We start from the raw sequence: 60,948 nt of genomic DNA, 5'->3' as shown, positions 1-60,948 counted from the left end.
TAACAGCTAACTTCGTCCCTACGTCGCCCCGGTCAAAATGGTCGTGCAACGATTACGTCACATCCAGAGCCCGGTAACTTTACAGGAACCTTCCTCCTACTCCGCTCTCTCAGTGGAGACACGGCGGTTGAGAGGGCCGAGCGAGAGGACGTTTCTGTAGTAGTTCCTGCCCCCCAAATAGTACCAAGAACTTCTTCAGAGGAAACGGGCCTTTAGATTTGGTTGTTTTTTTTTTTCCTGATGGAAGTGTGTTGCACATGGTGTGTTCAAGGACTGTTGGTAATTTGAAAATCCAATGATAATATCTGTTTTTACCAAATGGTGTCACTTCTTCTTAAAAAATTGACAGTAAAATTAATATAAAATGCAACCATTTAAACGTGTAGGCCCCTCCCTTAAGCCAAAACAACAAACAGCCCAAGTGCTTAAAAAATGATTTGACATGCCTCCCCCTTTTTGCACCACCCCTACCCCCTACAAGTAACGAACAGTCCCTGAGGATGGCGCAGTAAGACAGTGAGGTGAGGCTGAAAGCAGCAGTAAAGCTAATACGTTGACCCTCAGGTTTTTACTTAAGTTACACTTAAGTTTTAATTGCGAGGTCAAGGAGGAACGTGATCCCTACCCCGCTGTGGGTCACATATCAAACGCACCCTTTTCATCATGGCGGCGGGTTTTTAAAGTGCGTGACGTAATCTCTACCAGGTGTAGGTGTGTTGCTAATTAGCAGCTGTGTTGTGCTCACCGCTGTTGTTCATGTAGCATATCATAAACAGGCTAACCTGCAGAGTGTCCGTTAACGTGGCTTCAGGACGGCGTTTTAGAGGAACAGTGATGTTTGTGCTGCAGCACAGGTTCAGTTATGAGTTATGTTTGTGATATCAGCAGTGGAGCCGTCGGCTTTTTGGGACAGTTCAGCACCGTGGGGAGTTTTCATGTCCTGCTGTGGAGTTTACTACAGCAGCACCTCTTCAGAAAGAGCCTCTCTGTGTTTCTGCATCGCTCCATCAAGGTAAGTTTTTCTTCTTCTGCAGATATTAAATACACAGTTACCTGCTTTATCTGCTGGCTGCCAGTAATATCTGTCCTTCTGCTTTCTGTCTGTCTGTGCAGCATTTGCATTGTTATTTATTGTGGAACTTGTTGAGCTTATTTTTCTTTTGTTTGTTGTTTAGAATGTGCATCATTATCTCCTCATCCTGTAATGAAATATGTTAGGGGTAGAGGCATGGGCGGATTGTGAGACAGTGGACCCCTGAGCACATATGCAAAAGGCCCCACCACCCTTCCAACACAAGAGCAAAACACACAGACTTTGTGGTCATGTTGTGTCTTTTTTTAGGTAATTATTTGTCGTTTTTTGGTCGTTTTGTGTTTCTTTAGCCCCTTCCCACTGCACAAAACCCCACTAACACCTGCCAACATCTGGCTTTTGTATGTAATGGGAAAGGTTACAATCAGCATTTAAACTAGGACAAGTGACTTTGCAGTAGTTATGGATATTCATTGGCTCTGGCTCTGTTTGGCAGTGATAGAAATTAGGGGTGGGTGATATTACAGGGTGTTTTTGCGATAACAATATTCTTGACAAATTAGTAAAAGAAAAGATAATGATGATAATAATAATAATAATAAGAATTAATGATAATGAATGTATATATGAAATATTTATCTATATATTTAAGAAAAATAGAACTGCAGCAAAACAAGTGACATAGTTTAACATGTTAACAAAAATGCAACACCCAGGTGAACCAACTAATTTTTACTATTTACGATGGGATGCAATAAGGTGCCACCACAAAATATCATCTGTCTCCAGCGCTCAAACATCGATCCAAATTAGTCAGCACTGAGTTTGAAAGAGAGACAGCGTAATTAAGAGATATATTAAAGGAAGTAACCACCGTAACATTACTTTACTGGCCTCCATGCTGCTTTTTACCAACCTGGAAATCCAGTTGACCCGCGCAGCAAATTCGAATTTGCTCTGCACGGGGATCTGGCCCTGACAAGCAGAGCCTGGTGAATCGCCATCGGACCAATCAGATCAGTCTATGTGACAGAGGCGGGCTCTGGGTGGGCACAACATGATGACGACAGCGCTGCGCCGTAGGAGTCAAAAAGTAAACAGCCAAGATGGCAGCTGCTGAAGGACTGCGTCCATTCAGTTTAGCTTTGGAAGAAACGCTAAGCCAACCACACTTATCTTTTTTCTTGAGAGAGGAACAGAAGACTGCCCTAGAAGCCTTCGTTTCCAGGAAGGACGTTTTTGCCGTTTTGCAGACGGGATATGGCAAAAGCATAATATATCAGTTAGCTCCACCGTTCGGCAAACAAATGGGGATTAGTGCAATGAATACGTCACCTTGTTTTTTGCTCTGATTGGCTGTTGTGCTATCCAATTATGTGCGGCGGCATTTAATATGCCTCAGTTAGTGGCGCCCCTTGGGTAGGAAGGGTGTATCGGTGAGGGCCAGACTCAAAATCTTTCTAGATTTGAGTCTGGATTTCCAGGCTAGCTTTTTACTGTTTACTAACCTGATTTCTGGCCCCTCTGTGATGTTGAATGTGACACACCAGTAAAAAAAAAGACAGAAAGGCATACTCATCTACTGCAGAGCCCTGTAAACGGTTCTAGTCTACTGCCAATATTTAACTAGTTTTACTGTGTTTAGAAAACCTGTAAACTGCACTAATCATGGTGGAAAAGGAGTATTTGTAATTGTCTTGTGTCTCTTTGATGTAATTTTGTGTGGGTTTTTTGGTTGTTTTGTGTCTCTTTAGCCCCTTTGTAGTGCACAAAACCCCACTAACACCTGCCAACATCTGGCTTTTGTATGCAATAGGAAAGGTTACAGTCAGCATTCACTTGGGGTCAAGTGACTCTGCAGTAGTTACAGGTATTTATAGGCTTCTACTCCGATCTACAGTGATTGGAACACAACGCCCAGGTGAACACCCTCATTTTTGCCCCTTTATCTGTGTCCATCCAAGCAGCGCTTGAACATCGATCCAAATTAGTTGGCACAAAATTGAAAGACAGACAGCGTAATTGATATATATATATATATATATATATATATATATATAAAAAGAAGTAACCACTGTAACATTTTTTTTACTGACCTCTGTGCTGCTTTCTGCTGTTTACTAACCTGATTTACGGCCTCTCTTTGATTTTCAATGTGACACACCAGTAAAAAAAAAGACAGACAGGCATACTTGTCTACTGTCTGTCTGTAGTTTGTAGCTCATATTTAGATGGAAAAGGGGTATTTGTGGCAGTTTGCATCTCTTTGTGGTTGTTTTGCCTGTGTTGTGTCTCTGCAGCTCATTTGCATTTTTTGTGGTCACTCTGAGTCTCTTCCCTGTCAGTATGTGGTGATTTGGGTGACATTTTACAGGTGAAGGCCCGGGGGAGCCTTTGACACTTTGTGGCCCTGGGCTTGTGCCTGGTGGGCTCGTTCAGTAATCTATCCATGGGTACAAGTGGTTTTGTGCATATTTCAGCCTAAACTGGTTGTTGCTGTTGTTTTGGGATGGTTTACTCATTGAAACCTAAAATTTAATGCCTTTAATGATGTAAACATAACTGTTGTTTTAGCCACAGTCCATGATCATAATTAATATGTGCTTCATTGAAAACTGAACCTGCTTAATTTCTTCACATACATCATATTCAGTGACCAGTATAGATGCTTTTTAACTCAGTGAAATGGGCTCATGGTGTATTTCCATACTATTCTTCTTATCATAATTACATCTAAACTGCTGAGCTCCCGTGTTGAACACTGCTGCTTCCTTCATTGTTAACCTTGTATCTGTGCTGATGGTCATCTGCTTATCGCTTTATTTGATATGAGGAGATTGTCTGCTCCAAGCTTCAGGTCTTGTGATTTTAATATGTATAAATTCCTAATTATCTGCTGCGTAGCTGATGTGTCTAAGCCTGCTGCTGCTGCTGCGGCATATCCGGTGGATTGCTGGGTGTAGATTCATCCATCTCAATTCACTAAAAACTATATTCCCCTCGTGGTGTAACGTGCCCAGCAGGGAATGGCAACACGGTGGTTGACGCCGTCGGCCAATTTGCTAACTCTGCTGTAATGCTGCTGCAGAAACCTGCTCCTGCCGCCGCTCTCTTGTAGCATTTTATAAACCCCACCTTCACCCCAGCATCCACCTGTAGGCTCAGAGTCTAAGTTCCCCTGGGGGCAGTTTATTATCATCACTCCCCAGTTGCTGCTGTGCTGAGGTTGGTGTTTGCTGGCTGGGAATGACGAGCTCAGAGTATAACACCACATATCAACTCCGAACATACTCCTCGTTCACATAATAAATCTGTTCTACGTGAGTTGGCTGCTGAAAATAGTTATACATCTAGAAAATTAATAATATGACTCATTTAGTTTTCTTTAGCAACTCTAAGGGACAATTTAAAGAAGCTGTTTGTATGATTTAGGGGACATTAGTGGCATCTAGAGGTGAGGATTACAGATTGCAACCAGCTAAAACTTCTCCCTGGTAGAGTTTCTTCAGTGTTCATTGTTCAGGAGGTTTTTACCGCGAGCCAAATTATCCACAGAGGTCTCCTCCTCTCCAAAACAAAAGGACCAGATGATTAAAACTGTTAAAAACACTGAATAAGGCAGTTTCATGTTACACCTGCTAATGTGTGCTCACCTTTTTTTCTGATAACTTAACATCATCTTATTTCTGATCCAGATGTTCAGGAGGTTTTTACTGTGAGGAGAATTATCCACAGAGGTCCCGTCTTCTCATAAACAACAGGCCTGTTGATTTAAACTGGTATAAACACTGAATAAAGCAGTTTCACGTCACCCATCAGTGTTTTTTTAATGGCACACTTAAGCTTGTCGGAGGCAAGTCGCAAGCCAGGGTTTCCCACACACAATACTAACATCTGGTGCCACATTGATTTCCTATGTTAGAGCTGGAATGTTCATTAGGTGTACTGTTGGACTATATATACAATTTGGTTATTTAACACACCAAACTCTCGGGGCGCAGAGCGTACTCTCGGTACAGATGGAGCAGCAGAACATCAGGTGCAGTGGTAGTTATGCTTCACCATTCATTGCAGTGGTTCTTGCTTCCACTTTAACTTGCTTCTGTAGCAGTTGTTACTGTCATCCATTGACCTGACTTGATCAGCTCTGATCGGATTGACGAGTCAGTTATCCACCTCCATAATCAAGCTCAGAAACCAGAGAGGGGACACAGAATGACACAAAGGGAGACACACAAAAAAGGAAAGTTTGCTAATTTTAATTTATATTTTAATTTTGTGGGAATCATGGCTAGCCCAGCACCCACTAATGTGTACTCACCTTTGTTTTCTGATAACCTGAGATCCAGACATGTAGGAGGTTTTAGGAGACCCGAGGTCTCATTTATAAAAATTGCATACGCACAAAACGAGGCCTGAAAGAGGCGTATGCAAAAGTTGTGATCTATAAAGACAGACTTGATGGGAGAAACTTTGACCCATGCTTACAAACACTTTTGGGCAACGCAGATGGTGGTGGAAGCCTGATTGTAGAAATTGTCAAATATTTTTTGCTGCACGTCAATCTTGGCTTTTGTTCGTACGTACATTTTTAGTATGGATCATACGCACTGTTTTATAAATGAGACCCCAGGTGATTTACACTGGTAAAAACCCTGAATAAAGCAGTTTCATGTGTTTTTCCAACGCTGCTTGTAGCAAAGGGGCTGCTAATTACCTCCACCAAGGAGGTTATGTTTTCACCGGTGTTAGTCTGTTTGTCTGCAAAATAACTCAAAAAGTTATGAATGGATTTTTATGAAATTTTCAGGAAAGGTGGATAATGGGACAAGGAACAGATGAAACAGATAAAATTGGTGGTGATCGGTTGAAGCAAAGTGGATAAAATAATAAATAAAGTCCATCGTCTGACAGCCTCAGCAGCAATTCCAATTTCTAAAGACGGTGAAAATAGCTGGAAGCACGTCTTGTTCTACTTGCTAAATATTGTTGTAATTCTTAAGTTGAAATTAATGTTCTGTGTTGGGAAAAAAGAAAGTGAAAAATACAAAAAAACATATTATATTCTGTGTTGGTACAAAATATAAACGAAATAAATACACCACAGTGTCTCCATGGTGAAGGCATATATAACCTAATAATGATAGTGATGCAAATAACCTAATTGTGATGCAGGTTGCAAAATCTGATGCAGAGGGGGAGGGAATATCACCGACTTGGCGGAGGTCTGCACTCTCTGACTGCTTTTCTAGTTATGGTGTGTGATACAAAAACCCAATTGGCTGTATCTGTTTGGTTTGTCCCTTCTGGGCTACTGTAGAAACATGGCATGGCAGCATGGTGATCTCCGTAGGTGAGGACCCGCTCCCTATGAAGACATAAATGGCTCATTCTCAGGTAACAATAACACATTAAGTCTTATTTTCAAGTGATTATATACTAAAGAAAACTTTTTATATTAAATTCAGTTTCTGCCAATATATCACCCAAACTCCTACACACTGGACGTTTAAATTACTGAAGCAACCACTGCTTAAAATCCTGATTCCTGCAGATTATTCTGGTGATATCCTGACTGGTGCTGAAATGCACTTGTTCTTCTGTATCCGCAGTAATTTATAGTAAAACCCTGACCCACATTTTATTTTCCTTTTTTAAAAATCTGTCTTCTCGTACTATAATATTTCTCATGGGGTCAAACAGAAGTGCTGAATTGATTTTTCCTTGCCACAGACACTGCATTGTTGCTTTGTGAAGACGGATAGCCTAAAATAATGACAAACAAACAGACACTGTGGATACTTGGGGTGTTGTGGGCACCGATCCTCATTATCCCACCATAGTCTGCTCACTGAGCACATGTACGTACATGATTGGACTTGCCCTTCCATTTCACTTGCCACGCTGCAAATCGCTGCCACGTTGGCGGGTTCACTTCTTTCTCGGGCACGGCATGCTATTAAGGGGTTATTTGTATAATTTACCACTTCTAATTCCAAGGCTCAGCCATATTGGCAGGAACATTCAAGACTAAATTGAGTGTGAAGATTGAGAGGAATTAATGTCTGCTGGACTGTGAGCTGAATGCGTGCCTTCAGTGGGCCCTCGGCCACCATAAGGACAAGAGTCTGAGCAGGATTTGTACGTTAAAGGTTGACTTAGCAAAGTCAATAATTGAGCTACTCTGTGGGACTTTGTCTGCCCCAAAGCAATCAGCCATTCTTTTTTGTTGGATGAGAGGAGAGAAGCAAGCAATCTAATAGGACTATAAGGCTTCTAAGTGGAATGAAAACAAAACTAAGAGGGAATTTAAAGGAACATGTGTTTTAACAATGTTTCAGACTTCTAAAAAACATTGCTTCAAATGTTAAGCGGCCCCATGTGGTGTTCGTAGTAAAAAAAATTTAATCGTGAGAAATGCAAAATGGAATCATGGCTGCTGGAAATAAGATACAGGGGCAAAGCTGTATTCTGCTCAAATGGTCATAACAAACAATGTATTTTCACGTTTTGCAAAATGTTCTCATTTGGGGTTAAAAGCCCAGTGCGAAGGACTTAGGGGATATATTGGCAGAAACAAAATATAATATAGTTGTGTTTTCCTTTTGTCTATCATCTCCTGAAAATGATGCACAGTTACCCGATATACAGGGTGTCTACAGGTCCTTTTTTAAAAAGTCTTAAAATGTTTCAAATTAAGTTTACTTAATATAAGGCCTTAAAAAGTCTTAAATTCAGAATCACAGAGGCCTTAAGTATTTTTGGTCACCATGAAAATTTCACCAGCCTGACAGACCAAGTGATTGTTTGCAATCATTGGACAGGCCGAAGAATTGCAATAATAAATAGCATTTATGACGGTGATGAGATTTTGTTTTCTTTTTACATTAAACACATTAAAGTTAACTCACCCAATTGTTATTTTTCTTCACTGTTCATTTTGAACTAATATTAGTGTGTTTACTTGGAAAGAGTACTTTCACATGTGTGTCACACACCAACACACACACATACACACACACATATCTATATAATGTGTATTTGCATTACAGGTTCGGTCATAAATTTCATATAAGGTGGTATTTCAAAGGTCTTAAAAAGTCTTAAATTTGACTTGGTTATATAAGTAGACACCCTGATAAAAAAAATTGTTTTGCAAAATCATCAGATGTCAAAGGTCCAGTGTGAAGGATTTTGTAGGATATATTGGCAGAAATGGAATATCATATAGGTATGTTTTCTTTTGTGTATTGTTACTTATAAATGAGAATTATTGTGTTTTCATTACAATAGACTGAGTGGGTTATATCTACTTAGGGAGTGGGTTGTCGTAGGGCTGGGCGGTATACCGGTTTGTACCGAAAACCGGTATTTATTTTCGTTATGATATGAATTTTTCATATACCGTAATACAGTCCTGAAAGCAAAGCAACTGTACATAGCAGGGCAGAGTTTCGCCCCGATGCGCGCGCACACACACACACACACACACACACACACACACACACACACACACACACACAAAGCGCACACACACAGGTAAGCACACTAGAGCACGGCTCGGGCCGCATTTTCCTGACCGAAGACGACCCATCCCGAGTCCGAGACAGTTACGGCCAGGCTCCACCGGGCACATCAGCGGCGCGACACGTCTGCAGCGCGAGTCCCGTAGCAGCTCGCCCCCCCTGTTAATCAGCAGCTCCACCGGCAACGGGAGCGGCGCGACAACCCCCGTCTGTCGCGCGACAACTCTCTATTTTACGCGGCTCTTCTATTTTTGTCGCGCTACGCTCCCCTACGCGACCCTCCAGCAGATAAAAACTACATGAAATAGTGTGCTAAACGAGCACAATGTGTTTTTAAATGAATAAACCATTATCAGAGGTGATATGTGATGATTTTTTTTCATGCATTTACCCATGTTTATCCGTGACATTGAGTAAATGTCCGTGGCGGACATTTGAAAGCGAGTAGATGACAAACAGTACAGTAAACTAACTCAAATATATGTAATAACTTGGGTGGAAAATGCTTTAACATTTCATACAGCCTACATGCAGCCTCTCGGCTTGTCAAACGGTAAACAACCCCGCTGGCTTCTCTACGTGTCGCTTCCGTACGCAGTCAGTGGAGCCCAAATGAATGGAGCGGAGCGTGTGTTGCGTTCAGGCGTTGTCAGGTAAATAACAAATTCCGGCACTTGAATAGGCCATAGCACAACACTGCAGCATGTCAAGTTGGCTGAACCTGAGCAAAATACCATGAAATACCGTGAAACCGATATGATTTTTTCTTAAAACGGTGATATGAAAATTTTGTCATACCGCCCAGCCCTAGGTTGTCGTCGACAGAGATCGTCATGTTACTCTGCCATGTTTCTACAGTACCCTATAACTGCCAAACCAAATGCTCACTCTAGATAGGGCCATACGGATTTCCGTGTTTTGGTGTCGGACACCGCAGTCAGCACCCCCTCCGCCACGAGCAGCATTAGAAAAACATAGATTTTTTTTTTTCTTAATGTGATAACGTGAAGCTGCTTTATTCAGTGTTGTAACCAGTTTAAATCACCAGATCTGTTTGTTTTGGAGAGGAGGAGACCTCTGCGGATAATTTGGCTCCTGGTTAAAACCTCCTAAATGTCTGGATCTTCAGTTCTTAGAGGGAAAAGGTGAGCAGACATTAATGGATGCTAGGCTAGTGGACTGTCTCTGACATGCCAAACAGTGTTGAGAAACTGATTTCTAACATAACACTGCTTTATTCAGTGTTTTTACTGGTTTCAATCACTGGGTCTGTTTGTTTTGGAGAGGAGGAGACCCCTGCACATAATTTGGCTCATGGTTAAAACGTCTTGAATTTCTGAATCAGAAATAAAGTGAGCACACAGAAACACTGATTTTTAACGTGAGACTGTTTTATTCAATGTTTTTCCTCTGGGTGTGTTTGTTTTTTTAGAGGATGATTAATCATTTTGCTCCTGGTAAAAAAACTTCTAAATGTCTGGATCTTAAGTTACCACAGAAAAAAGGAACACACATTTGAACGTGTTGGGCCAGGGGCTTGTCTCCGACATGCTGAATAGCATCAGAGAAACTGTAACGTGACGTGACCTAACATGAAACTGCTTTATTCATTGTTTTTAGTGGTTTTAATCACCTGGTCCATTTGTTTTGGAGAGGAAGAGATCTCTGCGGATAATTCGGTGCCTGGTTAAAACCTCCAGAACAAAGAATACTGAAGGAATTCTAACTGGGAGAAGTTTCAGCTCGTTGCAGTCTTCTATCCTCACGGCTAGATGCCATTAAATCCCCCTAAGTCTTACACACTGCTCCTTTAATTGTCAGCAGTGCATAATGGAGTCATGCTCTCCTGATAATAAGATAGGAGCAACATTGTATTCTGCTTGAATAGTCACAAACTACATGTATTTCCAAAGACACTGAGGAAATGCACAGTTCTCCTTAACAGGATGATACAAAAAAATCTTTTTGCAGAATGTTCCTATTAGCTGTTGAAATACAGCCCACAGAGATGTGTCTCATTAAACCATGGTAGTGAGATAATTCACACTGGTAGCATTTCTTTAAACTTGTTTTTGTTGTCTGTCATTTGTTTGTCTCGCTGGACGGATACGCTTCCATTTTAAAAACAAAATTTCCTGCAGCGTTTCATAGTACAGATGCTCAGCCTCTCCTGAAATAAAGAGCACCTCCACTAATGTCGGGGGAATAAAAAGAAAGAAATATATTTAGCTTTAGGGAACACGGGCAGAGATGCTCGTTCAAACACGCACATATTTAAGCAGTGAGTGGACTGTTTAGATCGTCGTCTAGTAACTAAATTGATCATGAGAGGAGATGCGTCACGATCCGTCTGATTCAGCTCAGCAGTTGACATTGACAGAAAAAAGAAAAACCTTTTGAGTTTTTACTAGTGGGGAAAATAGAGATAAAAGGCTCAGTCAGTTGGAAAGTCAGTGCTGTGCTGCCGGTCAGACACCAGGCTAAATTTAGTTTGATAAGAGCATTGAGTTGAAGTTAGTTTAATGGTAGATATTGCACAGCTGGATTTATATCTGTAGCTCTGTGTTGTCTGCATCCATGACTGTGATCAGACCAAGAGTTCATGTTGTCGGGACTACTGTAAACAAACTGTGTGTGAGCTCATTACTTTTATCTCTAATGAGGGCCTGAGGTTTCAATAGCTTTCTCCTTCCACTGCGAGCATATAGAACAATGATGGTGGAGATGATGGGGGATAAATTACATAATCAATTAATCAAAACAACACCATCCTCTTCCTGTGAATATGTCATGCAGTGCTTGTTTTTGCTTTATTAAGGAGCAATAGTAAATATGCAAAACCTTTAGTCAGCAGCTGGAGCAACTTGAATTCAGTCTGCGCAAACCCCACAGCTGGTGGGCCTTCTTCTCAACTAGCAATCGTATCATTTACATTAATGCTGACTCTAAAATGACCTTGTATTGGGTTGTTCTGTGGACTGGGTGCTTTTTGTTGAGATGCTGACTGTGCTGTCCCCTTTAAATCGGAGATTGAAGTCCAGTTGGAGATCCCTCAATCGACTGAGATTGCAAGTCGAGCAATCTTTTTTTTTTGCTAGTCAGTGTGTTGTACACTGTGATGTTTTGGTCCCCATATTTTGCTGCGGAGTGAGCAGGGACCTGCACCAAGCTCCCTAAACTCCATGTGTGGCTTACATCCATGGATCATATAGCTTAGACCACAACACATGTAACATGAGTGCCTAATGATAAAGTGTTCCTTTGTTAGTGAGGTAGCAAGCTAGCATTAGCATTTGCGTTGTCGTTTGTGGTAGCAAATTACTACACAATTATTCATGCAGTAAACAAACTCATGGCCTCTTTCTAACACCAGTGAAAAATACTCATGTATAATATACGGTACAGGCCAAAAGTTTGGACACACCTTCTCATTCAATGTGTTTTCTTTATTTTCATGACTATTTACATTGTAGATTCTCACTGAAGGCATCAAAACTATGAATGAACACATGTGGAGTTATGTACTTAACAAAAAAAGGTGAAATAACTGAAAACATGTTTTATATTCTAGTTTCTTCAAAATAGCCACCCTTTGCTCTGATTACTGCTTTGCACATTCTTGGCATTCTCTTGATGAGCTTCAAGAGGTAGTCACCTGAAATGGTTTCCACTTCACAGGTGTGCCTTATCAGGGTTAATTAGTGGAATTTCTTGCTTTATCAATGGGGTTGGGACCATCAGTTGTGTTGTGCAGAAGTCAGGTTAGTACACAGCCGACAGCCCTATTGGACAACTGTTAAAATTCATATTATGGCAAGAACCAATCAGCTAACTAAAGAAAAATGAGTGGCCATCATTACTTTAAGAAATGAAGGTCAGTCAGTCCGGAAAATTGCAGAAACTTTAAATGTGTCCCCAAGTGGAGTCGCAAAAACAATCAAGCACTACAACGAAACTGGCACACATGAGGACCGACCCAGGAAAGGAAGACCAAGAGTCACCTCTGCTTCTGAGGATAAGTTCATCTGAGTCACCAGCCTCAGAAATCGCAAGTTAACAGCAGCTCAGATCAGAGACCAGATGAATGCCACACAGAGTTCTAGCAGCAGACCCATCTCTAGAACAACTGTTAAGAGGAGACTGCGCCAATCAGGCCTTCATGGTCAAATAGCTGCTAGGAAACCACTGCTCAGGAGAGGCAACAAGCAGAAGAGATTTGTTTGGGCCAAGAAACACAAGGAATGGACATTAGACCAGTGGAAATCTGTGCTTTGGTCTGATGAGTCCAAATTTGAGATCTTTGGTTCCAACCGCCGTGTCTTTGTGAGACGCAGAAAAGGTGAACGGATGGATTCCACATGCCTGGTTCCCACTGTGAAGCATGGAGGAGGAGGTGTGATGGTGTGGGGGTGTTTTGCTGGTGACACTGTTGGGGATTTATTCAAAATTGAAGGCACACTGAACCAGCATGGCTACCACAGCATCCTGCAGCGACATGCCATCCCATCCGGTTTGCGTTTAGTTGGACAATCATTTATTTTTCAACAGGACAATGACCTCAAACACACCTCCAGGCTGTGTAAGGGCTATTTGACCAAGAAGGAGAGTGATGGAGTGCTGCGGCAGATGACCTGGCCTCCACAGTCACCGGACCTGAACCCAATCCAGATGGTTTGGGGTGAGCTGGACCGCAGAGTGAAGGCAAAGGGGCCAACAAGTGCTAAACACCTCTGGGAACTCCTTCAAGACTGTTGGAAAACCATTTCAGGTGACTACCTCTTGAAGCTCATGGAGAGAATGCCAAGAGTGTGCAAAGCAGTAATTAGAGCAAAGGGTGGCTATTTTGAAGAAACTAGAATATAAAACATGTTTTCAGTTATTTCACCTTTTTTTGTTAAGTACATAACTCCACATGTGTTCATTCATAGTTTTGATGCCTTCAGTGAGAATCTACAATGTAAATAGTCATGAAAATAAAGAAAACGCATTGAATGAGAAGGTGTGTCCAAACTTTTGGCCTGTACTGTATATTGCATTACATTTGCGCAATGCTTCCATGTTCACAGTGGTTGTCTCCTTGGCCGCCATTTCACAAGTCTGAGATGTGTTTGTGGTCCCACCCCTTCCGCTAGGCAACATGGCACCCATTGAACTTTGTGACCATTAGCTGAGTGCACCATCCTGGTAGTACTAGGTCAGTACTCGTAGTACTGACCTAAAACCAACCCTTGGTCAGTGACTTCTGGCGTCAGACACAGACAAAAAAAGCTGTTGTGTCACCTTTCACATCAGCATGATACGCGACTGGCTGCAGTTACTGTTTAAAAGCACCCAGCGTCAAGGGAAATGCAGCGGGATAACAACGAAAGTCAAGGTGGTCAAAGTCCGAGTAGGATGGGTGGGAGTGGTGGAGTATGGTACGGTGGCCGAGAGAGGTCACAACACACGCAAACTCCACAACACACGCAAATCCACACAACGCACCTACATTAAGAAAACACCCCCAAATTCAGAAAACACATTCATCGATTTTGCAACACATACGCTGCACATCCTCACAACACAGGCAGGTGTTGTGACCTCTCTTGGCCACCGTAGGATGGGTCCAGCAACCACCAGCTTTCCCCCAGGAGGTTGGTGTTTGCTTCCTGTACGAGTGTACAGCCAAATCCTGTTCTTTTTTCCTAAACCCATTCATGTGCGTGTGTATGCTAAACGTAACCATGTGTGTTTGTTGCTGAAGGAAAAAAAACGTCACTTTGCGGTGTTTTACTGACGTAGAGCGTTTATTTTGACAGAGACTGTATGTGAAACAGAAGTGTATTTTGAAAACAGACAATGAATTAAACTGGCTGAAGTTGACACTGCATCCCAGAATGCCAACATCCAAAGCACCCAGGGTACCTTGCATGTCATCTCTCGACATGGAAAGTCCATGACCAAGAGTCGATATGTGACAGGGTCCGAGTGAGGATGTGTTGGCACTACATTTGCCACTTCTCTTAGTGTGAACGCATGTATGCGCTCAGAATAGTGAGTATAGGTACAGAAATATCTTGGCTGAACTGTTTTAATATAACCTGCACTGCAACACCTCAGTCTTGACACAAACAAAAACATTTTGCTCAAATGAATCAAACGCTGCACAGAGAGGAAGGGCAGTAGTGTTTGGAGACCGTGAGTCACTTTGCTTTCCGTAGACCTGTTCTAACTTGACAACATAAACATTCCAAATGGGCCCCTTTGTATTTCCTGTTATAATGTTTGCTAATGCATTAGCTGACAGGAAATAAACAGGGGCCAAACTGTTCCCCTGGCAACAGAACAGCAATGAAAAGGCCTATAATGATATATTTCTACATCAGAGAGATAATGTATCTTTATAGCGCTCCCGGGCTGCTTTCCACATTTTTGCCACAGAAGAGATCTCAAAACAAACAGCAGGTAACTCACATTAGTTGACTATAGTTACCAATAATGAATGAAAGTGAGTGGTGCGTATTGAGTGCGCTGGGACTTGTTCATTGGATTCCCGAGAGAAATTGAAGCAATAGATTGCAAACGTTCCCATTACCTCAGCACAGAGCCAACTTTGTAAATAGAAAATCTTTACAGCTTCAATGTGATGACAAAGTGCTGTATCAATGAAAAAAGTATACCCACTGCGCCTTAATGACAGAGCAGCCTGTTTATTTATGCATTCACACTGTCTGCAGTTCACCTCTAGTAATCCTTGTTTGCCTTCATAGCATAAACAGTGTGACTTTGTATTGTTGGAGTCCTTCAGTTGATTCTATGTATTTGTATTTTTACTGTGTTCGCCCTGAGAGAGCGACATAAACGCTAATGACTGTTTTCCCATTTTAGTCTTTGTAACATGTTGAAATTGTGGGCTGCATTTGTTCATTAACCTCTTTAGAGTCTATTGTTTTATTTCCCACTAGTTGATTCCTGGCTCTGTTCCCTTACACACTAATTCAGATTTGTTTTGCAACTCCCCCTCAGAGATCAGTAGTTTTATCATAACTACATGCAGCACAGGTTGAAAATGGAGCTTTTAAAGTCTGAAATCTCAGCTCCTGGCAAAGTAACTGTTGCGTAATTGATGCTGATCAGCCCTGTCATTCCGTCCCACATAATTGATGGTCATGCGTGTATCGTAAAAAATCTTGTTTATTCGGAGCTCCAGACTAACTTTTTTTTTTTTTTACACTGGTTGCACTGGTGCGCCTTACTTTTTCATTTAGGTGCACCAGCACGTAAATTCAGGGACAGACATAATCCTCCTGCTGGGGACTGAGGGAGCATTTTGCCCACTGGCAACTTAGGTAAATATTTTCTTTATAAAAATAACGAATATTTCAAATTCTTCTGTATTAAAATCCACCGACCGTCAAAGCGTATTTTTTACAAAATAATAAATTGCCTTTTTGTGTCATATATACTTTTGTTTCAGCACATTTCATTGTGATAATAAGGTTTTATGTTTGCCAGAGCAAAATGATTTTAATATATTGAACAACACATCACCACCACAGCCTCAGCATGAGATAAGTCCCCTCTGGTAAGCAGTGATGCGGTGTGAATGTCCAGGGCTTTTACTGTGAAAGGTAAGAACGGAAAGAGTGAAGCTAACACGCTGTCGCTGACAATGTGGGAGGCAATAAAGAGTTTGCTGTCTTGAATCAAACTACAAGGCCTTTTATTAGCTTTATAAATATGGGTGCGATGCTAGCTAGCAGCAGACTGGCAGCAAGTGACTGTTTGTGGATCAGGTGATAGATATGACATGACTATTTAGCCGTCATTGTGGCGAAAGCCTTCTGAGATTTACTTGCCAAATGGAAAATCTACCTGCATTTGCATCTCTTATGAAATTGAAAGTACAAAATTAATAGAATAATCAATCAAAAATAAAACTTGTGCATTAGGAGGAGTGTTTCAGTTAGTTCCACCTTGGCTACATACCAGTGTAAATGCCAGTTGCTTCAGTATTCTTTCCAGTCCATTCTGCTTTTGTGTCTAAGGGGTACTTGAAAGCAGCGGGAAACAGAAGTCCCTGGTTTGTGTTTTCCTAGTCCTGGTGATTGGCACATGTGGGTGGTGCAATCGAATGTGTGTTAACATGTTGACGTGCTTCCATTCACATACTCTATGATGGAGCAACACCGACACACTGTCCTTGTCTTATAAACATCTGTCAATGTGGTGCTGTTGTAACTGTCCAGGAATCCGCAGGCGGTTCCTCCAGTTCAGCTGTTTCATTGGAGTTCACTATAGTGTGACTGACTGGCACGTCAATTCGCTTGTTGTGCTAACTTCTGCACATGTTGCTAATGGTGCACAGCCAAAAAGTTTTTGAGTGGAGCTTGCTCTTGTGAACTTTGGTTCTGCATTACATGCATCAGTGTTATAAATGTCAGGTGAAAAGACTCCCTAAAATACATTTTATTTAAAAGGCGCCTTTCAAAATACCCAAGGTCACTGTACAGAGCCTAAAATGAAATACAGAGCAAGATACTGGGTGGGTGCAGAGGGTACAGTCAATGTTAAAGTGCATAGGCCAGTTTGAACAGGTGGGTTCTGAGACGGGATTTGAAGGATGTTATGCTGTCAGGCTGTTGAATGTGTGGAGGTAGGGACTTCCAGAGCCTGGGGGCAGTGCAGCTGAGAGCCCTGGCACCCATGGTGCAGAGGCGTGAGGTGGGGATGGTCAGGAGACCAGCAGAGGAAAAGCGCAGGGAGCGGGTATGGGGTGTACTCCTGGAGGAGGTCAGAGAGATCGGTGGGGGCTAGGTTGTGGAGGGCTTTGAAGGTTTTTGTAATCAATCCGGTACTGAACAGGGAGCCTGTGTACTTGCATGAGAATGGGGGTGATGTGGTCGGATGATTTGGTGCGGGTGAGGATCCGGGCAGCAGAGTTTTGAATGATTTGACATCTGCTGATGAGTTTGGTCAGAAGGCCAGAGAGTACTGTGTTACAATAGTCTATATGAGATGTGACGAATGTATGGACCAAGACTTCAGTGCTGGACTGGGACAGTGATGGGCGGAGTCTAGAAATGGAGGTGAAAGAAAGCAGGGTGGATGGGGTGTACTAGGACTATTTCAGTGAGAATAGTAATTTTTGCCTTTCATTATTACTGGAAAAAGTAAAAAGAAAATGATGACGATAGAGTAGCTTAATTATCGGATTAAGCCAACACGCTGATGATATCGGTACATCATCCATATTGGCCAATTTCGTCAATAAAATGAATCGGCCAACGTGCTTTTTCTTATTTTGCACGGAGAATGAATATTATATATATTGAAAATCACTGTATTTCATGTCTCCATCTGCTTATCATGATAAGGGTATGTATAATATGATGTAATTCCACTACAGAAGAGACTTGATGATCACTCAAATTAGGTGGGGAAAAAGGTGGATATATCGACATTGGAATCGGTTATCAGCCAACAAGTTGTTGTATGTCGGCATATCGGACATCAGCAAAAAATCCAATATCGTGCATCCCATAGATCTTTAAGTTTCATTTATTCCCATGCCAACATAACAAAAATAATATAGCAACAAAGGTTTTTTTTTTTCTTTAAATTACAATTTCATGTCTGATGAAGGGCCTGGGCCCGAAACGTTACATGTGGTGATAATCACATAAATCTTTGGAGCAGTATCTAGTGTGCAGACTCACTTTACTACATGCCTCTTTGTGGTCCTGGTCCATCACCTAGTCTAAGTTTTTTCTAGGATGTGCGTGTCTTTTTGTTCTCTTTAAATTACAATTACACAAATAAATTGAGAGCATATCTCATGCAGTGTTAATAATAAATGAAACAGACATAGTGCTGGAAGGACAAGTCCAACATTTACTCAACACAGATGGGAGGAAGCAAAAGGAGGTAATACTAATGCTAAATGTTCACTGACTGAGGACCTTGAGAAGACATTACGTACATCTTCCACATTGCACACTGACACTGAAACAGTCTGACGACAAAAAAAATGATTTGACCTCACGCTGTGTGCACACAAACTGCAAAACTGTCCATCAAAAAATGTTGTGGCATGGCATGTTCGTGGTTAAAAATCGTGGTTAAAGGGCCAGTGTGTAATATTTGGCATGGTTTATTGTCAATCTGAATCTGAATCTGAATATTCTACCCATTAATATGTTTATATAAGTATATAATCGCTATAAAATAAAATTCGTTTGGTTTTCGTAGGCTTATAATTATGCTTTTATATATACATACAGTACAGGCCAAAAGTTTGGACACACCTTCTCATTCAATGCGTTTTCTTTATTTTTATGACTATTTACATTGTAGATTCTCACTGAAGGCATCAAAACTATGAATGAACACATGTGGAGTTATGTACTTAACAAAAAAAGGTGAAATAACTGAAAACATGTTTTATATTCTAGTTTCTTCAAAATAGCCACCCTTTGCTCTGATTACTGCTTTGCACACTCTTGGCATTCTCTCCATGAGCTTCAAGAGGTAGTCACCTGAAATGGTTTTCCAACAGTCTTGAAGGAGTTCCCAGAGGTGTTTAGCACTTGTTGGCCCCTTTGCCTTCACTCTGCGGTCCAGCTCACCCCAAACCATCTCGATTGGGTTCAGGTCCGGTGACTGCGGAGGCCAGGTCATCTGCCGCAGCACTCCATCACTCTCCTTCTTGGTCAAATAGCCCTTACACAGCCTGGAGGTGTGTTTGGGGTCATTGTCCTGTTGAAAAATAAATGATCGTCCAACTAAACGCAAACCGGATGGGATGGCATGTCGCTGCAGGATGCTGTGGTAGCCATGCTGGTTCAGTGTGCCTTCAATTTTGAATAAATCCCCAACAGTGTCACCAGCAAAACACCCCCACACCATCACACCTCCTCCTCCATGCTTCACAGTGGGAACCAGGCATGTGGAATCCATCCGTTCACCTTTTCTGCGTCTCACAAAGACACGGCAGTTGGAACCAAAGATCTCAAATTTGGACTCATCAGACCAAAGCACAGATTTCCACTGGTCTAATGTCCATTCCTTGTGTTTCTTGGCCCAAACAAATCTCTTCTGCTTGTTGCCTCTCCTTAGCAGTGGTTTCCTAGCAGCTATTTGACCATGAAGGCCTGATTGGCGCAGTCTCCTCTTAACAGTTGTTCTAGAGATGGGTCTGCTGCTAGAACTCTGTGTGGCATTCATCTGGTCTCTGATCTGAGCTGCTGTTAACTTGCGATTTCTGAGGCTGGTGACTCGGATGAACTTATCCTCAGAAGCAGAGGTGACTCTTGGTCTTCCTTTCCTGGGTCGGTCCTCATGTGTGCCAGTTTTGTTGTAGCGCTTGATGGTTTTTGCGACTCCACTTGGGGACACATTTAAAGTTTTTGCAATTTTCCGGACTGACTGACCTTCATTTCTTCAAGTAATGATGGCCACTGGTTTTTCTTTAGTTAGCTGATTGGTTCTTGCCATAATATGAATTTTAACAGTTGTCCAATAGGGCTGTCGGCTGTGTATTAACCTGACTTCTGCACAACACAACTGATGGTCCCAACCCCATTGATAAAGCAAGAAATTTCACTAATTAACCCTGATAAGGCACACCTGTGAAGTGGAAACCATTTCAGGTGACTACCTCTTGAAGCTCATGGAGAGAATGCCAAGAGTGTGCAAAGCAGTAATCAGAGCAAAGGGTGGCTATTTTGAAGAAACTAGAATATAAAACATGTTTTCAGTTATTTCACCTTTTTTTGTTAAGTACATAACTCCACATGTGTTCATTCATAGTTTTGATGCCTTCAGTGAGAATCTACAATGTAAATAGTCATGAAAATAAAGAAAACGCATTGAATGAGAAGGTGTGTCCAAACTTTTGGCCTGTACTGTATATATATATCAAGGGCCTTGCTTTAGAGAGGTCGCCATCTTGCGCCGCCGTGTATGTAAGGCAGCTCGAGCAGACAATCCAGCCAGCCAGAGAACACGTTTCGCGTGTATAAATAAAACAAAGAAGACAGTGGAAGGAAGGAAGAAGGAGGAGGAAACAGCAGAGAGTGATAGTAGTTTGTCGATAGAGAGAAGTGAAAAGTTTTTTTAGTTATAAAGTTTGCGAATGGACCACATTTACCACGCAACAGGAGAGAATGAACCCGAACCGTCATCTGCGAGGAAAAGAAGAAGCAACTTCACTCCTTGTGATGCACTCTCTGCGGCGCTTTTCCTCCTGATGATATATCTCCCCAACGATGGTAGCAGTAGCACCGAATCCCATTCTGTGCATTCAGCCTCTGTTCTCGCCCGCTCAGCATCAAACACATGGAGTTCCTCATCTGTATGCTCCGGCTCAAACAGGTATGGCTCTGGATCTGTGTCCGCTACAAGAAACTCTTCAAAATCGCGTTCAAAGTCGTCCATTGCAGCTACTATAATCCGGAGATATTGCTAGGCTAAATAAACAGCTGAGCTCTGTTTACAGGCTACGCTGTCAGTCAGTGTGCGGGCTGGAGATTGGTGGAGCAGAGAGGGGAGGGGGTGAAGTGTATCTGTTACGCTAGAAGAGTCAGAGTTTGGGACGGAGTCTTTTACCCCCTGGAGTGTTACCGGAGTTTTTGGAGTGCTCAAATAAACAGGCCTTTTTCCCGAACGCTCCTCTGGTCTCCTGCTCGTGAGGGATTCATTACAATATCGTAACATGGTTTAGATTTGTAAATAAACATTCACCTCGTTGCTAGATAGACCTACTCCTGGAAAACTTGTGCGCAAGGCTTTTTGTCCCTACGAGGCCACCGTCATTTAACCGACGGGAGGGGTGAGCGAGTGAGCCCTGCAATCTAGAATTTGACCACTGATGTCACTGTTTTCAACCCATTTCACACACTGGCCCTTTAATAGTGAAATCAAGTAATCATGACATCTCTAGTCAGTACCAAACAAGCATGTTCCCTTACATTTGAAATCTGATTTGTAGGCTGGGACACCTCTGTAACACCACAGTGCTTCATTTATAACGGTTTGTTGCGACACATTTTACCTTCATCATAAAAATTGAAGGTCCTGCACTTGGCCGTATTGTTATTTCGCCTTTGTATCGATTAATTGTGCAGCCTTACTCTGGAGCCCTGATTATTCCAATTTTGCAGCTTGAATTCAGCCTGTATTTGATCCTGTATATCGCTGCACCTGGGTACGTTTCAGCTGTCTGACTTTTTTGATGAAATTTGATGTAATGTTTAAAAAGACCCCCTCGTAACTTTGTGTGCTCCCCTTCGAAATGTTTTATTTTGATCTATACATCAAAGTACCTTTTTGTTCAAATCAAAGTGATGTTGCAATGAATTGAAATCTCATCCTGGTGGAGAGGTTTGCCTGCTTCAGTGACCTTAAAAGCATTGTTGTTTTGAGTACATGCACCTGATTGGGCCACCCACAGCAAAGTGGTCTCAGCTCATTGGTTGGACAAATGTTAATTCACAAAGTGCCCTTTGATTAGTTTTAAGCATTTGGAAGTGGGACACTCAGACTCCCGTCTTGAATCTATTTGACCTGAAAACAGAATGACAAAATACATTATTTTTGCCTTGAAAGCAAACCATGTCAGTGTTGTTTGGTTCTGATTCTCCATTCAGCAGGATGTGAGCATTTGTCAGTGCCTTCCAAAACTGTTACAAATGATTATTACTTAATGATTTATGTGACCCCTTTTGTGATCTGCCAAATGCTATGGTTAAGGTTAGAATAGATTTAGGTACCATACTTTTTTAAGCTCAGGAAATGATTAACCGTACTAATAAACCGTAGTAATGAACCTTCATTAATATATTATTAATATATTTTATCTACAAGTGCACGTCACACACTGAGCGAGCCGCCTGTTAATGACGCTGTGGGCTAATGGGCATGTAGCTACTTCCATGTTTCAGATGATACGTCATGTTTGTAGTCGACCAATGAAGATGAGTTTACATATCACCTTGGGTTCGTCCTTCACCTTCTCAAAATGATCCCACACTTTGGATTTCCTGCCCGACATGTTATTAACTAGCCTGTGGAATAACCGCAGGTACCAGCCCTGGAAATTAACCTGACTCCTGTCTGACTGCTGAGCGTGGACACTTCCTGTGTCTGTCCTTTCAAAGTAAATTCCCACATGGTCCAGTCATATAGGTTTTGTTTTATTTTGACAAGGCACAGCTCCTAATAATGGAGTTTCACTTTTTTTTTTCTGCGACTAAGCGACCAATGAAATCTTGCAGACGAATGACCCTCCTGGTTGACTCACGTTTAGTTGACTATTAGGGGGCAGCCCACATGTTTAGCTTCAGCCAGTGGATTTTCGCTGGCTGGAGGGCTGTTGCTCAAACTACAGATTGTACACATTTTCCTACATCTGTCACCACGGACAGAGAGATGATCGAGGCGGAGACCTTCCCCTTTATCGCTCTCTCTCAAACTTAGGCCAAACTTAGATCAAACTGTAAAACTAAGCAGTGCTAATCAAATATAAATCAAGATTCTGTCACTGTATTGCCTATTTCTCGCCTAAAATGAGAAACATAATTTAGTGCACTGTTTAGCTGTAGCAAGAGAATTTGTGAACAAGAAATGGGCACCGTTCTGTTTCCTGTATTGTAAACATACAGAGGCTGAAAATACTGAGATCAAACTGTAAAACTAGGCAGTGCTGATAAAATATGGGCCACAATTCTGTTTCTGCGTCACCCATTTCTCACTCAAAATGTTTTCGGAAACGTATTTAAGCTTACCGTTAAACTGTAATTGGAGATCGTTTGTGACCAGCCAGCTGCCAGATTGTTTCATGAGGAAAGATGACCATGGTCGCATTATGTCACACCATTTCTTTCTACTGCATAGACAGCCCAGTTTTATGGAAAGACCATCTTTCCAGCAGTGAAATACTTTGAAAGAGCACTGCTCGCTGTAGGTGGGAATCGATAAACAAATGATGGCCTCTCATGTCCAACTCGCACATTTTGTTGACCCCTTCAGCCACCCCAACAACCACCCTAAGGCTGTGAGCACATCATCTTCAGTTGTTGGATTAACATAGACTGGAAGTGACGGATTTTTCTGAACTCTGCTTTGAAACTGGGCCGTCAGTACAACTGGAGGTAGGACGGGAGCCGTGCTGTAACAAAATGTCACAGGGGTTCTTGTCAGGTAAACATATACAGGTTGTTTTTTCGGCATCGGAACAAACAGAAAATGAAATGAGAAGAAAATTTTCTTCTCAGGACAAACTCCTCTTAGAAGCTTATTTCATGTACTAGAAAGAAAACCATTATGAGCATTGTGGTGCAGTCAGATACACATTTATGCAAACCCCTTCTCCACGATTGTAGGGATTATGTAACGATATGCTGCAGAGTAGATGGTTGTCCACCGGCCAAACTGATATGAATCACACAACATGCTCAAGCTCTACACTTGGCAAGAAATTTCACAACAGCTGTTTTATTTTGTATCTCCTATTTGGTAAAAAAATAGCAACAAAGATGATCTGCATAATATGATCGTGTCTTTATGTTGGAAAAGCAAAATGGTGACACATAAGCACATAAGCAGTTTCTTGAGCGGTATCGACTTGTATACCATCCTCCTTAAGTAAAGCTATCTTTAGCAGTTTATTTGTTTTCATGGGATGCAAACAGTGTGCACATTTTCTTCATGTTTGCTGTCTTAAAAAAAAAACAAGCATTCCCTCTGGGGCAATTACGCTTCTATTTTAATCTGCTCCACATATTCTGTTGATTTCAACTACTTTTGTAACTTTATTTGAAATATGCCTATAAAGAGTGATCCCAAACCACCAAACCAGAGCTGCTATTTTTATTAGCTGCATCATTACATAACCATTTTAAATGCGATGTGTGTGTTCAGCATCATCTTACACATTTTCCTGTCAGCCAGTGGGGTACTTTATACATCATGTGACACTGTAAATTGTCTTGCCTTCATTTAAAACCCACTTTTTACCCTACAGAGTGCAACAGCTCTTTGTATCTACATGACAGCGGTCTATTCATCAGAGATTGTGTGTTTCTGTAGAATTATGTTTCAGAGAGATTGGAATAATACCTGCAAAGAACATCTACAGATAGTGTGATTGTACAAGCACAGTAAACAAACTGTAATGCCATTCAAATAGCACTCTCCCTGGGTCGCCAGGTTTGTCTCTGAAGAGGGAACATTTGTGATGACGGACAAAAGCCACTGCTTTGTTTTTCCCTCCTTTGCTCTTTCGCTTTCTGCGGCGGTGACAAATAACCCTTTCTACTCTCCACAGTTCAGCTAGGAAATGTAAATGTGACCGTTTACTCCAGCTATCAAACCGACACAGTATACGGCCACTGTCTTGTCAATCACAGTGAGCCCAGACGTGTACGCAACCTTTTGCCTCCGCGCTTTCATGTGCTTCCCCTTAATTATCAAAGCGGAGGCTGAGTGAATTGAGATTTTGAGATGGACTTCTGGGCTTTTGGCATGATTGGGTTTTTATCATGTCTGGGAATGCTCAGAAGAAGAAAGACAACAGGCACATCCATCTACATGTTAATCAAATGGCAGCATGCTCTGAAATTTATAGCCTCCCAGGGGAAGGTAAATGCTCAGCTGTGCGATGTGAGCTGTGCATTTCAAGCAGTGACCTCAAACAAAAGAGCTCTCCTGCTTATGATCTGACTTTTTTTTGCTTTAGAGACTTTATTTCATCCAGGCATGGCATGAGACATAGTTTATTTAATAAAGTGGACTTTTGTATTAGATTAGATGACCAATTTGAATGATGCTGCACTGGCGCAGTCATGGTTGTGTCATTTAGCATGAATTAGAATGCAGAGATGTTGACAAAGGCCATTTTGCAAGGTCACTTGTCATAAAAGATTTAAAGAAACTCTCAAAGTAACTGATTGACCTCCCAGAGCCAGTAGATAAAGAAGGAGAGGCACAGATTGCTCTCTGCTTCTGGGGTTGAACTCACTGTCAAAACATGCAGAGATTAAATGTTTAGTCTGCTTAATAGATCATTAGCTATTTGTCAATGAACAAAGAATTAGTCATAAGCTACTTTTTTTTACTATTGATTACTCATTTAAGTAATTTTTAAAACCAAAGATGTAAACATTTCCTACTTCTAGCCTCTGAATTGTTAGGGTTTGCTGCATTTTACTGTCAATCGTAGGGCTGTCTCCTGAGAGTTAATAGATTTGAATCAACAGTCAGCGACCTCTCAGTCGACTGAAATTCCTTCAAGCTGTGCAGTTTTTTTTCTTTGTCAGTCACTCAGTGTGCAGTGTACTTCTGGACAAAAAAAATGCTCCAGCAAGTCAACCTGAGCTCTGAGAAATAGTTTTGAGAATGTCTGATTATTGATTCATTGAAAAAAATCATCTGATTAATCAGTAATGAAAATGATTGTTATTGCTTGTGCACACTGTAAAAGAACAGCAGTGAAGTTCTGCCTTCTGCCGCAGTGTGAATTTAAAGAAAGGGGTTTGACATGTAATTATGACTCAAGCCAATAAATTAAGATGATTCTCTTTACTCTTGGTTCGTCTTTCACTCGGTTTACTGCTCTTTTTCCCCCCAAGAACAAGGTCTAGTTTGTCCCTGGTACTTGTCTCGCTCGCCTCTCGTCCATTTTAGGAAGGCACTGCCGCTGTTCATCAAGGGCACCGTATGCGTTCATCAGGCGACCGATTATTCCTCTATTCTCCCATTCCTGTCCTCCTCATTTGATTTCCATCAGTGAGGTCTTGTTCTCTCGCTCTCTCTGTCCCCCCTTAATTAGCCTCCAAGCATACACAAAGAGAAAGTTGTGATAATGAAGCAAGGGGAAGAGAGATTCCAATTTGGAGTTCAGCTAACCCTTCAGAGGCACACAATTTCATTCCTAATTTATCCTTCCAAGGCCACACTGGAAGTTCCAGTTTAGCCACCTCTGAATGTACACATTTATATCGGATATCTGTAGCCATATAAGAACATATTTATAAAGGTCATTAAATGGGGAAAGAAATATATACAGTAGATTTTCACATTAAATATGCTAATGCTGAAACAATTAGTTGAGCAACAGAAAACAAATCAAGACTAGCAAAAAACCCAAATATTCACTGACTCCAGTTTCTCAGATTTGAAGATGTGATGCTAAAAGACTAGACTAAATAAAAAGTAAATGGATTACCATTTTCGTTAAGAGATAAAACCAATGATAATGTGAAAGACAAATGGACAAATAAGCAATTTTTTGTTTCCGTGCAGATGCTTGTTCAGCAACCTGCATGCATCTGCAGAATCACAAACTCTAGTTCCTGATTAGTAAAACAGTATCCACTGCAGCCCGAAATATCTCTTGTTCAGAAGGCAATCTAACCTCCTGACCTGTTGCACTTGTGGTAATAAGATGCATCTCACATTCAATAACACTCTCACTCTGTCAGTAGTGTTAACTGATGCCACCGGTTCTTGGAAGAAAAGCAATTTATACATTTGAAAGGCAGAATAAAATGGCCAAGAAAAACTATGACAACATGCAGACAGCATACTGACTTATAAAAAAGTAAGCTAATGCAACATAATCAAGGGCTGTGGATTTAACGCTAATGTTATATTGAGTATCTTTCATGTCGCTATCTGAAGAATTTTGGAGGATTAATGTTGAAGGTTAAACATATATCTTCCTCAGAAATATCGCTACATTATCTGATGTTTTTGCCTTTGGTGTTTTTCACCTTGGACCCTATTTTTCCATCTTTTTGTGTCTCGTCCGAGGAGAAGTTTTGTTTTGAAATCTTGCAAGACGTGTCTTGTTGCTGGAAGCCTTGACAAGAAGATTTCCAGGAATTGTTTTTTGTGTTGGAGCGCAGAAAGTGTAGCTTAGTGTTATCTGAAAGGTTTTCAGTGTCATGGCTGAATATTTAGCTCATTTAAACAATATGGAAAAGTCAGCAAGATTTCAGAGTGAGACTTCCCTTGAGGGAGAATTGGTTAGAAACAGACTGGACCAAGCAAAAGGTAAAGAAAAATGTTTCAGATCTCTTAAGAGTCCTTTATATACTGTTGTCAGAAACGTATGATAACAATCAAAGCCTGTTAGTGGCAAAAACCAAACACATTTATTATGCGTAAATTGATGTTGTGCACGTGCCCTGAGTGTGGGGTTGCAGCGGTGTACTGGTTTTAACGTATACTGCGATGTGAAAGTAGACGTTTATCGTACCATGTACATTTGCCTTTCTAGGATATTGAATATATAATATTATGTACGATATTTATTTTGGTTATTTCCAAAAGGGAGACATTTTACACATACTTTTTAAAAAAAAAAGAAATAAAGAAATAAAAAAAAGAAAAGAAAAATGGTTACGTTTCAATTATAGTAATAAATTGTTTGTTCAACCACAAACACCACTTAAGCTTCATTCCTTTAAGGGTCATTCTGACTACCACCACCACCACTACTACTGCTACTACTACTACTAATTGTTTAGTGCCGTGATACCGTGAAACCACAATATTTTCTGAGATGGTTACTTGTGTTCCTTTTTTCTTGGCTGCAGACTGCTGGCTGTAGCACTGTCTCTCAATACTGGACTAATTTTAAGGATTGTCTTCATTAGTTACTTGGACACAAAAACATGGGTCTTTGTTAAAAAAATACTGATGTTATCCTTCATGCTAAATCCAGACAGTAGGGGTGGGCGATATGGCCCTAAAATAATATCATGATATTTTAGGATATTTTACTCCATACTCTAAAGTTTCCCTTTATGCTAGACCTAGACAGTGAAGAATATTTTAGTGAATAAGTGAGTGAATCCACTTTCCTGACTGAACTGCTACTTTGCAGTGGAGGGAACAGATAGATGCAGTAATGGTAGTGCTAATGGTAAGGCTAGGTGAGCAGGAACACCAGAGTGCTGTTCAAACGCTCAGAGTTAATGATGACAGCTGAATTTACTGAGGAGAGTGGGTTTATTGTTTCAGCAGAGCAGAGTGACGTGGACATGGTGTGTGAACAAGTAAACAGTTCCTTTTCCTTTGACCTTGCAATGGACGAGAACATCACCTGTAGCTATGGTAACTGTACACAGCAGTAAAAATAAAAAATGATGTCTTTGTGTACTTTCATTCAACAAAACTTACAAAATCCACAGACCTACATTTGACCCCAAACTAAATTTTCATTAAAGGAGGAAGACTAAAACTGAACATCAGGTGCTCAACAACACTGCTCTGTTTTCATTGTAAATTACATACAGTTGAGTGTTGGACTGTTGGTCAGACAAATGACGCAGTTGATGCACTGCATGTTGGGCTCAGACTAATTAATGGATCGGTAATACACAACAGATTAACTGATAATGAAAATAATCACTAGTTGAAACTCCGATATTTGTCCTCAAGAATCATGATGTTGTCATAGTCAGTGTCTGATGATTGGTTAAACTGAACTCTATAAACACTTGACAAAAATATAGTCTAGTCTGTGCACTGCTTTACAAGGCTTTTATCTCTATTCAAGCATTTCCAATACTTCAGAATATCTTTCTCAGTTAGATTAATCCTTCTACAAACATGCTGCATGCATCAGCCAGTGCACTTACATTCATTTAAAGCACGCAGTGAAGGGGTGATTGCAATCCCTGGGGGAGACAAACTGATAAGAGGATTGATTGACAGATCAGGGGGTGTTACTACGGCATAATTTATCTCCGAATGGCTGCTACGGGGGTTCACATTGAGGGGAGATAATGTCATTTTGCAGCTAATAAACTAATGGATTCTAAATCCATTTTTTAGCGTGCATATGAGCCGAACACCATTACCCTAATGGTGATGCACAGACTAGGGACGGAGAGAATGGCAGTGAATGTTATTTGAGTTTAAATCCACTCTAACGTGGGGAGCGGATTATCACGGAGGAAGTGACGGATGCAGTGTTGCCTCCTCAGTTAACTCTGGCTCTCATATTTAGCATTTTCCTCAAAGGGATTAGATTATATTTGCTGGGATTAAGGCACTATATAGTTGATCAGTGATAAAACTATATATTGTTTACAACTGTCGACTGTTGTTTTGGCATTTCTATAAAGCCCCGCGCAGACTGACCTATCTCCACACTTTGTTTTAGGGCTGTGCCAGTGCTGAGAAAGGGCTGGCTGGGTATAATTCAGTACTATAGGGGAAAAAGGGCTCTGGGTTCTTTGTATTTCTTTAAATCAGTCATAGTTGTCTAGGGCAGTGCCAAGTCCAGGATGCAGCAATGGTGCCCTTGCAAAATGTTGTCAGGAGGCAGGGGAAAGGGAGAGTGCCCTCTGAAATAGGTGGCCAGTGGCAGGCCTTTATGCACAATCTACATCCTCGACTCACTATAAAATTTGACATCTATAGCCCATTTTCCACCAACATTTCCAGGAACTTTTATCACCAGGAATTTATTTACTTGGGTAAAATAATTCGTGGTAATCTGTGTGGTTTGTGTTTCCACTGCACCTCAAAGTTCCGGGATATTTATTCAAATTAGAGTGATGACGTAGATGGCTGGTTACATGCTGGTGTAGAGAGTTGGGGCTGTTTGTCTCTGCCAGCAGCTAAGTTTAAAAGTATTTTAAAACTAAGTTCTACATACAGACAGCTGAACTGTCAGTGGATGAGATACTGTGGACGGAGCATATTGAATATCCCTGTCTACATGTTTTCATGTTCATGCTTGCTGAACACATGTACTGATAAAGTATTGGCTTCTTACTTGCTAAGGTTTAATTTCACTTACAGTAATGAGTTTAGCTGCCGTCAACTTGAGTCATTTTCCACCGGGGTCGCTCGGCTGTTCACCAGATACCGTGTCGTGTAGGTGTCTGTGTGTGTAGATGTGTGTGTATGTGGAGGAGTTCAGCGCCGGTGTTCTGAACGTTTGCACTACCCACTCATAGTTCATCAGACTAGTCTGATGAACTAAGCCTCTCACTCGTAATGACCTACCCTGGCAGAAACATTGTTTAGTAGCTACTCAGGTCAGATATGTGTAAGAAGCAGGCATACAGCCTACATAAATGTAATTGTAAGTAGAGTAGCTCATTCTGTCAGGTAGGAAATATCTTTCAGAATGGACTATTACCTCTATAAATGTGGTTATAAGAAGAGTAGCACATCGTGTTGGTAGGTCATTCTGAGCGGTAGGTCTATTTGTCAGGACACCGGCACAAAAGAACAGATACTGTACCACTGTCTTTGATAATTTAGCTCCGGGGCTAATTTAGTACCGGGTTTTGTTACCCATCCTTAATGAAAACACAAACGAAGTGAAGCTTATTGAAATGAAATAAAGTTTGCAGCGGCTGCCCGTGCCAGGAAGTGCGAAACGCTGCAAGTGGGTGTTTCGCCAATCAGCGTTCAAACAGCCCCACCCCTCAAGAATTCCGGGTAATCTGAAAAGACCTACCCCTCTACTAGGTACTTTTTTCAGGGAAAGTTTGGGGGTGAGGGAAAGCTTTTTCCCTGGGTAATTTCTGTGGAAACATGCTGAGGTTTTTCAAAATCCCGGGTAAATGAAAAAGTTCCTGCGGTGGAAAAGGGGCTTATTTGTATGTTTTAAATATGTAAAAATAAACTAAACCCAAAATAAGAAAATAATCTAGTGTTTCAGAGCTCTTTGTACCACCTTCTTTTTTTTTTTTTTTTTTTTTAAAAAAGCAGCGCTTGTTCAAGACCTTGTTGGACCACCCAGCATCAGCTGGCACAACTTGTAACGACGACTTCACAAGGGACCTGTAGGGTCAAGTGTTTAAGCTGAAGACACAGCCTTTCTGTGTTTGAGTGCATCCCAAAGGGAACAGACAGATATCAGGAGTTTTAATGGCCAGGGGCTTCAAAAATAAGTACGCAGACAATGATTTTCCTTCCAAAGCAAGAGACTGAATATTATGAAACAAACCTGTTGGGAGAATGTGTGCATTTCTACAGAAACTCTGACCTTTGAATATTTTGAAGACTCAAATGTCCATATTGACAATATTGTGGGTTAAGAAGACAAAAACTAACAAAGAAATCTGTTCATATCAGAAAAAAAGAAAACAAAAAAATCAAAATTAAAGTCTTAAGGCTGTTATGGTTTGAGTATTTCTCTCCAAGAAGCCACACGTGAGATGGGAAGTGTGAATCTGTGTGTCCTGTTTGTGTACAATAAGCACAATTACCTGATTAACCATGAAAATGATAAGCAAATGAATTCATAATAAAAGTAATTGTTAGCTGCACCCCTGAATTTCAGGTTTTTAACACTAGCTGTGCTAACTAGCACACAGACCATTAATGCTGATGATCAGATCGACTGATCAGTTATCCACCCCTCGACTCAGAACTTCACAGTGCTGCCATTAAGAGTTCCTCCTGTGCGGCATACACGAATGGCTGTAATATGACAACTGTGGGTGATTCGTTCTGTAATATTTTGAAAAATGTGCGCAATAATTACTAAAATGAACAATTATCAGGGTAAAAATCTTCCTTATTTTATAATTTGCCACTTGAATCATGCAGTCTGATTCATTCCTGGTCGACTTTTTTTAGTTTGCATGTGCTGTTCGAGGCTGCAGCATGTTGAGCATCAACCCGAAGGAATACAGAGTTGTGGGTCTTTGTTGTGGGCTCGCAATTACTTGTTTGTCCCGAGCCATCCGACATTTTCCACATTCATGTACCAAGGGCCACGTCCCACAAAGCAAATGTTTTGATGAGATGCCTTGTTTTGTTCTGGTCCTTTTGATTGAACACCTTCTGAGACTGCCGCCTTCAAAAACCAAACAGCTCCAGTGTCTTAGCGTTGCTCATAGCCACCCTCCTGATGCCCACCATCAAGATAATGCCTTTTATAAAGCCCATTCTCACTCATCTGTTGTTGTTCCATTCACCTGTTTGTCATGACAGTGGTGCGAAACTGCGAATACAAAGGAAGCAAGTATTTCTGCAGCGCCTGGGTTTCCACTGAGCGTACATGGAATCCTGGAGGGTTTATAAAAGCACATCATGATGAAAAAATGTGAAAACTAATGAAAGACTTCTCGATAAACACAAAATGCAAATTAATTAGCTAGAAGAGTAAATTATAATAAACATACTCAACCACCTATCTCACAAATACACACACTTGATTGCATTTTCTGCATGGGCGGTTTTCAAATCTGTTTAACCTCTCTAACATGCCATTTTATGCAATTTATTTTGTCATACTAAACTTAAATGCGCTGCGTTCGTAGGGCTGTCGCAGTGAGAGAATTTCCCCTGCAGTGACTAAAGGTGGCTAAGCAACGCGATATGCAGTCTTACCACTTTAATTTGTTGTTTTTGCAAATTACTTTATTTATCCTGCTTGTAGTGCTTTGTAAATAAGCTTTTATTGTTAGGCTATTATTGTTCCTTTTTAAATGACGCAGATGACAGTGTTAAAACAAATTAAATACTTGTTAATTGTTAAATGCAGAGCACAGAAGGGCAATGAGGTGCAATAAGGCAGCCCCTCCAGGATTTCACGTGCTGTTTTTGTGATTGATGCACCCGTCTGATTTCATGGCAGCTTTTCTGTTTTTACCCCTTTTTTCTATCGTGATTACAAAAAATGAATAAAAAATGTTAGAAAAATACAGTTACATAGGATGCACATCATGATCCGGTGCATTTTCAGAACCAATATTGACCTAAAATAAATCAGAAATCAAAAACTAGTCTTTGCTGTTTTCATTGTTAAATATGTCAGAGCCAGTCAGGAGGATTCATAAGGCAACTGCGAGATCCACAAGGATGAATCATGCCTACCTGATTGTAAACATAAAGATGACAGCTTGACAGTGGTTGTGACACTTAATAGTTTGTAAAGTTAAAAAGCTCCAACAGTTACTAAATAATCTGTGTCTCGTGTTCTAATATGGTCAGTTACATTTTTCCTCACCATGAAAGATGTTAAAATTCAGCTGTTGCAGGAAACGGCCCTGCTCATGGTTAGCTGTGGGGGTCTCACATGTTTGCATTATGGTGCTGCTCACATTGACACTGAAATGGCTCAACTGAGTCATTAACCTGTTCATAAATGTTGGGTAACATTAACCATGTGATGCCAAAAGTTTTCTTTGTCCCAGGATCAATATGCTGCATGCAGCTCTGGAATGAAATAAGATTGTACTACTTTAAAACAGTCTTATTTGTGGTAAAGTTGAGGTAATTGGACAAAGTTGCACGGTCACGCAGGTTTCACAGGGATTGGTTGAATTTGTGTTAATTGTTGTGGTTGCAACATCGGGAAATCCTAGAGCAGTGGTTCTCAAATGGTGGGCTGCGGCACACTGGTGGTGCTGTGGTGCCAATCCAGGTGTGCTGTGGATTTTGTAATAACCATACATTAATATGGCAATATTCAAGTGGGCCTATACGAAAAGTTATGCACAAATTTTTAACTGACCATATCAGTATGTTGTGCACACCCATTTTTTAATAAAGAGGCAAACTCTAGCTAAAAAAAATTTAATGTAATTTAATTTAATTTAATTTAGAAAACCTTCACAGGGAACCTATTTGTCGCTGTTTGCTCTTGGGAATTATAAGTGTGTGACACATCAAAGGCCCTGATTGGCAGCCAGTGTGAGGGATGATAACATTTAAAAGGAGAAAGCCATGACATATTCTCCGGCGCAAATTACGACAAAGCACCAGTGCAGACGACATACTACTGACAGTAGACAGTATCACAAAAGCTGTCTTATCACAAGATCACAAGAGTGATAACACACGTTATAGAAGATATTGTGCACAGATATACATACAGGTGTGCCTTGAGATTTTGGCTTGCCCTTTGGTGTTCCTTGGGAACAAAATTTTGAAAACCACTGTCCTAGAGGGACTGACGAGATGTGCAGCATTCTTTCAGCTTTGACGCTTTGGTTGCGTCTGGTTGCTATGGTACAGAAGGTAGCGGTAGAGTACTTGCTCTGGATGAAGGGAGGGCCGAAGCACGTATAGTAGGGAGAGAGGACAGACCCAGTATTCTGTGTGGGTTTACTATTTATGTCGACTCCATCGTTGTTGGTCTTTGTGGTATTTGTCACACCACTGTGATGGGACGGCTTGGTAAAAAGTGACATTGACAAGTGCATCGTTTTACCCATTTTTAACTCTTGGTGAGCAGAAAAAACACGACTTAGGTGCAGCGCTTTTATGGACGCTCAGTGCCTCACTAGCTCTCACACTGCTGGCATTTGTGGCATAGCGTAAACGCACAACGCTCCTATGAAGAAAAGAAAAAACAAGAACATAGTGGTTGTTGCAGTTGGCTTGTCAGTAGCGCAGTATTGTAATATTGTTAAATTATCACGATAATCCAATTTGACTACTTTGGTTTGTCATCTTGTGTTTTATTTTGTGTTATTCTGTTTTGTGTTGAGAGGGCTGAAGTTTTGCTGTGTTTCTTTTTACATTACTTTCATGTCTTGCAATGGAATGTAAGATGATCTCCTGCTTATGCTCTTAATAAGTGATGCTGCATGCATCCTCAAAAGTTTGTGGAGCACCTGACTTTTAGCATTTGTCATTCTTAAGGTCGTTTTCCTCCAGCCACATAATCTTTATCACAGTGAGAACAGCATGCTCTGATACAAATTGATATTTGTGTACGGGTGAGAACAGAAGTGAAATTGAGTCAAAAAGTATCCATAAACATTTCGAGAATTGCCACATCTATGCGTTTCATTTTCTCCTTTTTCTTTTAGTGCCATATGAGGCGACTAAGAAAGGGTTTACAGTGGGAGAATGCCCAAGAATTCATTTAGTCTTTGATGTCTCTTGCCGGCTATTAAACATGCGGTTGGATATGTAATAGTTTTTATATGGGCAGTCATCCAGCTCAGGTCATTATTATGTAGAATAATTTCTGTCTGTATGGGTGCATTATGCCAGAGAATATGAGGTTATTTTACAGCACCAAGATAACACATTGATAAACACTGCAAGAGTCATATAATGAATACCGAGAAGAATCACACCATGTCCATTGCCTTGAGTGGTCTATGTGACTTGTTGAGTTTGTTCTTATTTTTTACTTAGGTCACACAGAGTGGCTCTAGCCTTTCACACAGAAAGGCCCCGAGCCTAATTTCTTACTTTCAGACACTCTAATTTTCGCTTATATATGGAGCAGAAAGCTGCAATGTAGAGCCTGGCTGTCATTAACGAGGGCAGTGCTGCAACACCAGCAGGCTGAGTGAGTTCAGTGAAGAAAGGATTGGATTTTGATCTGCCTTAGTTTAGCAGATTCTGATCCGCTAAAATATGTCCAATACAGATCCTTAGTTTCAGCCTGGAACATCCCTAATATTGATCTTTGAGGGCATACATTTCTGTATTAAATTTTTTAACATATATGTAAATGTGGTTATTAAAGAACTGTGCCCACTATGTCCTGATTGGGATTCTTTACACTTGAAATATAAACTTCCCTCTGGGAAAAATTCGCAATGTTGTTACCTCAAACATATCGTTCATATCTTGGGGGCGGCTGCGGCTCAGGAGTTTGATTTGAAGATCATTGGTTCGATCATCAGCTCCTCCTGTCTGCATGTCGGACTATGCTTGGGCAAGATACTGGATTCCAAATTGCTCCAGATGGCTGTGGAATTGCATTTTAAACTGAGAAGCAGGTGGCACCTTGTACGGTAGCCTCAGCTATACGAGTGTAAGTCCATTTCCCATCCATTTCTTTTTACATAATGATACAGCACTATGGTATTTATGATGCTGAAGACGTGGACGTTTCCATTCCCCTCTCTGTCAGCTCTGCTAAGTTTGTGCTCTTATGTCGATTTTGTAAGTGCTGGTGGTGCTTTTTGTGGCTGATGTTGAAAGGCGGTGGTGTGTAGCTGTGATCACGATGAGGAAATCAACTCACCAGTCTGTAACCTCTCCTCCTGCTGAGTCTGCCAGCTGGCCAGGTTGAGGTTTCAAATGTAAACATCGAGGAAAAGATGGTGAAGTTGGGCACCAGCCGAACTAGCATGCTGCGAGCCATTGGTTAATATACTGGACAACCTTTTGTGCCTGTGTCCGTTCCAAGGGGATGTCAGGAACTGTAATATCCTTTGTTTCACTGAAACGTAGCTAAATCCTGGACAACGCCATTCAGCCTGGTAACTCTTTTTCTATATGTCAGTCTGACAGAACAGAGGACTCTGGTGAGAGAAGGAGAGGAGGCCTGTGCCTTATGGTGAATAAGGACTGTTGTGAGATGCTGTCTTGTTCCTGCTCAACCTGCGCCATAAGGGGAATAAACACTCTGGATCACTACTATGGACCATTCAGAGGCGGCTGGCCATGTTTGAGGGAAGCGACCATGTGGCCATCTTGTTGAGATCAAGGTATGTAAACGAACTGCGATGCATACCCCCAGTGAGAGGAATGGTAGCGGTGTGCCATATCATCACGATAATACGGGTATAATTTTTAATATCATGAAAAAATCATTTTGTGATACTTGCGATATTTGGACTTGTTGACGTATTGATGTCATACTGTTACCCACAGCAACAACAAGCATGGCTGTTCATTACCGACTCCACGGTGGTTCCAAAAAGAGGAGCAGCTTCAGTAGTGTGGGATAAACTGTGGCGTCCTGAATGTTTTATGAACAGCCCCGGACTTCTCAGACTCTTTTAGTGACTTACTGCTCAGAGGGAACTCATTCAGCGGCTCCTCTGGCAGCAGCACAGCGTCTCTCCCTCTCCTCTGCACCGTACGGGGTCGTCAAGTGATTAAACCTTTGGTACTTTAAACTTACGTGGTACTTGCAGTTCGACAAAAAAACTCCATATATGTAAATGTGTGATAGTTGTGGTATCATAACAGCCTGTCACAGGTCATTTAGGATTTTACTAAAAGAAGGAAATCACCTGTTGATTTATATATATAGATCCCAGGGGACATTTGCTGTATTTGGGAGCTGTTTAAATGTGTCATTTGAGGTAGATTTTATTTTGTTGAAGTATTAATATTGTTACTGTTGTTGTCCATAAACTAAAGAAATGAGAGATCATTTTTGTTTAGATTTTTCTGAATATTTTAAAGCAAACTGTAAAACTACATCACTTATTTTGTTGTAATTCTATGTTCTTAAATTTATAATTCATTTTTTAAAACTAATTTTTCACATCGTCAATAATATCGTTATCGAAAAAATACCCTGAACTCAGACGTTGCGCTAGACTTTTTCGTCACCGGTCATTTTGACTGACAGGGTCGTAAAAATCCGGTCATAATCTATTTTTACCGGTCATTTCAATTTTCGTTTTTAAATGATAATAAAGATATTCAAAGACATTTAGTTTTCATTCGTTCATTTTTAATAAATCCAACAAGTAAGTTATAAAGTGTGCATTAATAAGGACACGAACGAAAAGATGAACAGACATCCACACACCCATGCCATTAGGCTTTGCCCTGGACACACCGGACGGCACTAACGCGTCCGGTGTGTCCAGGGCGTTATGTAGTTATGCCTGTAGGCTCAGTGACACAAAATTAAAATTGTAATGAAGTGATTAGGGTATTGAAAAATGCGTTCGGTTATGCACTGTTGTGTTATTTTAAATTACAAACACAGTGTTTTCTCCTCATGTTCCACAGTGCGTGCTGTTGTTTTATTTTGAAATTGGCCGGATTCTCTCGTCTTTTCTGTGTCCAACTTCCTGTTTGGTACGATCCGCTCGATCCAGCTTGACAGAAGCGCTCGCGTGAAAAATAGACCAGATGCCGAACTGAAGCACTGCCTCCACGGGCACTCCGCTCTGCTCAGGGGCCTGTGTGGACAGTCAGATAGGTTAACATGGGCGCCGATTGAAAACTGCCTCTGCTGCTGGGCACTGCGCTTTGGTTCCGCGTCTGGTGTGTCCAGGGCGTTATGTCAACAACGCTACATGAAGCAGATGAATGACTTTTTCTCTGCAGTGTGAAAACGGCAGCCACTTAAACCACTGACTGTGCACTCCGCTGCCAAGTGGGCAGGGGTGGTAATTGCAACTGGTCAAAATGACCGACGGCCTTCAGATTTTCTGGTCATTGTTGTAAAAAACCGGTCAATGACCAAGAATATCCGGTTAACGCGACCCCTGCCTGAAATATTGTGATATTATTATAAGACCATATCGGCCACCCCTAGTCTGTGGTGCATTTAATTTGTAAAACAGAAGCTGCTGTGCTCAAAACTACAGTTAAATCATTCCATAACAAAACAATGGATTACCAGAACCATACAAGATGCCATAAACAGAGGCACATCAGCCTACGACTTAGGGCTGCCGTCTGAAAATAAAGACAGTAACGAAGTAGCAGCCTATAATGTAAGAGGAGGAAAAAAAGGACTAAAATGCGCGAGATGAAGGAGCAGATGGGATCACATTTCACTGGAATTTTACCTTGTATAATTTCATCTGACAAATGCTTGAATGGATGAGCTGATGCCAGCCCACCAATGGATTGATCTGCATCTAATATGAAAGCATTTTCTTGAGGACCCCAATGAGACCATAGCCTGAAATACTGTGGTTTTTACAAGAGACAACAGTTCACCACAATACAAACATTTCTGGAATTCTCCACATTGAAATCCCGCAGCTCAGTATGTAGCAGATTACTATTTCCTTCATCACAAAAGAACTAAAGGCTTTTGTTGTCCCAGCTCATTAGTGCATTTGTGAGTACAATATAAATTCCTTTGTGTAGATGTGGCAACAGTGGACTGACCAGTAAGGCTACTGTAATTAAGGAGGCGAGTCTACAGCAGATGACTGTCACTGAGGTATAACAGCCACTTGGTATTCAAAAGGAGCAGTCTGAATCCTTATATTTAATTGAACATGCGTTCAAATGTTTAAATGATATCAGTGGGTAGATTTCTCTGAGGAACAAAGTATTGAAGAGGATCCTGTAAGTTAAAGACTAATTTTCTTCACCTTACTTTGTAAGCATAGATATCCAAGAATGAATACGGAGCCTTTTGAAGCTTAATATTAGGTGGACCATGTTAGTGCTCAGAGCCGAGCCACATGAAGCAGAGGCGGTGGGGAACCAATCAACCCCATGAAGGTTGGATAGGATGAGCCAGTTTCTACAAAGTCATCCTTGACTATGCAATCATTGTTCTGAGCTATAGAAAAGTGGATGGGGGAGCGGTATTGTTGATATCCTATTATAGGGGCAGACTCTATAGGGTTGAGTAGGTTCATCGTGCTTCGCTTCGTATAGTGCACATGCAAATTCAGAGTACAGAAATGCAGAAATGAATGGCTGGAGCCTTTTCAGAGTGAAGAGGATAGATGGATGGCCAGCCAGCCGTCTGTTCTTTATTGTCCTCAAAAGGAAATTCATTTTGCTCAGGTCAGTGCCATATTAACAGACAGTACAATAAATTAAGATAAACACTGAACATGAATTTAAAAGATGAAGATTACTAAAAGCCTTCAACTAATCCTATAAATGTGTGTGTGCACATGTGTACTTGCGTGGGGAATGTTAGCCCAACAGGTCCTGTTCTTCCTGGCGGAGGGGGCAAGTGGGTTCTGATGTTTTTAAGAACCCTACTGTAATATCACAGGGGATGAAGCTGGTTCTGCCTCCGCCTGTTTTGAATACAAGGGCAGCATATCTCCTACCAGAAGGCAGGAAAGCAGGAGCTGAGGTTATCGCTTGAGTCCCTCGCAGTCTTACTTGCTTGCTTTACTGTCCTCTGGTCGTAGAGCCACTGAGAGGTTGAGCACTGCTCCCCACAAAACTTGGACCGCTGGGTTATCACCCTCCTCACTTTGCCTTGTTTGTATCTGGGAGTCCCACATACCAGACCAGAAAGAAAAGGTAGGGAGGCTGTCTATATGGTACACGTACAAGCTGCGTAGGATGAGAGGGGCTATGCTGGGAATGTCCAGGCACCTCACGATTCAATTCGATTTTGATTCAGAGGGCTCATTGCTCATTGTTTGACTACTTAATACTCTTAAAATATAGCATGCTGTATTTGTAGTGATGATTAAATTAACAGATGAATATACTTGGCTTGTGGCTCTCGTCCAGGTCCCTTTTCCCTTCAGTCTTATATTCAAAATGCTTCCATACTATAGCTGTAAAACCAGGGCGTGCCAGTCAAATTGTATCCATCTGCAGTCGGACATGGTGACCTGTTGTGGCATACTTTTGCCAGTGTAGTGTCTGGTGTTTGCATACTGCAATATTTCACGGGTTTGCAATTCATATACTGTTGACTAACAAATGGTTTGCAGCATTTTTATTTTAGAAGTTAATTGTACTGATGAATGAATTAATTCATATGAAAGCATCTCACAGTCTCCTGCCTGTATGACAATAAGAAAATAAGGGGGATGCTTTAATGTCTCTGGCGATGCAGTGCAGCCTTTCTCCTGCACCCTCAGCTCTGGGAAAAGCCAAGACACTGAGTGGGCCGGGCGCACTGTTTTTGAGGTGAAATGGACTGAGCAGAGTTATTTTCTTCACCACAGAGTTGTTTTAAGTTGGTAAGTGGGTCTCATTTGCTTGCGTGACTGATGATCGCTGCTTCTCTCTGGTAACGTTCATCTCTGGGTGATAGTGTAAAAAGTATTCACAAAATACTTCATGTTCACCCCACAAATATAACTATTTTGTAATCGATTGTTGATATATATGAGTCGATGCCAAATTGTCCACATCTGCATCGCAGTGCATCTAAGAAATGAGTATTTTCCCAACCTCTAACATCCAGATGCCTCAGTCTATGTAGGAGGTAGATCTGCTGCCAGCACTTTTTGTAGATGGCTTATGTGTTGTCGTTGAAGTCCAGCTTGCTGTCAGTGGTGTTCCTGAGGTACCTCCTGAACTCTATGAGTTGCTTTGTCTTCCTCACAGTAATCTGGAGAAAGTTCGTTTTGCACCACTTCTTCACTTCCTCCTCAAAATGGGCAGCGCTGCTGGAGGTGTCAACCAATGCAGTGTGATCTGCAGACTTCATGGCCATGTTCACACTGTCCGAGCTCCTCAGGTCGTTGGTTTATAGTAAAAACAGGGGAAATCACTGTGTGGAGCACCGGTGGACCCCTGAGTTTAGTGCTGTGGCTCCAAGCTAGCAACCTACACCTTAAAACGTTTTTCTTTCAGGGATTTAGACACTTTTAGGCCAGGGCTGTTCTCCCTAGGTACAAATGTTCCACCAAAACAATTTCCCTCCTGACACTTTTTTGCAAGAGTACCGTTGCTGAATACTGAGCTTAGCTTTCCCTAAGACAACTGTGATTTTTGTAAAATAATACAAACAACCCAGAGCGTTTTGTTTTTTCCACAGTGTGCTATTATAATGGGCTCAGCCAGACCTTTCTCCAGTGCTAGCACAGTGTGAGACAGGTCTGGCTGTGCGAGACTAGAGAGGTAGAGCAATTGACCCTGACAATCTGCTTCCTTTTGAGGGCAAAGTCTAGTATCCAGAGGATCATATGGGAATCCAGCTGGAGATCTTGCAGTTGGGTGCAGCGGATGTGGGGCTGCATTCAATTGAAGGCCAAGGAGAAATCCACAAACCAGTTCTCCATTCCCATCCCTATGTGCAGAAGAAAATATTTTGAATAAGCTGTATACGCTGCGTTGAACATTCATCAGGAGCAACTTCCTCTCCTTTTCCATCCTTAATATAATGTGGTTAGTCATAACATGGAAGGAAAAGCTGCATTTGTTGTTTTAACCCGTTAACTATCCAGTTTTCAGTGTAGCCAGAGGAGACAGGAGCCAGAAGCTACTGTTTAATGCTTTGACCAAGAGGTGATATGCACTTTGAAAAGGAAATCTTTAGCAATTTTTTAGAGACAGCACATATTCTGAAATATATAAAAAAAAAAAAAAATCAGATTTTACAATGAAGACGGAGATGTTTTATCTTCTTGACAGGGAAAAGGAAGTGAACAGTCACTCCAATAGTTACTTCATTCCATCACCTCCTGACATTGCTTTGTAATACATTCCCCCACTACAATACAGAATCACCTTCAAAATCCTGCTAATAGTCTATAAAGCACTTAATGGTTTGGCTCCTCACTACATATCTGACTGGCTCGCTGATTATAACCCAATCAGAATTACCCAGAATTACATCCTGTTTCTGTGAGGGTGCCTTCACTTACTGTGGTCCCGCTCTCTGAAACAACCTGCCTGCTGACTTGGGGTCCATCACAACTTTCAAATGCAACTGAATGAATGTTGCTGTGAAATTCTCTGGTTTATCAGTGAACTGCACTGCAGACTGGATTCTCCACTCACAGCTGAGTGACAGGACGGCTGACTCATATTAACGGGCCAACGCGGGTTGAATATGCATCAGCATGTCCTTGATGTATGCGTCTGGTGTATGAAATGTCTGTATTATCAGTGTGCTGCATTATTTAAAATACATTATGATTATGTGGTCACATCTGTGGCTGCGTCCAGGGGTGGTCTCACTCCCGCTTCCTGTCTTTGCAGTTCTCATGCTCACAACTGAGGTTGCATCCAGTAACTACATTACTAACAACAGAACATTACCAGGGGCGGCTGTGACTCGGAGGTAGAGCAGGTCATCCACTCATCAGAAGATTGACGGTTTGATCACCGGCTGTTTCGTCTGTGCTTGAGTGTGTGTTAATGGTTACTGAGCAGCAGGTGGCACCATGTATGGTAGCCTCAGCCACCAGTGTGTGAATGGGTGAATGCAACATGTAGTGTGAAAGCACTTTGAGTGGTCAGAACACTAGAAAAGCGCTATACAAGTGCAGTCCATTTTTCCAGCGGAAGCAACTTCAGTGTAAGAGATTGTGTATGAGAGATGTGTACTACAACATCAGTAATATCTGCTGTATTAGGTTCACCACATAGCCACAACTCTGCTTGCTCAGTGGAGCAGCTCCAGTGTGTGTCTTTGTTGCTTGTGTCACAGCAGCCTTCAGTGTTGAAAGTCAAAGTCAAGTCAAATTTTATTTGTGGAGCACATTTAAAAACAACCACAGTTGACCGAAGTGTTGAACAGGCACAAAATGCTAAAACAGATGAATACAGAAGCAAACAAAAGTAAGAACAAAAGAAAACACCAAACTTAATGGAGAACAAACTGCAGCACAACTGCAGATGAGGCCCAACAGAAGATGAAGTTAATTAAGGTGTCAATCATTTACTAACGAGAAGAAGTGGGACTTCAGCAGCGAGTTAAAGGTTTCTATAGTCTGAGCAGTTTTTGTCTGATTAGGTAAGTTGTTCCACAGTTCAGGGGCAGCCACTGTTTTTGTGTCTACTTCTGGGAACATCTGGGAGTATCTGATTGGTCGACCTTGGTGCTATGGCTGGAGTATGAAGATACAATAGCTCTGTGGGATAAGGCGTTGCCTTACTTAAGGAAATAAACATTTGGCTTACCCTTTGGTGTGCCTTGGGCACAAAAAGTTTGAAAACCATTGACCTAGGGGGACTTATAAGATATGTAGCATTAATTCAGCTTAGACACTTTGGTTGCATCTGGTTGCTATGATACAGAAGGTAGTGGTGGAGTACTTGCTCCAGAAACCCAAAGTGGTTCTGAAGTTTATTTTGGAAAGAGACTGCATGTATATAATGAGCTCAAACTGTACATTTCCTGTATCAACTGAAGTTCATTTTGAAAAGACACAATGCATGTAATGAGTGTAAATTGACATGTGGTCTCTGAATGTCCTAACAAGCACTGGAGAGATACCTAAAGTGTCATAACCTCTTTTTCACTGCCTCTTCAAGGAGGGAATTGCCTGCTGAAGTGTTTGGGGCTATATTATATGCTCAGATTCAACCAAATGCTTCAAAACCCATTGGACGATGCTTCACAGTGCAGATGGACATTGACCTGAAGCATACTGCAAAAGCAACCAAAGACATTTTTAAGGCAAAGAAGTGGAATGTTCTGCAATGGCCAAGTCATATCATCTGACCTGAATCCAACTGAGCATGCGTTTCTCTTGCTGAAGCCAAAACTGAGGGCAAAACACCCAAAACACAAGCAGGAAGTGCAGACGGCTGCAGTAAAGGGCTGGCAGAGCATCACCAGGGAAGAAACCCAGCATCTGATGATGCCTATGTGTCCAACACTTCAGGCAGTCATCGACTGTAAAGGATTTGCAACCAAGTATTAAAACTGACTGTTTAATTGATGATTATGTTAGTTTGTCCAAATACTTATGAGCCCTTAAAGTTGGGGGACTGTGTGAAGAAATGGTTGTAATTCCTACATGGTTCATACTACATTTTTGAAAAAAGCCTTAAATGAAAGCTGAGAGTCTGCACTTTAAGCAGGTATTCATTGTTTCATTTAAAACCCATTGTGGTGGTGTACAGAGCCAAAATGATGACAACTGTATCATTGTCCAAATAATTATGGACCTGACTGTATACTTATCATAAGGTCATGGATCAAGGGAGGCTGATTTTTTTTTTTTTTTTGCTGGAGAGGCTGAACACTTGTCTTCTTCAAATAATCAGTAATGCCATCAGTGGAGAGGAAGACTTTAACAATAGAGAGCAAGTAAGAGCCCACAGCCCCTATAACCTCGTTGAGGAATTTAGTGTGAATAATATCTAAGGGAATTTGGATGGGTTGGAAGATAACCACAAAGAGCGGGTTCAGCAGTGATAATTTTACGCATGAGCACCTCAAGGCCAGAACATTCACCAAGAGAAATAGATTTACTGTGCTAAAAACAGATCCAAAGAAATCACTGCAGTCTAAGAGAGGTGTAATTTGTTCATGCAAGATGGGAATATAAACTTTAATCAGAATTTCATAAATTGACTCAAACCTGAAAAGTAAACTCTCAGTTTACCAGTATATCTTTGTAATAATTAAATACAGTATTACTTCATGTCTAGATCAAAGCATTAAATGCTTATCTCAGTGGCAGAGGACCCAAAGGTGTCACAGGTTGATAGTTTGATTATCTCCTTTTGTCTGACCATTCAAGCTCTGTATCATCCCACAGCTCCAGTGTCAGTTTCGAGATGTGTTTTTTATGGAAGATATGCACCCAAACTTATTTGTGCTAAAGGAAACAGTTGGAATTACAATTTGCACAACCTGTGGGTCAAAGATATGAATATAGATGCTTCAATGCTTCAAGCTTGATTGTGGTAACTGCTCATTCTTAAATAATGCCAAAGCACTGTGTAAGTAAGTACAAGAAGAGGAGAGCAGAGAGTAAATTGCAATAATGACACGATTAGCCTAATGTTTTGAATCGCTGTGTTCATTTAATTTTGATGGTGGTTAAAAAATGAATTTGCTTTACTCTGACTGTGTTTCATTTTTAAACACAGATCTCGATAGTTCTAATCTCTTCAGTAATAAATGCCTCCCGTAGGCTCATAAATGAGTATCAAATTATGATGTTTAAATTCATTATGTATAAACTTAGTAAAAACTTATAGACCTAAAATTACTAGTTCAAACTTTTTGTTTTACACATGTAAAGACTTTTTTTCTGATGTAATGCACAACATTTTTTATGTCATATTCCAGAGATTTTGTGATGCCATGTTACATATGAATGTAAACCAACTGCTTTTATCAGTACTTTTATATCAGTATGTTTGATATCAAATGACTGTGTGTTGTGAAAGATGTTGCTTGTGGCAAACAGTGAAATCGTAGCTCTGCAGTTCTCTTTAGTCCTACGATGCACTTCAGCTCATTGTTTTGGTTTCTGGCCCACAACTGTACTGTTTTGATTCACCCTGGCTGCTCTCTATGTCGTTACCAACAGCAGGAAGCTGTTTACAGTGTAAAAGCTTTGATAAAGCCACTGTGCACTGTGCATCTACCCAGCACAAAACACTAGACATAGTTAGTGACTAGCCAGTGAACATAGTGGAGCATTGAGCAGCTAAAGAGATGGTTATATTCCTCAGAAATGAGTGGAGACCAAACAGCATCCAAAGAAAAGCAAATATTGGACTTGCATTCATCAGGTGGTCAGAACCACAACTCCAAATCAATGCTTATGTTGCGTGCACTCAAGTCACAATGCTGTTGTTTCTCGAAGCAGTGGTTGCCAGTTTGTTCCACAACCTACATATTTCATGGTCGAGTGGAGTGAGACTCAGACAGACTCAGTCATGTCAAGTAAGGAATTTTGCAAGGTAAAGTCTCGAATTGATTTTGCAACATGTACATAAGCTATAGAATCAATGCTAGGTTACTTTGTGCAGGGGTGTTTTAAGATTCGTGTAACGTAATCTTACCCCCAATTTCACCAAATGCCTGTGGGTTGTGTCTGCACTCTGGAACGGTAGCGGAGCCGATACGTTTCAGTTCTAGCCAATGTGTGTGCTTCCACCAGCTGCGGCTGTGCTGCGTTCCGGCTCCGTCACAGCTGCGGCGCTCCGGAGCCCTCCGCAACAGATCCACAGAACTTCTATTTTTGCCGGACACCGGAGCACAGCTCAGCAATTCAGCACAGAACAGATCGCGCGGGGCAGGAAGTTGTGCACAGAAACAACATAAAACATCTGGTTAATTATTAAAATAAAATACACAGTGTTCATGGCGGATCATATTTCCCTGCACTACACCTTGATAACGTCATAATGGGCGGGGGCAGGCCTGAAGTCAACAGATCAAAGGTTTCAGACGTCATTTCACCCCGTTGACACCATGGATGAGGAGATGTTAATCATGGAGGTGCACCAAGATGTCTTCCAACTACTCCTCTTGTTATGTTGCGCAATTATGCGTGAATTTGCGAGATCTCGTGGGTCCTTGTGACTCCCGTTGTCCGGCGGAGCTGCACCGCTCCACACAGCAAACGCAGCCGCTGGGTGTTGACGGACAGCGGAGCACGCAGCAGATAACCAGTGCAGCCGTTTCGCAACGGACACGCATCCAGTGGAATTCCAGCATTAGGATATGGCTAGCTGGCTTTAGCTCACACCATGTTATAACACAAGGTTCACCCACCCGACCTTGGTTTTATGGTAAATGTTAAACATAGACTGCACTTGTATAGCGCTTTTTTATTCTTCCAACTGCTCTAAGTGCTTTTACACTCCATGTCACATTCACCCACTGACAGACACATTCACACACTAGTGGACGAGGCTACCATACATGGTGCCACCTGCTATTCAGTAACCATTCAGTATCTTGCCCATGAATACTTCGACATGTGGACTGAGGAGCCCGGTATTGAACCGCCATTCTTCCGATTAGTGGAAGACCTGCTCTACCTGTGAGCCACAGTTGCCCCTCATATGCGGGAGGGATTTAAACTGCAGGCCAAGAAAGAAAATGCTTTTTCTTATCAATAGGCTACAGTGCTTTTCATTTTTCACCCTTGATTTCTGGTCCTAGCCCATAATAGCATTATTCTCATGACTTGCCGGCTTTCTCTCTCTTTCTATCATTAGATTTCCGTGTACCTGCTCGGAGCCTACAGCTACAGGAGTGTCAACTTTGCACATGGGGACAGTGGGTAAGCGTCAGCCCACACACACACACACACACACACACACACAATGACAGGTCTAACTGTTAGCATCACACATTTAACATTACCTAAAGAGGTTTAATGACAGAGTTAGTGACAGTAAGAGTTTGTTGGGTCGGTTTAATTGTGCGGAGTTGGATGTCACTGCTGCCATGTTAGCTTGTGCTAATCAGGAAAACCAACCATTTGTCCGGGAGGAGGATGGCTTCAAAGACAGTCCTGCAGCACTGAATCTTACCTGTATAATACTAGCAGCAATGCAAACTGGGAAGGAATTGGGAAGGCATGGGATAAGATTCAGTTCTGGATGTTAGCTGAAAACCTTTGCAAACCTTAGCTTTAGCTTACAGGTCAAGAAGAAAAATGGGCACCTTGGTTTGGCTTTTCAGCCCCTGAAACTCTTTCAGCTGACTCCAATGAGCAAGAGCTGAATCAAAGTCACCCTGGTCTTGCTCCTCCTCCTCATGTCACTGAGCTCTTTGGATTGGTAATGGACTGAAACTGGATGCTTAACATCAAACTCAACCATTTGTCTTTTGTTTTTCACACTAACTGGCAACTACTAAGACTCTTGATTGCTGACAACACTGAGACAACATGTGATACCAACATCATTATACTATTGACACACAAGCCTTGTTAGTTTTGGGAACCAAACTTCAGACATCTTACACAGAGATAAACTTATTTGGAACCGACATAATTTCTACTTTGTCTACATAAGTCATGTGTCAATATTGTGTGTAGAGCTCCTGCTGACCCCAAGTGGCCAGAAAAAAGGTTAGTGTGGGTTTAAATACTGTGATAATAATTACAGCCATATATTGCCCAACCATATCAGCACATGAAAACGTTTTATAGAGTCAATCAAACCATGTCACCAAAATATGCCAAAACACACTGCCTGTCCACTGTAATTGATATGAATTCAAGGTAACCACAGTTGCTGTTCCCTATGAAGGACAGTAACCCTTTAAACCCACAGGTGTTACATACTGTATGAACATTTGTGGCTGGAGTATTACTTTATTGTGACAGCTAGTCAGATAAGTGGAGACCTACATTTGTGTAATTGGTTAAAAAGTCATTTATTCAATCACTGGTGAGCTGAAATGCTGTTAACACCTCTCCCTTAATGCCACAAAAACCGATCTCGCCTCCTCTCTTTCACCCACACACACACACAAAGTTCCATTTTGTAGTTATTGGCCCAAGTGGGAAAATTATGTTGGTAATTACCTCATCTGTGATGCCAATGTTGTGTTCATAAATTATTGTATTATAATTTGAAAACAGAAAAACAATTTCCTCATACAGTTCTGCTCCAAATTTCTTTATAGGCCCAACTCTGATATTTCAGAATAATTTTAGACTCAATTGTTTCTCCAACAACTTGATAATGGGAGTAAGACGTTGGTAAATGGAGGCATTTTGTCTCTCCACTGGTGTTTCTGTTATGGTTTTCACTGTACTTCATTGGCATTTATAGTAACTGTTGTAATGTGAGGATTATAAACATTTAAAAATGAGTTAAAACTGATCATGTTGATGGTAATATAGCCATCCTTCCGCTAGGGGTGGCAGTTTGTGAAGCAATGCTGTTTACAAAGAGTTTTTCTGAGCTTGTGTGTGTAGCCTCTTCCACCCCACAACATGAGCAGTGTAAGCCTCTGTGACGACAATATTGAGGTCGGGTCAGTGAGGGCTGATTACATATGCAGTCTTTTATTATCTGTCAGAATGGGCAGAGAATGCGCACCAGAGAATTCTGCCAGTCGAGCTGTCTAACTTTAGCCCTATGCTTGAATGGGGATAAAATAGTTCAATTGTACAGCCCCTTTTAGACTCCAAATGTTATCAGACTGAACTGATCAAATTCTGATAGTGAAACAAGTCATTTTGCCGGAGTTGTGGACTTCAAACCAATGCATCCAGTTTTCCAGCTGCAACAAGCAATGGAGTGGGCCACAGTGGAGCCCAAACTGACTCTCGGCCAGTCTTTGGCATGTTTACTTCACATTAAGCCTGTTTCTCCTTTGAATTATTCAAGACAATACACTGAACAGTTTTTTAAAAGGTCAGTAAAGGCATCATCAATTAGCCCTAGTTGAACAGGAAAATTGCTGCTAGACTGAATGTTGAATCTGTCATGCTTTCAAGTGTTTGTATTGGTGAACTGTTGCAGAGACACTAGTATATGTTTTAGGTACACGTAGGCCAAAGTAATCTGTTACTGTCACTGTCACTGACTTCATCTAAATTTGAGAATTTAGGATTTGAAAGGGGTGGAATGTTGAAATGTGAGCATCATAAACGTTTAAAAATTGAGCATAGCGTAAGTTCAGGCAGGACGCGATGTCAAGCTCCCAGCTACATCAGCTGATCTCAAACAGCCCAATCAACTGATGGAGCAGCTGATTGATAGAATGGAGTCAGCTGACAGATCACATGATTCCTTTCTGTGCAACCAATTTGCAAATCTCATTCAGGGCATCCTATTTAAACTGCTCTGGCCTTCCTACTGTTGCTGCTTCCTCTACAAGCTGCTTTGCAACCTGCCTCCACCCCAGCTCCTCCTTTTTATGTTGTGTGTGACTTATCAATGTCATTTCTGTTTGTCATTGATGCTGCTTCTGTTCCTGGGAGGTCTTTGCTGCTGCAGGCTTTCCATGTAGACTCATTGAAGGGCAGGGAGGTTTACTCTCTCTGCCTCAGGCTTTCCTTGTTTGTGCGTGGACCGGTGGAGAGGTATGCCCTCTCCGCGTTAGGCTTTCTGTGTAGGCCTAGGAAAAGCAAAGAGGCCCCAGAACAGAGCCATACTGGAAATGGAACTAAAGTGGTCCTGACCTAAATTAGTTAATGAGGATGATGGAAACATAGCCAGGGGTGTATTTGGGTACTGGAGGGTTAGTGTGTAACCACTGTTCATAAGACTGAATTATATTGGTCACTGTTTGTCAAGCGATAGCTGTTTTCAGGAGTTTTCCTGGGCTTGCTTGTATAGCCTTTTCTGCAATTAGACATGAGCAGTGTAAGCCGTTGTGTATGACATTTTTGATTTTGCCAGCCCTCAGGGAAGTTGTTTCTGAGGACATTAAAGTGATAGTTCAGGTTTTTGGACATGAAGTTGTGTGAAACGCTGACCATCTGTAGCTCTGATATGACGGTGTCACTACTCTCAACGAGCCTCCTGCTCTGAGAAATCGCCCGTAGCTTACCGGAGAAAAAGTAGTTCTGAAGATGTACGGGGGACACGTAACCAAAAGGTTTTAAGCTACAAAAAAGTATGCATGTGTTTTGTTAGACTATTTCAATAATTTTAAAACATCTCCGCATTACGTCATACCTTGCTATCAATAGAAACTATTTTCTGGCCAGTATCACTCTGCCGTGCAGGCCCGCAAGACAGCACGGCAACAGAAATCAATTAGACAGTTCATCACCACGCCGTGCAGGTGCGCAGGATAGCAACGGCTAATGAAAACTTAATCGGCTGTTTCCAACAGAGAACCAGTAGGCTATTATTAGTGAGGAAGAAGATGTACTAGCCCTATATATACCTACTACTACAGCGCGAACACCGGCTCGGGCTCATGACACACCCTCGTCAGCTGCTGTAGGTAAACAGAGGAATACCAAAATGGTGCAAACAGCTGTGGGAATAAAAACATCGCCAGCTCCCAGTTCCATCAGTTTCCTGTTACAGATGTAACCCGTAGGCAACTTTGGCTAACCCACCACCAGAACAAAGCAGAGACTGGTCGTAATCACATATGAATTCACATTTCTATGTGATTGATTACTCATGTCATGGATTTAGCAGTTAGCCTAATATAATACACTAAATGCCGACGGTAAAACGAGGCCGCGTATAATGTACTCTCCACAACACAACAGGCTATTAGTTCAATCAAACATTTTGTTTTACAGACAATCCGTTTCAGACATCGATATATAGACTGGTATTAGGTAATATATCTCTCTTTGGGCACAGCAGTGCAGAAATTGCGTTTTCTCTGTCCGTCGGGATCTGTGGGCAGCTGAAGTGAGCTTCACATACGCGCAGTTGCTTCACCCTCGCCGGCTTGGTAGCGAGGTTCATCCCAATTGACACAAGCCAAAGTTGCCTACGGATTACATCTGTAACAGGAAACCGATGGAATTGGGAGCCGGCAATGTTTTTATTCCCACAGCTGTTTGCACCATTTTGGTATTCCTCTGTTTACCTACAGCTAGGGCTGGGCAATATGGCCTAAAAAAAAAATCTCCGATTTTTTCACAAAAAATCCGATTCACGATTTAAATTGATTTTTTTCCCCTCCTAGTTAAAAAAAGTATTTGTGGCCTGGTAGCACATACCTGGGGTCCAAAACTTTCAGCGTGTGAATAAACCCCAGCTTTTCCACGGTAGCCTATATATGGGCACCACATCTCTTGCAATATACATGGCAACTGCATCTGTGATCGCTTTCCACCGGACCCCTTTCTTATCATACGGCAGTGTTTCCCCTACCATCATATTGGATCACAACAGAAGTCATTTAAGGTTACCTTTACTATAGAACAGGTCTATACCTTGTCCTTTTATTAAACAAACTAAATAGCCTTATGTTACAGGCTGAGCCTGATGTGTGTGGCTTGTGTGTGTGTGTGTGTGTGTGTGGAGCTGTGTATGTGTGTAGTTGATGTAGGAGGTATGAGACGTTAGTGCGCCGGGTGTGGTGTGTGATGTCAGACGGATGCACCCCAGAAAGAAAGTGAGGCATGTGTTATGTTGTTTACATTGAGCAGCCACAGTGAAGAAGCCTACGCAGTTCTGCATGCTGTTTTTGAGTTATTTCCCTCTATGTAAAAGTTGAACACTGATGAGAGAGGCTGTGCATCATCCCTGCAGTGCTGAAAATAAAGTGTCGTTCTTTAACGCAGACAAAGTCCCGTTGTTTATGTGTCGTTGCCACAACGAGCTAACACAAGCTAAAGGAGCTAATGGTCTTCGGAGGTCACTACGGTTCGGGGGTCTGCCAGCTTGGCGTTGTCAACACTTATTTATCTTATTTACACAACGGCATGTCATTTCTGTCCCTACACGGTGCGCATCTAAAATCCTCCTCTGCTGTCTGTGTCGCACATGGCGGAGTTCGGCCCTGATGCGCACACACACAGACACAGGTGAGCACACAAAAGCGCTGAAGAACTCGTTCCCTTTCTTGAAAACGAGTTCTTCCCCACTCACTGCCATGTTGTTTGTGTGTCAAGCGCGCGTGTGTGTGTCAAGGGGGGAGGTGTGAGCCCACTCTGAACTACGGGAGCCCAGCGTGGAGCGGCGGTGGTGGATTTTAAAGAGAAACTCGATTTTCATTAAAACAAATCAGCCTAAACTACAAATTCGAATTAATCGATAAAATCGATTTATCGCCCAGCCCTACCTACAGCAGCTGACGAGGGTGTGTCGTGAGCCTGAGCCGGTGTTTGCGCTGTAGTAGTAGGTATATATAGGGCTAGTACATCTTCTTCCTCACTAATAATAGCCTACTGGTTCTCTGTTGGAAACAGCCGATGAAGTTTTTGTTAGCCGTTGCTATCCTGCGCACCTGCACGGCGTGGTGATGAACTGTCTAATTGATTTCTGTTGCCGTGCTGTCTTGCGGGCCTGCACAGCAGAGTGATACTGGCCAGAAAATAGTCCCAATTGATAGCAAGGTCTGACGTAATGCGGAGATGTTTTAAAATTATTGAAATAGTCTAACAAAACACATGCATACTTTTTTGTAGCTTAAAACCTTTTGGTTACGTGTTCCCCCGTACATCTTCAGAACTACTTTTTCTCCGATAAGCTACGGGCGATTTCTCAGAGCAGGAGGCTCGTTGAGAGTAGTGACACCGTCACATCAGAGCTACAGATGGTCAGCATTTCACACAACTTCATGTCCAAAAACCTGAACTATCACTTTAAGTTGTCGAGTGGTCTTTTTCTGGTAGAAGTTACCACATTTATTTCTAAAAGTAATGCAATTGTACAAAAATATTCGTAATATTTGAAATTACAATACCAGCAATCATTATAAAGAAAACTACCATCTCACTCACAGGCCATTAATTTGCTGTGGCTGTGATTCATTAACTTGCAATTTTCCTCAACTTCACTTGATGTCTTTGAAGGCCTCTTGACTTTCCTCAGTAAGTGTTCTCTGTGTGCCAGAAGCATATACTTTTCTTTGAAAGGCTTGATGTATAGCAGAGCAGAACTCAGTTTTATGAAAGAGTTTGTGCGTTTGAAATCACAGCAATCACAAGTTATGCATGATAAATAATTTTGATGACAAAAATATTTAAGGTAGGGCTTAATTATAGCATGACCGAGCAGTTAGCATGTGCAGTACCGATACATTGGTGTACAATAACATGGTTTATATTATCACAGGAAATAAAAAAAACAACACAGGTGAGGAAAAACAAAAGCAAAGACATGCAATTAAAGTGTTTCATGAAATCCTGAGATTAATTATCTAGGGGCCATATGTAAGCATTTCATGGGCAGAAATTTGCTAAGACAAATGTGCCAGTCATCTAGACACAGTAAAATTATAGATCATTTTCCAAGAGTGGTCTAAAGCTGTAACATTTGAAAAACATTCCTACATGTCTGCACACTGGACACAGTCAGCTACAGTGGCATGTCGCCTGCCGGCACCAGTGTACCCTGATATTCACATAAAAGCCAATAAAACTTTATTGGTGTCACAGTGCTGGCTGTGTGTCATTCTGGTGAATTGGAACTCCAGAAGACATTAATGACACCCAGCTCCACCTGGAGTAGATAAACTACCATGCCACATGTGTTTCTATATTAATGAAGTGAAAAGTGAGAATACTTAATCTTACTCCTTAATGCTTTATCATACAGTATTTATATGAGCATTAGGTGTTGACATAGATATATTAGGTAATTAATGCATGTAGTAGTTTTATTGATTACCTTGTTAACTATGTGTTTTATTTAATATATGTTAATTATGGTGGGAAAAGTTGCATCTTTGAATATAGATTAAATTTTAATGCACATCAAGGCAAGAATATGTAAATCCAAGATGCCGTAAGTCCGACTAAGGTGAGCGGGAGGGGTGGACGACTGGTCTAACAATCACTGACTTTCACCTTGGAGAGCATTGTTCGCGCCCTGTGAGATCATAAAGTAAAACCCTGTTCTTTTTCCCCAAAACACAACCAAATGCCTTTGGTACCTAAACCCAACCACCTGTGTTAGTTGTTGAAGAAAAAAAAACATCAATTCATGGTAGTGTACCAACGTAGTACGGCACTGTATGTAAATGGTCAATTTCCTGTGGAAACGAAAGTGTATTTTGAAAAATGACAATGCATGTAACAGGCAGAACTTGATACAGCGTCCTAGCACATCAATAACCAACACACCCAGGGTACGTTGCACATGGTATCTGGACATGGAAAGGGCATGACCGAACATTGACATGTGACGAGGTCGGAGAGAGAATGTGTTGGAAATACAGTCTGTGATTAACACAAGCTTCATTCATTCACCTTTTGTTCTACGAAATAAAATAACGTCAATAAATCCCCCTGTTGTGTCTTAAAAAATACGATTTTTTAAAAGTGACTAAATTAATTGCCCTTGTAAAGTGCCTTTCTAGTCTTCTGACCACTCAAAGGGCCTTTTAAACTGTGAGTCACATTTTAGGGATGTCCCGATCCAGCTTTTTCACTTCCGATCCGATACCGATATTACAGCCTTGAGTTTTGGCCGATACCAATACTGTTCCGATCCAAGCACGTATTATACATATTCACTGATTTTGTTGTCAGTCATGTTAGAAAAGGTTTGATCAAGCGATATTACTCTAACAAGAACAACTACTTAATCGGGTTAGTTAGAATGATCCACAACAGTTGGTATGAGAAACTGACCCGTTTATTGTTAACAGGGTTAAATAAACAAACTTGAACATTAACATTAAATAAAAAATATAGCTGGTTTGCTTTGGCTGCTTTGGCCCCTTAATAAATAGAAAATAAATCAACACAAGAAATCTTTAAAATGTCTAACACTGAAATTAAAATAGCAGCAAGACTCCACACACTTGTGCTTTGGCCCCCTAATAAATAAAAAATAGATTAACACCACAAGACATTGTTGACATTTAACAAACAATGCAGCCTTTCCTTTACAGTTATTTTAGTGGTGTCAGTGCCAGCCTGGTGCACAGGCACACAATATTGTACAACTGTTTAAACAAGCAATAGTCCATCCATGGCTCCAATTTCACTAATTGTGCCCAAAACAATGCCATCAGTGCTCTTTACTTAAACAGTAAGAGTGTAAACCAAATAAAAATATCACTCTCACAAAACCAGAGACAAACAAATAGTCAGTTAACTAAATTGACCGCTACTCTTCCTTTCCTCTGTGTGTGTCTGCCGTCTGCATGCTGGCCTGGTGGATTGATAGTAAGAGCTGGAGCGGATCACTGGAATGAACTGGATCAGAGTCCATGAAAAACTGGATCGGAGTTCTTGGATCAGCATTTTTCCATGCAGTCCGATCCGATGCCGATGCACGTTTTTTGCTAATATCGGCGGCCGATACCGATCCGAATATCGGCTCGGGACAGCCCTATCACATTTACACATTTAAACATTGGTGACCGAGGCTACTGTACAAGATGCCACCTGCTACTCCATGTAAAACATTGACAGATTGATGACACAGTCATTGGGAGCAATTTGGGGTTCAATATTTTGCCCATAGATACTCCAACATGCGGGCTGGAGGAGCCAGGGATCAAACCTCTGATCTTCCCATTGTTGCAAGACCTGAACCACAGCCGCCCCATGACACTACACATCGTCATTATGCCAAACACGGTTTTATAGCCTTATCATGCGATATCAGTGTCGTTAGTTCATAGCCCCACTTAAGCTTTTTTTTTTTTTAAGATTATTTTTTGGGCTTTTTTGCCTTTATTGTATAGGACAGAGTGAAAGGGGGTGAGAGAGAGAGCGGGGGGGTGACATGCAGAAATGGTCGCAAGCCGGAGTCGAACCTGCGACCACTGCAGCGAGACATCGCCTCTGTACATGGTGCGCCGGCACTATCCACTACGCTACCGACACCCCACCACTTTAGCTTTTTACTTCTGGTGATTGCATTCATGCTTCAAAAGTCATAAAAGTGGTCATTTGTGTCAATTATCTTGCTGAACAAAACATGTAAGTATCATAACCTTTTGTTTGCCACAGTTTATTTTCTGCAATAATCCAAAATCCAATGGGAAAATCCTACAGGCTTTTTGATGAGGGGACCAGGATGATGCTAATATCTGAATCAGCCTATAAAAAAACAGCATCCTGATGTATTCTATAGACCCTCATGTTAAAATTCCCAACTTCACAGCGTAAATAAACATGTCTACACTCTGGTACAAAAATGGTTTGGGTCCCTATAGCTTATTTCCCCCTCCATGTCAACTGCAAGGGGGATACATTTTTAAATAATTCACCTGTTTACATTTTATTAAGGCTTAAAGTTGCAGAAAATTAAGTGTAACAGGTTGTCTGTGTGGCGTAACCTTAGTCATTAGATCCACCCCTCACTCCTCCATAGCTCCACCCTCTTGACCAAATATGGTCACTTGTGGCTCCAAAAAAGATGGCAACAGCCAAAATGCCAAACCTGTGGCTTCAAAACAGGAGTCCAGAGATCAATTTGTGAAATCACAGTGGCTATATCCACTATTTTTTACTGTGTATGCTTGACACATGATCCAGGAAGGTAAAGCACGACAACTCATAGATAGTACATGGTAGTTCCATGACGCTGTCATGGATGTCCACGGTGCACAAGCTGGCCTAAAGTGTTAGAGTAAGTTAGTGGAATGGGACTGGAGTTGAAAAAGATTTTTGGCATCATGATTTAGATATAATCGCCACCCTGATTTAGTCACTTGTTATTAGGTAGATCTCAAATCTGTGGAAGCACTGTCATGAATTTCATTACTTGATAGTATAGCCTCGCATTAGACTGGAAAATGGAGCGCCACAAACTTCCCATTTCGCTGCTTTCTTACACTCTGATAGTTAAAACTAAATGCTTACCTTTGAGGCCAGAAACTCACCAATTAGCCGCTGTGTTGAATGCAGTCCTAAAATACACCGCGCCATTTTTAATACATTGGTAATTAATTAAGTAGAAAATGCTCAGTGCATGTGAGAGAAATGTCAGATGCAGTTTCAAACATCATCATTATGCTCATCCTCATTACACAGTTATAAATTTGTCTCATGAATAATACAAAATAAGAGTATATAAAGCCATCAGCCGTCTAATAGATCAGTCAGATTGATTCATAATAATATTCAGTGGCCATGAAGCCGAAATTTCCAAATGTTCTATGCCTATAGGTCATAACAAATTAGAGATGCTGTCATTCACACAGCAAACTTTATTTTCAGCTTTTCCCTCTGGAAAAATATCATGGTGTAATTAATTGTGCTCCCAAGCCAGTGCTCCTTGTCTTTACTAGACAGCGCAGCGGTAGAATGAGATAGATGCACTGGGTGGCAGACTCTCTTCATTTGAGTAGATTCTTTATTAGATTGTATACTTTAATTTCCTCTGTTGAAGCAAGAGTAAACAGCATCAGTAGTTTCTTATCCGAGGGAGCAGAATTGCATTGTATTTGTAGACATTAGTGCACAAACATTCTAATACAACAGATGATTAAATGCATAATAGAAGCCTGTGTAAGAAAGCGAGATGCTTTAGAGGGAGAGGATGTTTCATAAACCCAAGGAGTGCAGATTCTGTTGAATCTGAATCTGCACCTCCATTTAGTGATATCCATCACAGCAATCTTTGGTGTGTTTGCACGCTGCTACGCTGCTTTTTGTTATTCATGCGTGATCATCCAGATTTTGCAAGATATGTTTACGAGACAGGGAGATATGAAGAAATGTGATTCTCCATATTAATAAAGAGAACACAAGTGTGGAGTTTTTGGAGGCTTATCATTTGAGTCTTCAAAAAGATAACTTGAAAGTGGTGAGGACTTAAAATGGGCCAGTTTCTTAAATGTGTAACAAAGATTTGAAAGAATACGGTCTATTAAGCTCTGCATTGGTTTGGCAAAATTATCCCTGGATTACTTGTAAACCTGTTAATTAATCAGATGAGGAGAAATAAATGCTCTTTTATTCCTAATTTGCTTGATTTGCCAAATTAGAAGACTAACAAATAAATAAGACACTAAATCTTAATTACTGTCCAGCATTACTGAGTTACATTCTCCTTTGGCAGACATCACAAAATGTTTTTATTAAGGCCAGCAAAAAATGATTATTCCTGCACTGCTAGTTTGTGAATACTTCAAGGTCATCTTGCATTTTTTTCCACAAATTTTTGATTCTGTTGTATTTTGTGGGCTGTGAAGCCAATTAAAAACTTTAAAGTAGCATTTCACAGCTGGAAAAATAGTCTTTCCATAAAACTAGGCTTACCAGAGAGAAGAGATGAAAGGGCCATGGCATTTGCCTTTGCTAATGAGGTAGAAAACCTACAACTACCAGAATGCACTGCACCACATCGGACCAATAACACTCGCACTGGTTGGTAACATAAGGTGTTTCTCAGTGTCAAGGAAGGATCCTCAAACGGCTGAATTTGACATCATCGACCCCCGCTGAAAGACTGTTCCAATGTCAAGGATCCTTCCAAGTTTCACGAAGGACTGAGTCCTTATTTCAGAGAAATCAAAGGATGCATGTGTGGATCCTCTGCGGGTATAAAATCCCCACAATGCTTTGCACAGTACACGATTTGCTGGAAGTGTGGGCGGGGCCTCCTCAATGAAACCTGCGCCAGTGCAGCTCGGCAGGATTTAGATTAATATGTCATTTATTTGGATTATTGTCTCCATGAGTTTTTATCATACAGACACCTCATTTGATTTGAGGACCCGTCCTCCCAAGGAAGGATCCTTGACTTTGAGAAACACACATAATGCTAGCGTGGCCACTTTTCCACAGGAAACAATATGGAGGCCTGCTGGCAACAAATGATCTCAAATTACAGTTAAACTGTGAACTAAAAACAGTTTCTGAAAACATTTGAGGCAAGAACTAGGCAACACGGTAACATAATCTTGGCTCATATTTTATCAGCGCAGCTTAGTTTTATAGTTTGACATCCGACATTCTTGTTTACAAAATCTCATGTAACAGCCAAACTGTGGCGCACTCAGATGGTTTTTTTTTTTTTTTGAAGACCACTTCAATCCAGTGCTTCAGCAGTGATTTTCGGTGTCAGACACCAACAAAAAATGCAGTCCTTAACATCGGCATGACACCTGGCCGGCACCTATTATAGTTTAATGGCAGCAATTGGCGTCAGGGGGAAATGTGGCGGGACAAGACCGAAATTTAAGGTGACGCAAGTCCAAGTGGGATGGGTGGACGGGGTGATGGATGGGTCCAAAAAATCACGGACTTTCGCCCAGGAGAGCGGTGTTCGCGTCTCGTAAGAATTTAAAGCCAAACCCTGTTCTTTTTTCCTAAACCTAACCACGTGTCAGTCAATTTGCGGCATTGTACCAACGTAGCGCGTTTAATTTTGAAAGAGACTGTGTGTAAACATTAAGTGTCCCGTGAAAATGAAAGTGTATTTTGAAAGAAGACAATGTATGTAACAGGCAGAACAATTAGATAACAATTAACACATCCAGGGGGTACGTTGCATGTCATATCTGGACATGGAAAGTCCCTGACTAAACGTCTATGTGATGAGGTCAGAGTGAGA

General features: G+C 41.3%; 1 long non-coding RNA gene across 1 annotated transcript; it reads left to right on the top strand.

Annotated features, from left to right (window-relative positions):
- The first annotated feature begins 746 nt into the window (after positions 1–746).
- On the top strand, positions 747–37,755 carry LOC117269339 (uncharacterized). The gene is made up of 3 exons (XR_004502731.2): positions 747–1,012; positions 36,773–36,977; positions 37,144–37,755. It is a non-coding gene; the product is annotated as an uncharacterized LOC117269339 (long non-coding RNA).
- The last annotated feature ends 23,193 nt before the right edge of the window (positions 37,756–60,948 follow it).

The sequence above is a fragment of the Epinephelus lanceolatus genome, chromosome 2 (genome assembly GCF_041903045.1).
Source record: "Epinephelus lanceolatus isolate andai-2023 chromosome 2, ASM4190304v1, whole genome shotgun sequence".
Taxonomy (NCBI): Eukaryota; Metazoa; Chordata; class Actinopteri; order Perciformes; family Serranidae; genus Epinephelus; species Epinephelus lanceolatus.
Note: the sequence above shows the minus strand (reverse complement) of the source record. Positions and strands in the feature narration are given on the sequence as shown.